Source organism: Lygodium microphyllum, chromosome 21 (assembly GCF_053477565.2).
Source record: "Lygodium microphyllum isolate KBCC chromosome 21, Lygodium_microphyllum_v1.1.10, whole genome shotgun sequence".
NCBI lineage: Eukaryota > Viridiplantae > Streptophyta > Polypodiopsida > Schizaeales > Lygodiaceae > Lygodium > Lygodium microphyllum.
The window spans coordinates 133,513,503-133,585,591 of record NC_141155.1 but is presented as its reverse complement, the minus strand read 5'-3'; the positions used below and the strand labels follow the sequence as shown (position 1 = coordinate 133,585,591).

The following is a 72,089-nucleotide window of genomic DNA, read 5'->3' as shown; positions in this document are numbered from 1 at the left end:
TAACTTGAACACCATTTTTCCAAAATGAACACTTTATAGCTCTTTAGATCCCCTTTTTCAAGCGCTTTTCAATTATAGATCACATGATAGGGTTTTGAGAAACTTACGGACATGTTATCCATGGCCCTCTTTTTTAGTTTTCAAAAAATGAGAATTGGGAGATTCCCAAATTCACTAATATGGTGTTCAATTCTCTCATTGAATCATTATGGATAATATGTGTTTTTGAATGATTGTGAATGTGTTTTTGAATTGTGGTTTTAACGTTTCTATGATGTGAAGAAATCATAGTGCAAGCCAACATTGAAGTGTGTGCACAAGAGGGAGAGGAGGCACAAAGTACAAGAACATGTCTTGCTTATAAAGTTGCCTATGAGTACAACTAGGGTCACCTCACTCAATCAATTGATGTAGACCCATGGGCTATTTATATAGCACTAACTAGCTAGGGTTAGGGTTTCCCCTTCCCCTCAGGACCATTCACACTTGCCTGCCCTTATCCACTCCTGCATAAGGAGAGTTCATATGCCTATACTCTCAACACCCCCACCCCCTCAATGCTAGGTGGCATTGGAATACAAAGCATAAGAGAAGGCCCCCCTTAACCCAAAATAGGATGCCTTTATAGATCAGGATACAAGGATAGTTATAGGCAGAAAGGATACATGACTCACAAGAGTTGATCATCAGTGGATTGGGAGGCAAAATTGGCCTCCAGTTCCTTACTTAGGTACTTTAGGACAGTTAGGACAAAATCATACATATGGAGTATTTCCAAATAGGACTTAAGTGGTCCTTGCCTTTGAACAACCCTTTTTTTATATTTGATTGTTTTCCTTGGCTTTAGTGAAGTGAACTTAGATTGATTGCACTTCTTGCTCCTCCTAATGATATGGCTTATTGGAGGAGTTCTTGGTGGAACAAGGCTGATCAATCAACTCTATGCTATGGGATGAATCAGAGGAGAATACAATAATACTCATTTCCTTGATTTACCAATAGCAAACTGTAAGAAACACCAGCTAAATACATCAGCAGTGCTAAGAAGCACTTGTACCAACTTCCATTCTTCTACTCATAATAAAGGTCAAACTTCACAAGCTTAGTAGTGCTCATGAGATAAGAAAAATTCTATATTTGAGCTTCACAGGTAGTAACTGATCCTGACATAAGTTTTTGAGTGATTAGAAACACTGTTGATAATGCCCAGATTAAAAAATAAGTCAAATATCCAAGCTTGTAAGCTTTTGGCTATGGCAGACTATGACCCACAGTTAGGGTTTTGTCTGCAACCCAGGTAGTAGGAAGAGAGTTAAGCCAAACCCTCTTAGGGGGAGATGGCCTACTATAGAGGCTACAAAAGCATTATGATGGTTGTTGGGATTGCGCCCCCTACAGTGCGTACTATTGTACGAATCCTCTCGCTACCACAGATTGTGCCTGATCTACAAAATGAAAAATGCTGGGCTGAGCGTACACCAACGCTGGGGTCTGATGTGATGTCCAGCTGCGCCCTAAGGTATTGGACACTTCTCCAAAAGAAAGTAGGAAGAGACGCAGTCTGGTGTTCTCCCCAAGCCCTCCAAGGCCAGGATTCTGACAGGCAACTATGGTGGTAGAAGAGGATAACATGACATGAACAACTCAAGTGCACTTAGTGGAGTAATGAGGCTGAGGGAAGCTAAGGATCAAAGGTGGCTCTAATACCATGTGAAGAAATCAAAGTGCAAGCCAACATTGAAGTGTGTGCACAAGAGGGAGAGGAGGCACAAAGTACAAGAACATGTCTTGCTTATAAAGTTGCTTATGAATATAACTAAGGTCACCTCACTCAATCAGTTGATGTAGACCCATGGGCTATTTATATAGCCCCAACTGGATAGGGTTAGGGTTTCCCCTTCTCCTCAAGACCATTCACACATGCATGCCTTTATCCACTCCTGTATAAGGAGAGTTCATATGCCTATACTCTCAACATGTGAATGGGTTTTTTAATGCTCTATTAAACTCATTGCTAAATACACGGTAAACCCTATGAAACTCTATTTAGGGTTCACGAAGTGCTCTATTCAATGTGTTGATGAATACAAGATTTAATGTTGTTTTTAATACATGTTTAAATGTGACAAAAACCATGTGCAAGCCTGTTCCTATTCAGGCTTTGTTAATGTCTAATGAAATGCTCCTTTTAATGTTTTTGTAATCCCATGTTTCACCATGTTGTTAACACCAATATGAATTTTGTGTCACATGTGATCGTTCGTGAATTTGCTAAACCTACTTAAGCCTATGGCTAGCTTGCTTGCTTATGCTTTTCTACCTACTTGCAATGACTCTTGTCCCTTCTTTGTTCATGATTAGATGACTTGTATGGACACGAGAAGCAAGGAGGGGTCACAGGTGCCTTGATGAGTGGTCGTGGCATAGAAGCCTTGAACTAGGAGGGATTATCATTGGTTATTGGGTTGTCTAGGACACTATATTCAAATGAAATTGATTTGACCCTCTTGAATGGAACCTTGGCTCTCACAACACCTTCTCTATCTACTAGCACTATCGAGAATCTTTCAAACAACATTGGCATACAATGTATAAACAATTTATTACCTTCCCTATCTTTGAAATTGATGTGACCTAGTGAACCAATGGTTATTCCATCACCATTATCCATTGCATCTGCTCTAAACAAACCACCCTTAGTAGGATTATTATCAATATAATCATAAAATTTTAATTTCTAAGAAACTTGGACCATTCTTCTAATAAAATTAACTTTTTGAACTAAAAATTAATCATTTATAAATTGATTCATTATTTCATCCCATTTAAGCTCTCTCATCCCATATGATATACCTTTGGTACATAATGAGCAACTAGATATGTAGTACAAACTAGTTTACATCTTTTGGAAATGTTGTATGCTAGCGAAGAAGGATAGTAGAAGAGCCTTTTGATCAATTAAACACTTACCAATCACCTAAGATATGACATATTACATTGATATATCGTCTCTATACTCTATCCCTTTTTCTCTATCCTCTCTTGTACTATACTTTCTCTCTGCCTTCTCTCTTCTCCACTTTTTACTCTTTCTTATCTCCTCTCTCTACTATGCTTTCTCTCTCTACTTTCTCTCTCCTCTCCCTATTATACTTTCCATCTCCTCTCCACTATATTTCTCTCTTGTCTACTCTCTACTCTTCTCTCACTCCTCTCTATTGTACTTTCTCTCTCACCTCTCTTCTTTCTCTGCTCTCTACTTCTCTCTCCTCTCTCTCTTGTACTTTCTCTCCTCTTTACTCGCCACTTTCTCTCTTCTCTCTCTAATTTCTCTCTCCTCTCTCTACTTTGTCTCTTTTTTCTAGTCTTTACTCTCTACTTTCTCTCTCCCCTCTCTATTGCACCTTTTCTCTCCTCTCTCTACTTTGTCTCTTTTTTCCACACTTTACTCTACTCTCTCGGCCTCTCTCTACTGTACCTTATCTTTCCTCTCTCAAATGTACCTTCTCTTTTCTCTCTCCTCTCTCTACTTTCTTTTCTCTATGTTCTACTCCTCTCCTCACTCGACGCTCTCTCCTTTCTCTATTTTCTCTCACCTCTCTATACTTTCTCACACACACACACACACATACATATATATAGCTCTTCCCTTTTTCCTTATAGTTACTCTCTTTTTTCTCTCTTTACCCTATTTTTAATTCTCTCATTACCCTATTTTTATCTCCCCTCTCTTTACTTTCTCTCTTCTCTATCTACTTTATCTCTTTTCTCTCCACTCTATTTTTCATCCCCCTCTCTCCTATCTTTGTTCTCTCTCTCTCTCTCTCTCTCTCTCTCTCTCTCTCTCTCTCTCTCTCTCTCTCTCTCTCTCTCTCTCTCTCTCTCTCTCTCTCTCTCTCTCTCTCTCTCTCTCTCTCTCTCTCTCTCTCTCTCTCTCTCTCTCTCTCTCTCTCTCTCTCTCTCTCTCTCTCGTGTGCGTGCACGCGCATGTGTGTGTGTGTGTGTGTGTGTGTGTGTGTGTGTGTGTGTGTGTGTGTGTGTGTGTGTGTGTGTGTGTGTGTGTGTGTGTGTGTGTGTGTGTGTGTGTGTGTGTGTGTGTGTGTGTGTGTGTGTGTGTGTGGAGGCAATGGTGTACATGTACATGAAATGTGCACTAGGATGTAAACTGTCTTAATTATTTTATTGACATTGGTGCTTCAAACCCCAATGCGAAGCACCGAGAGAACACCAACGCAAAGCACCGGGAGAATCTAGGCAAGGAGCGCCTAGTACACTATAATCGAAGTCATAAAATTATGGATCGTTTTTTGAATAAAATAAAATATTAGATTTATCTTTTTTTGTCGAGACAGTGGTGAAAGTTTCTTTAGTTCCTCATGTAGCTTTGTATCCTTTGCATATTATAATATGTAATGTGTAGTGACTATATGATTAACACCATGTTGGAAGCACCCAATGGATTGCTTTGAATCTTGCATGATGCCTTACCCCCTACACACATGGAAAGTATATGAAAGCTTACAAGTAGGGTATGAGACCTCTAAAGCTAGAGATAAGGAGAGGTATCTTTTGTTTAGGAGAGCTTTCTTTTCTTTTATATAACTTGCTACATCGACACAAAGTTAGCGTTTGCATAAGATCTATTCTTTTCTAATAACTCTTTTTGGGATGGCACTCATGTCTAGGGTGTTGCTTACATCAAAGTGTTGCTAAAAGCATTAAATCATAATCTTAGAATATTTAACTTAAAGTGAAAGGTGAATAGAATAATTGTTTTACAAATACAAGACATCATGCACTAGACAAAGTACATCAATTGGTAGACAAAGTATAATAGAGATCCTTACATATATATAACTATTTCAAAAGATTAGATTGACATTGAAAGATTTCTACGACTAAGGAATGTGGTACAAGAGCTCACTCTATGAAAAGACACACATCATTGGGATGTGTTAGAATGTGTGTTTCTCTTTGAATACTTTGCAGTCGAGTAGGTTTGACATATGCAAAAGGGCAAATTTATAGAGTTTCCTTGGAGATGGCAAATGATTTGTAGAGGATGTTGCTCATTGCAGGCCATTGTGAGATTCATGTACTCTAGGCAGAAGATGATGGAGAAGGTGCTAGCCATCATTTGCTAAAGAAAGAGGGGGAGGGGGAGGTGGGTTTTTTTTTTAGTTTGGCAAAGATAGAAGAGTGTAAAATATAAACACAAGGAGTAAATATCAAACAAAGGTATATTGCAAAGGCAATTAGGAGGTCATACCCATGGGTCATGACTTATTTTAAGACAACGCCCTCTCTCTCTCTCTCTCTCTTTACGGTATAGTCTGAGACTACCAATTATATACCATAATATGTCCATCCAGCCTCTGAAGTAGTTATCCTGTCTCAACCTCTCACAGCTATGCTTGTTTTTGTCTCCTCTTGCCTCATTTCTAGTTTAAGTGTACCACATTTGGAATATGAATTATCCCATGCTACTCAAGGGTGATTTAGTGGTTGGTACATGCCTCAGTAGATGAAATTAGCCACGCAAATCTGATAGATCACAATATGTATATTGCCATCGTACCATCCATGGTACTGTAAGTCCTACTGATGGGAGCCCAGGATCATCAAGGATCATCAGTTGGCCGGATGTCGAAGTACAGTGGCAGCAGCAAGAATGATGCAGAGGACATCAATTTGGTGCACAGGAAGGCGGCCGCGCTGGCGTGGTACAGGCATGGCCGCAAGGGAAGCCGCAACCGATCACACTCATCGTACGCTGCACTGATGATGGCGCAGCAGCAGCAACTGGTCGCCATGGCGCACAATCATGATACAAATATCCAGCAGCAGCTGCAATTCCTTCATCTACATCGCCAGGAGGATGAAGCAGGCGGTAATTCGGCAAACTATATTGCCTATAATATTCCCCCTGATCTGCTCAACTGCACATCCCCTGCAGCAGCTAATTACACAAACGCATCCCCATCTAGCGTAGATTCTGTGGCTGCCCCACGGCCATCTGCACCAGCTGCAGCTAATTACAACCATTATTATAACTTCCCTCCTGATCCTCATCGGCCATCTCTTGTAATCCCAGCACAGTACTATAACTCCATTCATGGCTGCCGCTACCAACAGTGTCCTTATCCTCGTAAGGTCTCCAGGTTCAAAAGGGAAGCCATGATGGCACAAGCGGAGCGCACCGGGCAAGCGGAGCAGCAGCAGCGGGAGCATAGCTCAGTACTTAATCCAGCAAGCATGATGAAATCAGCTAATGATTTTGATGGTCGTGATTGCCAGCTTAATCAAGCTGCAGCTGCAGCTGCTACTGCTGCTGCTGCTGCTGCTGTTGCCAGTACTACTGTGCCAGCAGTAGCTAGTGCTAATACTGATCTGCACGGCAGTAACGCTAATAATATCGACATGGCCGGCCAATCTCTTGCTCTTCTAAGCCTGCTGCCTCAACAGCAGTCGCAGAAGTACTTCCAGCTCCTCAAGAAGATGAAGAAGACAAGCCGATTAACTCATCACAAGGGCTATAATGGAGCTTGTGAGATAAGTCCGGATCAAGAGGAGATGGCAGCTCCGAAGGGTCGAGCTACTGCAAATCAGGATCATGAGCCTGATGATGCTAGCCCTAATATTAATCATGATCAGTCCATTGATGACTCCCCTTGGGATTGCGGCAGCTCTCTCTACGACTCTTTCGAGCTCCTCTCGCTCTCTAGCCAATTAGGCCGCTGCTTGACCACTGTCAACCATAACCAGCTTCCATATCCTGCAGCTTACTCGAATTACTATCAGAAGAATATTAAGAAGATCAAGCAGCTTCCTCATCATATCACCTACTCCCCCACTAATTACATCTTTGATTTCATCCCCCGCTCCCTCTCTCTCTCAAAGCTCATCCCGTCTTCTTTCCTCAACCCCTCTAGCTCCATTAAACAGCGCAGCTCTCTAATTCACCCCTTCTCTTCATCATCATCGTCGTCTCCGTCTGAGCTCAATACCATCAATCCTAGCTCTCATATCAGTGTAATTAGTTCCCTCTACAAATCCTCTGACCGCCAGCAGCAGCTTCTCATGCCTCCTAGTGACGATCACAACAATCACCAGCTCAAGCTTCATGCAAGCAGCAGTTTTTATGACAAGCACCAGCATAATTATACTAGCCCTGATGTTAATCAAGATCGTCATCACAATCACAGTAAAACCGGGGGGCTTCGAAAGATGTTTCACAGTCTTCTCAAGAGCTTCAACATGAAGGAGCGCCCTGAAGCCACCAGAAGAACAAATCTGTCAGAGATGAAGAGCGATCTGTCTAAGGACTACTCTAGCTGCCAAGAGGAGCCGGCTATGGCGGCGGCCTCCAAGTCTTGTGACAAGAGTACTGCTATGGCTGGTTCAATGATACTTCATAACGATGAGAGTGAAGTTTCAAGCAAAAACCCCTGCAGCATCAGCTCATGCTACAGTAATGAGAACACTAATAAGACTCATACCATCAAGGGAGCTAGTCATGCAGTACAAAGCTCGGCCAGCTGCCATGGTCACCACCTGCATCATCACCATCACCACCTGCATCACCATGTGCATCACTTCAGGAAAGAAGGCTTCCGCACGTGCAGTAGCACCAAGCTGCCGCCCAGCAAGCCCTCCAAATGGGTGCAGCCCATGGGCGCGGCCCATTTAACGGCACAATACGCAGGAGGATCATCATCATCGACGACTGCAGCTCATGCAGCCTTCCATCGCCCACTTCAAAATATCACACGACGTGCCTCGCCTATCAGACGCTGAATTATAGTCCCATCTCGGTATACATAATTGGCCCCAATAATTAACGATTGTGTACACAAATGCGTGCGAATTATACTTTGAATTTATTTGCATGTACGGTTTCATTCGGACAACTCGATTTTTCTCACATTTGGAAGCCTGTCTCATTTTTGTCGATGGAAATTTATTTACCTTGGGATACAATATTGCAGCTGACGAGTCTCAAAGGAGAAAGTGTGTATGTATGCCTAAAGGGTTCCCATATCGACCCAATTCACATTGAAACCTGAGAGAGCTTATTTTTCCCTAAAACTTTAGAGATTCTAAAGGAATTGTTGAAAGGCTTGCCTCTTTTAGGTGAGGGTATTCCCTTGTTTTGATAAGCTACAATTAAAGTGATTATGAAGTGCTAGTTCTATTGAATTGTAGTGTGCACATGAAAATAGGCATGTTTGTTCACTACGAACAACAATTGTTCTAAAGAACGGAAGTGTTACATCCTTGGGCACCTAATGAGTACACCTAAATCATTGGTCACACCACCTTAGTTGACTTTGTGACTAGGTTTGAACACACCCTTATACATCAATGTGGTTAAGGAGTCCTATAGACAAGACTCCAAAGCTCACTTGTGCCCCATCTCATGTGATCACTACACTTGGACTTGAGGTCCATTATAAGTTGTATGGTATGGGGCACTAGACATTGTGATGTCAATATGGTTCGGTAATTATTCATTAGTCCTTGGTTGCTCAAGGGTGAGTCCAGTTGGCTCTCTAGCTAGAAGGTGAGTCTAATGTCCATCCCACTAGCTTTTGTAGACGTGAGTACGGATTTTGTTTCGTGTTTCATATGCAAGTTGGATCTAGATGGGTGATTAATTAATATGGATGGGATGATGGATGGGACATCTTAGAAAGGCAAGTTGCTTCTTGTGATGGTTATGGTCTAGTTTACATACGCTTTGACAAAGAAAAGAGATAGATGGAGAATGCATTTCTAGGTAATTGAACAATCTTAAATCTAGAAGGATAGTACACACGTTTCAAATGCACCATTAATCAAGCTCTAAACAAGGAGACTTAACAATGTCCATTTTGTCATGCTACGAAGGATGGGTGTGGGCATGATCTGTGATGGGAACGGACGGTTCTTATATTCACAAGTTTTTTATCCGCTCAATTCATCCAAGTATTGCCATGTAGGAGTTCACCCAAGTACGAGCTCACCCAAGTATATGCATTAGAATCTGACACAACCAATGGAATCTCCTAGAAAATGTATGGAGAGATAGGTTGCTTAAATTATAACTAACACATCTATGAGTAAACCAAACTAAATTAAGAAAGTTAAAACTTGTTGTTTTGAGAAAATGGAAGTGAAATTAGGAAAATTTTACAACCCATGTTTTGAAGTTTGTTGCAATATTACTAATTCATGCTCTTAAGCATTGGCCCTTATCACAATTTATTTGGTAAAGTTTCATTATCTTCAAGTGCAAATATTAGTAGCTATAGTCCAACAAGAATGTGTCTTAAAATAAGAAAACAATAGGATCATCAAATACTATTGTAAAGGATGAATGTATATGCTTTGAAGAAAAAAGGCATTGTGCAAAGCTTGTGATAGACTCAAAGTTACATGCCTATGTTACACTAAATCTTCAATGGAGAAGCTATTCTTTTCCAAAATCAATAGGTAATAATGTATTTCATTACTTAGCTCGATTGTGACCATATATGAGGTTTAAAGCTATAGGAAGTGTTATCTATAATACATGAAAGCTTCAAATCAAGTCAAACTATACAAGGGGAATAGGCTCCTATTTGTTAGTCATCAACATCTACATAATACTCAAGTAAAGAGCTACCAATAAAAATATATCATACATGAGGAACCTAACATGCAAGTAGTAGAAATGTTGTTTTGTGTGGTAACTTCGGCAATACCACACACACTGCTAAGTCGCGTGCAACTTGCATCTTTACAGTGCCCCAAAGGATTGGGTCAAATGATTCTATGTCAAAGTACTTAAAATCAAGGCCTAAATTTTATGCTTATCATGCTTATTTTTGGCCATTTTTCTTGTCAAAACAAGTAAAAATTATTTGTAATTGTCAAACGACATGTCTTGTTAAATATGAAGCCTATCATTTTTCATTGCCATTATATACAGTATACCCAATTTTCTAGATAGTTTGAGGCTTAGTTCATATTTAAAAAAGGTATTCCAATAAATTTAGTTGTCATATGACATTCTTGGCATCCTATCAAATTATCATGTGATGGTATATAGTTGTAGGACTATGCGATACTATTCAAAATGAGCAACATGATGGGGTGGATATTGAGATAGCATCGCAAGACAATCTCTCTACAAAACCCCCATATCAGTATTCAAAAGCATATTGTGGAAAATTTTCGTAGGTAGATTTGACTTTTTAGTCACTTGAATTAGCATTTTAAGAATGTCCATTTTTCTTCAAAAATCGCTCTAATGGCTACTAGTGTACCATACTAATTTTAAAATCTTGAAACTTCTTACCCCAATAAATTAAAATCTTAATTAGGAAATTATAATGACCATGTTTCAAGGCTCTTTCATCAATCCATGGTCTTGAAATATGATGGAATAAGTTATTAAGTCGCAATGTTTTTGGTAATGTTTAATTATCAAAAGTATCAAAAGCTAGTAGCCTCACTCCAACAAGCATGCTTCTTAATTTAAAAGAACATCAAGATCACAAACTAATATATGGTAAATGATGGATGCATAAATTTTGAAGATAAGAGCCTTATCCAACGTCTTGTGATCGTCTCAAAGCTAAATTTTTAATGGAGAAGCTATGATTTGCCAAAATTCCATGGTAATCTCTTCCATTATCTAGCTCAGCTTTGATGCTACAATTCCTAGTATACATTCAATGTATACAAGTATACATTTTTTCACAAGTTGTACTATATATAAGGAGAATAGGATTCTATTTGCTAGCCATAAGCATCCACATTGTGCTCTAAAAAAGAAGGCATTTAAGTTCTCTACTACAGCAAGATTTTCAAATGTAATGAACGTCCCAAGAAATTTGTCAATAGTAGAGGAACCTAACGAACATTGCCTACATAGCAAAAAGAACAAGAATACAAGTAATAAGAATATTTTTTCTTCCAGTAACTTCTATGCTACCTCACATATGGTTGAGGCACATGCAAGAGGTGCAATACACAAGCACTCCTCTACAAAGTGTACTAAACCCATTTAGGATTGGACACTACAAGGATATATTGAAATAGCGACAGGCAGTTCCGATGCAAATTAGTGGCATCGATATTTGCGACGCAAATAGCAAGGGTACTCAGACAAAAAAAAAGGGGTGAAACTCGACCGTGGCATTTTACCGCAACGAGCGAAAGAGATAGTGCATTTGGGAGGGAAAGGGAGAGAATGAGAGAATCAGAGCTTCTCGCCACCGTCGCCACCGTTCGCAAAGAACACTACAAGATATAGGCCTTATACCGACATTAAAAGCGACGAAAATGCAAATAACAAAATTTTTCCCCGTCATCACAAAAAGCGTCGATTGGCGACGCCATAGAACAGTCGGTATCAGCGTCACTATCAGCATCGGTAAATGCGACGCTGATACCGACACCAATACCAATGATTTACAACGATGATACCGACGCCAATACCGACGCTAATAGCGACGATTTGCGACGAAAATAACGACGCCAATAACAACGCGAGCAATAAAATTTGCGACACTAATAGCGACGGTTACAGGGAAGAAAAAAAATTGTGGTTGCTGCCCTGCTATATATAGCACTGTGTGCTTTATTAGAGCCATACAAAATAGTTTCTGCACTGTGTACAATGCGCTTGCAAAAAAAAACAAAGTATACTGAAATCATAACACTGATACATGAAATAAATACATGATCGCATAATTAGCGATTGGTACAATCATGACAAGATATCAGTAATACATAGAAAATGTCTACATAGATCAGGCGACCAAAAAATAAAGATGTGTGAGCTCCAGGGATCCAAGGGCGAGCTACATATCCTCGCCCTCCGAAAGCTCGTCCCGCCACAAAGGAGTATCGAACAGACTCTCTGCAAAAAAAGAAACAACAACACATCAGTCCACCATACAATAATGCATTCTAATTAAACATGGTAACTACGGATAAGAAAGATGAGTGACTTACAAGGCCGCCGCATCTATACAATCGGTCAATCAATGACGTGAGACCGTGCCTCTCTGCATATTGAGTCTCAAGGCCGGTCGGATCGCGATTTGTAATGGAGTGCTACAAAGAAAACAAAATGCTAACTATTAGAAACATAATTGTCAGTACAAAGGATATTGCAAAAAAATAAACAAGCAAAACAAAAGAAAAACTTACAAAGTCCTCCAAATATGTCCTGTGGTGGCCGTCACTCCCAAGATTATGGACCACTCCGGCCTTGAGTCGTGCCCTTGCCGCCTCGCACTGCTGACTCCAACGTCCTGGAGAATCTGTAGCCTCCTCCCTCAGTCGGCACCAGTCGTTCGCATCTAACCACTCGGGCTTTGCAGCCCCACTCTTGATTGCCTTGCGTGTGTCGGATCGTCTGTGTGACAAATATGCACGCATGCAATCCATCATCCAAACCGTAGAAAATCTATCTACTGAGGCTGAAACCGAAAACTCCTCATGCAAGGATGCTACTATATAGTCCTTGCTCCCCTCCGATATATTCTTTCAATGATCTAAGACATTTTGCCGAAAAATTTGTTGGCACAACTCTATCATGCGAGCCATCACCCTCCTCCCCTCATTATTCATGATGATGGCTCATGACCTATCATCAACTAGATATCCATACCCCCTGGGGTCTGCCTAAGATGAGTACAATGCATGATTGATATTAACTTTTCTTACCGTTTGCTCAAAATCGGCAATCGCCTGATCAATAATCTCATATTGAAACTTGACAAATCATCGTACGTGTTCTATAGACAATCGGTGTTTTCATCTAATTGCCAGCTTGCATTGAGAGCAAGGACATGGGACACACTGATTAAGATACGTCTCGCGATCGTGAACAACATGACCTTCATCGTTTTCCATTTTGTCTACGTTACAACAAACAATTTGTTTTTGTTATCATTCTTTTTTTTTCTTAAATTGTTATCCTCTCCTTCCATCTCTCTCTTTTTCTACGACCACAACTACTACTATGACCACAACCACAACGACCACGACCATGACCCACAGCTACGACTACAACTACCACCACCACCACCACCACCACCACTACGACTACGATTATGACTATGACGATGACTACGACCACGGCCATGACTATGACTACGACTATGACCACGGCCACGACCACGGTCACGACCATGACTACGACCACGACGACCATGACTATGGGTAGGTTGCACTCACTAAGACGACCACGGCCACGACCACAACCACAACCACGGCCACGGCCACGACTACCAATACGACTACAACTACGACCACAACCACGACCATGACTACGACTACAACTACAACGACCATGACCACGACTATGACCACGACCACGATCACGACCACGACCACGACGACCATGACTATGGGTAGGTTGCACTCACTAAGAATAGGATTGGCGATTCACCTCATCTTCTCTCCATCATCAATAGAATTCTCCTTTACCATTTACAACTCACCCATCTTCTCTCCACACTATTGCACACTACAATCTCTATAAGGGCATGAGATTGGGATCTCCACAGATACCAAAGCATGATCTCTAGCTTGATGGTTGCATATATACTACTACTACTCGTGGAATAAACCTTAAAATAGTTATTATGCTCAAATATATGCTTGTTAAAGCAGAAATTTATTCCTAAGACTATTCTAAGGAAGAAAAAGGGTTAATGATAAAAGAGTGTCCTTCCTTGCAAGTGATTTTATTTTATATTTATTACTTAAAATTGATAGTTGAATATGAGTTTCCTAAAAGATCTTGTGGTGATGATGTTTTAGTTTTGCAAAGCATATGAATGATGTTGTTTTAGTTTTTTGTATTTGTCTTTTTCAGAAGAGATTGATTTTTATGGAATATCCAAAATTATTTCCTCCCTCTCTCATTTCCTCCCCCTCCCTCTCCCATTTCCTTCCTCTCTCTCTCTTTAATTTCCCTCTCTTTCTATCTCTCTCTCCCTCTCTCATTTCCTCCCTCTCCCTCTCCCTCTCCTTCTCTCTCATTTTCTCTCCCTCTCTCAATATACACAAATTATACAAAAAATAAATAAATAAGAGAGAGAATACACTCTCCCTCCCTCTCGTCCTCTCATTTCATCCCCCTCTCCCTCTCTTTCTCTCTCTCTCTCCCTCCCTCTCCCTCTCTCATTTCCTCCCTCTCCCCCTCTTTCTCTCTCTCTCCCTCCCTCCCCCTCCCTCTCCCATTTCCTCCCTCTCCCTCTCTTTCTCTCTCATTTCCTCTCCCTCTCTCAATATATATACACAAATTATATTTTAAAAAAAGTAAAAGAGAGAGAGAATGCACTCTCTTTCCCTCTCCCTCTCTCATTTCCTCCCCCTCCCTCTCCCTCTCTTTCTCTCTCTCCCTGTCTCTTTCTCTTTCTAGTTCTCTCCCTCCCTCTCCCTCTCTTTCTCTCTCATTTCCTCTCCCTCTCTCAATATACACAAATTAAATCATAAACAAGTAAAAGAGAGAGAGAATAGACTCACCATAAAGATTTTTGGCGAGAGTTTGGTGGCTCCTCTTCGTGACGGTGGCTCCTCCTCTCCTTCGCGAACGACGGTGGCGACCGTGGTGGCAAGCCTTCTTCCTCTCCCTCTCTCACCTTCTATGCAAAACGGTCGCTCTCCCTCTCGAAATGTTTCACGAATGCGCGAAATGAAACGCGCTTGGGTTTCGGCCCGCTTTTTTTTTTCCTGTGGGGCATCACTATTTGCGTCACATTTGCGATGCAAATAGCGACGCCACTATTCCTGCATCGCTACTCGCCATCGCTATACCTGTGTTTCCTTGTAGTGGAAGAGGAGGAAGTGCATAAAAGGTGAAGAGGAGCTACCGTCATGAAGAGGAGACAAAGAATCTATCCTCGAGCCTTTGCGGTGAGTGCATTGCTTCCTCTTGGTTCGTTCTTGTTCTTTCTCCTTTTATTTTTTTTGTTTTTATTGAGAATGAGATGTATTGAGGGAGAAAGATAGGAAATGAGAGAGGGAAAGAAGAAAGAAAAAGGAAGAAAGAACGAGAGAGAGAGAGAGAGAGAGAGAGAGAGAGAGAGAGAGAGAGAGAGAGAGAATAAACATGAAACATAACAAAGAAAGAGACAAATAGAGAGAGAGGGAGGGAGAGAGGAGAATGAATGAGAAAACAGAGGAGATAGAGAAAAACAAAGAGAGGGTTTATTCTTGTTCTTTAATTTCTTCTTTTTTTGTTTGTTTTTTTATAATGATGTGCATTGAGGGAGAAAGAGAGAAAATGAGATAAGAAATGAGAGAGGGTGGAGATTGTGGTGCATTGAGGAAGAACGATAGGAAATGAGAGAGGGAGAAATGAAAAGGAAGAGAGAGAGAGAGAGAGAGAGAGAGAGAGAGAGAGAGAGAGAGAGAAAGAGAGAGAGAATAAACATGAAAGATAACAAAGAAATGGAAAAAGAGAGGGAGGGAGAGAGGGAGAGAGGAGAATGAGTGAGAAAACATAAGGGGGTGGAGAGAAAAAAAGAGAGGGGCAGCAAAGAAAGAGAGAGAGAGAGAGAGAGAGAAAGAGAGAGAGAAAGATAGGAAATGGGGTAGGGAGAAGAAGAAAGGAAGAGAAAGAGAGAAATGGTCGTCGCCTCTGTTGTACTCTCATGCTCTAAAACTGTTGAGCAATATATGAAAGGTGGAATGGTGGCTATAGTAGTAGTAGTAGACTAGTAGTAGTAGTAGTAGTAGCAGTAGCAGTAGTAGCAGTAGCAGCAGTAGCAGTAGCAGTAGCAGTAGCAATAGCAGCAGTAGTAGTAGTAGTAGTAATAGGAGGAGAGAGAGAGAGAAAGAGACAGAGAGACAGAGACAAAGACAAAGACAAAGACAGAGAGAGAGAGAGAGGTTTTATTAAAGGTGCACCTTGGATGTGTTCAACACTTTAGGAAGGTGCAGAAGGCATGTGTCTCTAGGCCCGATAAAGCGAAAGAGAGATTGGACTTCGAGGTGAATGGATAGTTTTCTTGACATGCTTTGCACTACCTCCTCCTACACTCTGCATATCAAGTCACACACAAAGAAAAAAATGTGGCGAGGTTCAGTGCAATACCACGAGACGAGGAACACTCCGATGTAGGGTAGCTAGTCCCTCGCCCCCATGCATAGCATATTAGACTTTACATACTATAGGCCCACCCGTTAGGGGGTGGAGAAAAACAAAGAGAGGGGGAACAAAGAGAGAGAGAGAGAGAGAGAGAGAGAGAGAGAGAGAGAGAGAGAGAGAGAGAGAGAGAGAGAGAGAGAGAGAGAGAGAGAGAGAGAGAGAGAGAGAGAGAGAGAGAATAAGAGAGGGAGAAGAAATCCCTTCTCAAACAATTTAAGAAAGAAAAAGAGAATGAGAAAAAAAACAAATTATTTATCGTAACATAGACCAAATGGAAAATGATGAAGGTCCTGATGTTCAAGATTGCGAGGCGTATCTTAATCAGCATATCCCATGTCCTTGCAAGATGACAATTAGATGAAAACGTCAATTGTCTATAGAACACGTACAAACACCATATTGGGAAATATGGGAATTTTCCTTAAGTTTGGGACACATGGTCAAATATTTGGATTTGTCATAAATTGAACACTAAAACTCCAAATCGAGTGCTTTATAGCTCAATAGATTCCATTTTTCAAGCACTTTCCAATGATAGGTCACATCATATGGTTTTGAGAAACTTATGGGCATGTTATCCGAGTCCACCTTTTTAGTATTCAAAAAATAAAAATTAGGAGATTCCCAAACTTACTAATATTGTGTTTACGACGCTTCGGCGAGTTTCAATCGAAGATCATTGATCAGGCAATCTTAGATTTTGAGCAAATAGTAAGAACAGTGTATATCAATCATGCATTGTATTTATAAACTAATTGAATATCATATACAAAAACATTGGATGTGGCCGTAAAATTTATTACAAGGAGGTGACATCTCATCCCAAGGAGGAGTACACCTATTGTTGCTAGTTAAAAGAGTTCGTGGACATCCGATGGATGGAGTGCCTGAGCTAATCCACCACTTGGAAGGCACTACCCAATCTATATCGTTAATACCAAAGGAGACATGCAGCCTTTCAAACTTTCCTACAAGCTTAGAGCCTGAGATGGAGGCAATAATCGATGCATTAATGCCCATGGATGCCGAGACATCTGATCCATTGAGAGAGAAAGCATCCATAACATTATATGATGGGTGCCGAGTATCTCGCTTGAAGATGCTGCTTGCACTCCTAAGTGTGCAAGCAAAATACAGGTGGAGCGATGCGAGTGTGCCCGAGTTATTCAGGTACCATCTACGTATGCTTCATTAATTTCTTTTCGGCACCATTATAAAAAACAATTGTGCTTTTTCAAGGTGTTTAATGATTTATTTTCAGGCTGCTAAAGTATCATATATTACCACTTGCAAATACCATGCCTGAGTCTCGTGATGATATGCAACATGTTTTACGAAAGCTTGGTATGGACTACAACAGCATCTATGCATGTGTTAATGATTATGAGCTGTTTTGAGGAGAGTACGAGACTATGGAAACATGTCCAAAGTGTGGTGCTCATGCGTATCGACAAGGCTTGCAAGGGCAAACCATCCCTCAAAAAGTTCTTAGAAACTTTTCACTTATCCCCTGTATACATCACATGTTTCGTACGTCAGGCTTGGCGAGCTTGACAACGTGGCATACATAGAATAGATCCATAGATGGAGTCCAACGAATATCAGCAGATTCAAACGTATGGAGCCACATTGACTCTATATTTTCAAGCTTTTCACGAGAGCCAAGGAATCTTTGGTTCGGTCTTGCTATGGATGGCGTGAACCCACTCGGTCTCCGCTCAACTTCTTACAATGTGTGGCCTGTAATCCTTGTTAACTACAATATCCCACCATGGCTTTCTACGAAGAAAGGATACATGATCCTTAGCTTGCTCATTCATGGCCGCTACAAAGTCAAGAATATGAACGTCTATCTCCATCCATTAGTCGATGAACTTAAAATATTGTGGGAGGAGGGTGTCACCGTGAAAGATATAAGCAAGCGCAATGGTCCACAGTCTGCCAATATACGAGCCATTCTCATGTGGACCATGCATGACTTTTCAGGATTCAGGGAGTGCTCAGGTAAGTAGGATTTCATTCTCATTGGTAATATCTATCATAGCTTGTTCAAGTTTGTATTCATAGGATAGAAGTGTTGGAACAGGTCTGGTTACCTCAAGTTATCACGCATATCCATTTGCATGTCCATTGTGTAGACTCCCGAAGATCACGAACCATGAAGAAGATGGTATATCAAGGACACGCTGCTTTCTTTCCGGAGGGTCATGAACTGAGGAAAGGTTTCCTTGGACAACCTCCAGCACTAATGAATGCCCAAAGCTAGTACAAGCTAAAAATGGTCCCCATGGAGTCGCATCCAAATGGAATGCGACAGTTCTCAGATTTCTACGAGTTGTCATATTGGACCCACTTACAGATCAACCACTTGTTGGATCCCATGCATATTTTCAAGAATGTGGGCAGCTTACTATGGGACCACATCACAGGAAAGAGAGACATGCAGGGGCACGAATGAATTCGAAGGAGGTAGGCAAGATGGAGGTGCTTTAGCCGAATCGAGTACTGATGGTCGCTTGCAACTACCTCGTGCTCCTTGGGTTTTTTCCACTAAAGAAGAGCACTTTGTGAAGAAAATTATCAGGTCTACTATCAGCACTCTGACGGGTATGATGCGTTCTCTTATATCCATGTTTTCTAAAGATGACCAATTATCAGGGCTAAAATCCCATGATTGGCATAAGATATTACAGGTTTGTACTACAAATGGATTGTAAGTGGCATGTGTATTTTACTATTTGGAGCGTAGTCGTTGTTCGTAATGCTTCTTCATTTGTGGTAGTTTGTACTACCAATCACGATCGCAGGATGCCTCACTCCAGAAATATGTGGGGTGATTTACACATTGTCAAATTTAGTACAATGAATCTCACAGAAGAATATCAAGACATCCTCTATTAAATCCACAAGGCGGGGAGCAATGGACACGGTCTGTCTCTTTGAGAAGTACTTGCCCACCAGCATGCCCATGATACAAACCCACCTCTTGGTGCATCTTGTAGATGAAGTGGAGATTGTGTGACCTATCTATACGCGATGGATGTTCTTCTTGGAGTGCTTCATGAAAACCCTAAAAGGCTTTGTGCGACAACAAGCTTGGCCAGAAGGTAGCATGGCTGAAGGTTGGATGGTGTCTGAGGCGTTAGTGCATATCTCACAGTGGCTACCAATGATGGATTCAAACAAACAATATGCTATGGTCACTGAAGGACAATGATAGACTAATCGGAGATGTGGTGGTTGGAAATGGGGTAGAAAAAGAATGGATGCTGCAATGGAGGAGAAAGTGAATCATTTTTGTATGTTGCACCATGCCTCTATGGAGACATGGCTCGCTAGGTATGAGCAAGCCAAGAAAGATCGAGAAGAAGCACTATCTAAATTTTGACGTAGTATGCGCCATTGACTGATTCAATATCCCGAGGGCATGGAGGAGATGTCGTGGTTTATGTGTATGCGATGGTTACATGGAGCCTTGATCGCAACCTCTCGCGAAGGGGTGGAGGTTTTTACTAATGAGTGAAAATTCTTGAGGGGATGTAGTCCAAAGGTGACCACATGTTTTATAAGCTGTCGTACCATGATTTTATATGTGACAACTAATTAACCATTTCAATGTACAATACAAAATATATAGTATGGCGTGGTCGCGCAGACGACATTTCTGCGTGGATCCTATCGATAAAATGCGCTCCACGACGGATTGTGGTATCATGGCAAAGTTCGAGAGCAAGAGAGCCGACGGTGAGCCATGGATCCAAACACCGTTATAGAAGAAATGGAGTATTTTGCAAACTTCCAAAGTATTATCACGGTGGATTACCATACCTTCTCCATGATCCTATTCAATGTATAGTGATTCAAAGTGGTACTAGAAGGAGCCAAGGCAAGTGTTCGACGAGGTCCATCTGGATTTCTCAAAATAGATTCCAAAAAAAGATGGACTGATTTACGCAACACATTTGTATTGCCGGTCCATTGTGAACAAGTGCATGAACTCATGTTTTTTTAAATTTTATTATAACATGGTATATGTCACAAATATTAAATCTCTCTTGTATTTGATTTTGAATAGGTAATTTTCTATCCAAATCCCCAACAACCTCAATGGTGGTATGTTGTACCTTCAGCTCCCCGAAGTGTGAGAGTATATGATGAAAGCAATGTTCCCAATGTAGATGAGGATAGTATGTAGATAGAGGGGTCGATATTGCAAGGGGTGGAGGCCAACCAAAGCTTGGAGCATATAGAGGAGGTAGAATCCGATAACAATGATGGAAAGACAGGAGGCCAATAATTCTTTGAGAACAAGATGGACTCATCCTTTTGTGGTGACCTTTCCATCGACCTTCCATTGTATATGGAGTTGTGTCAGGAGATTGACATGGGACCATAGGCTACGTCATACTTGGAGCATCCACCTACTGAATTCGTTGATGAATCGCCTATAAGGGTACTCTAAAATATGCATTTTAAGTAAGATCATTTTTTAAGAGTTATATTACCGTGCTTTGCTTGAATCTTTATATTGATTATGCTAACATTAATTTTTATCTCTGCAGGTGACCTTGGTGGATATTTGGACAGCACGATGAGTCGAGGGATGAGTGACGAGGAGCTACATGAGATCTTCACACATATGTCTCGAGATCAAATGGCTCAATTCAGAGATATGGCAGACCAGGAACTGTCTCAGACACCATCATGCCGTTCCATTAGATCTATTTCGACATGCTCTAATGCTTCAGTTTCCAGTAGACTAGATCGATGCTCCACACTTGGGCCGTGGATGGAGAGGGTAGTTCTGGGGAATGCTATGGAGACGTGGATGCAGTGAGTCCATGGTCGGCTCAAGATACAGATGCTACTCCTCGCTCTCGTGCAGGTTGTTTGAGAGAGGATGGCTCAAGTGGTTGTTATGGATGTACTGATGCAATGTCTCCGTCTCGTTGTTCTGTTGGAGTTGCATCACCTGTGGGATTTGTCACACCTATGGGGACATCTACTCCGGTTACTCCAACAACATGTGGTACCCCTATGGTTGCTACTCCGAGAGATACCACCCCCATGGGTACACCAAATGTACAGGGGTCTCTCGGATATACCCAAGAGCGTGGTCGCAGGTGGGAGAGGACACATCTTAGATATACCCCAGAGGGATATGGATACCTTGTAGATTATAGGACAGGAGCCATCATCATGAATGATGAGGGAAGGAGGGTAATGGCTCGTATGAGAAAGTTGTGCCAACAAGTTTTTCAACACGTCTTGGATTATTGAAAGAACATATCGGAGGGGAGCAAGGACTACATAGTAGCATCCTTGCATAGCGAGTTTCTGGTACCCACTGCAGCAGATAGGTTTTCCATAAGCTAGATGATGGAGTGCATGTGTGTATACATGTCACACAAACGATCGAACGCATGCAAGGCACTTAAGAGTGGGGCCTCAAAGCTCGAGTGGCTAGATGGCTGGAGGCAGGAGTGGTCCATCATCTTGGAAGTGACGGCCACAAGACTTATCTAGAGGACCTTGTAAGTTTTTCTTTTGTTCTTCTCGCTTTTTTTTTTTGCTATATCGCTTGTACTGACAATCGTGTTTCTAACAATTGTATTTTGTTTTCTTTGCAACACTCCATTACAAACCGCGATCCCATCGGCCTAGAGAATCGATATGCAGAGAGACACGGTCTCACTACATTGGTCAATAGATTGTATGCACACAGTGGCCCAATAAGTCACTTATCTTTCTTGTCCATAGTTACTAAATTTAATTAAAATGTATTATTGTATAGTGGATTGATGTGTAGTTGTTTTTTTTATTTTGCAAAGTCCGTTCGATACTCCTTTTTGCGACAGAACGAGCTTTCGAATGGCAAGGATCTATAGCTCGCGCTTGGATCCGTGGATCACACATCCTCTTCTTTTTTGGTCCTGTGATTTATGTAGGCATTTTCTATGCACTATGTTATTATCATCCTTTGTATCTTGCCATGATTCCATTAGCGCTTTCATTAAGTGTTCTTATACTTATTTTATGTATCAGTCTTGTGGATTCAAGTACACTTTGCCTTCATTTTGATGACTATTGTACACTTTACCGTAACCCTTTTGTATGGCCCAATACAGCACATTGTGCTACATGTGGCAAGGCAGCTTAACCCTGCTGCCCTACCACCAAAAAAACAAAAATCTATGTAACTGTCACTATTAGTGTCGCAAATTTACTGTACGTGTTGCTATTATCGTCGCAAAGCGTCGCTATTTGCATTTGCAACGCAAATAACGATGCAAATAGCGACGTCGATAGCAATAATTCTATGGCGTCGCTAATACCAACATATTTAGCGATGACATGGGCAATTTTTTTTGTGAACATTTCTGTTGCTTTGAACGTCGGTATGAGGCTTGTATCTTGTAGTAGGATGAATCGATTTTATATCAAAGTACATAAAATCATAGGTGTTGGGATGTAGTTAGACTATGCATGTGCCATTTGAAATTAGCAATGTGATATAATAGAGACTCAATAGATATTGTTCTGGACTTTATTAGGTGAAGTTGGTGTTTTAGTCACTTAGATTAACATCCTAAGAATGCCCATTTTTCTTCAAAAACAGCTCTAATGGTCACTAGTATGCCAAAGCAATTTTAAGAAACTCAAAACCTATTAATTTAAGAAATTGAAACCTTAGTTAGGGCAATTATATTACCCATATTTCTTATTGTAATATATTATCTTAAAGTAAGGTCAAATTTTTCCTTATATTACAATTATTTGGTAAAGTTTCCATTAGGGAAAAACAAGAAATATATGACTTTCTATTTTTTGGCTTCAAAATTGACAAATACCCGAGACAAAAACATAATTTTATTTGACTCTTGGGGGATTCACCATATGCTCTTATATTATAATTTATTTGGTAAAGTTTCCATTAGGGAAAAGCAAGATATCTATGACTTTCTCTTTTTTGGCTTCAAAATTAACAAATTCTAGAGACAAAAGCATAACTTTATTTGGCTTAGAGAGTTCACCATATGTAAATGCTTACCATCATTTTCTTTCAAGACCTAATTTGAAAATTCATTACATGTAGATTTAACATTAACAAAATGCACCTATTTTCTATTCAACCTTTGATTTTCCCCATAAAATGATCACCTACTGTATGTAAAAAAGTCTAAAAATGGGATTTTAAACAATTTTTTCTATCAAACCCATGTGCATTAAATCGAAGGTTTTCTTCTACACTGTCTCCATTACAGTATTTCACACAATAGGATCATTAGAACCTCTTTTGAAAATTGTAATGCAAACCAAGAAAATCACAATTAACCTAAAGTTAGAAAAACTCACTAAATTTTCAAGAATAAAAGAAAATCATATTTAAATGATTTTTTTCAAGTTTCCATTTAATGATCATACCTTTTTCCATGATTTGGGGTTGATATATTATGTTTGATTTACATCATTTTTTAATGCATAAACATATTACAGACCCTGACTTTGTGCACAACCAAATCTACAAATCTCAAAAAATATTATTTTGATACAAGTATTGGCATTTTTTACATCACCAACACATCCTAAGTAAGATCTTAAGTAGGGTAGAACCCCCAAAATAAGTTTTGAAGCACTAAAATTTGATACCCGAATGAACAAATATGGCCAAAAAATGTCCAAAAGCCCATGTGAGCAAAAGAAAGCATTCAACTACCCTTAAGTGATTTGGGCAATTGGGATCTAATCTAACTACCCAAATTGATTTCTTCTACACATGGGGCATTTTGGTCCCCAAATCACTTTCTTCCACACTTTTGGACTGTTAGTCATTTGCAATTTGCATAAGTGGATCATATCCAACTTCCCAAATCACTCTTTTCACCATACATGGCCATTTAGTCTTTTCTTAACTATTTCTAGCCCTTCAACTATCTAAGTGCCAAAATGTTTTCCTCTTTGAGCATGGTGTTTTGCTCTCGCTAAGTGTCACATTTTGTTGTTTCAAAACTAAATTAGGGAGTCTTTGTCTACTTCTTCTAATGCAATGCTGATGTCAAAATATTATATTTTCCACCAAACTATGGGTAGATATCAAGAATAAAATATAGATATTTATTAAAAATGTGCATATAATATGTTTTTCAATGTTGAGATAGCATTAATGGCACTAAAGCATGGGAACTAAAATTTGACAACATTTTAGGCATTTTTAGAGAGAGACTACTTTTTAAAAAAGAAAGAATTTTATATGTAACATTGGCCTCTCTCTCATCAGAGTATCCTTTTCTTTCTTCAACATGAAAGGCCCCAAACTGCACTCAAAATTCTTCTAATCATTCTCTAAAGTAGCAAAATCTTATACCCTCAATCCAATAAGCATGATCTCTAACATAAGAGAATATGCAAATCATGGACCACACTGTGAATGATTGAGACATGTATTTTGAAGGAAAACAGCCTTGTGTAAAGCTTGTCATAGTCTCTGAGAGCTCAATACCTATGATACACTAAATTTTATATTGCCAAATCCACCATTTGCCAAAATTGGTAGGTAATTTCTTCCATTATGTAGCTCAATTTTGGTCACATATGAGAATTAAAGCTTCATAAAGTGCTATTTATGATGCATGAAATTTTCCACTCTTGGACGTTGGAGTGTACAACTATACATTTTGTCACAAGTCCTATTATACAATGAGAATAGGATTCTATTTGCCTGTGGTATTCTAGCAAAGGAGACATTTAGGCCCTCTAATATAGCATGACTCTTCAAATTCAACGAATTACCCAAGATATTTTTCAATACATGAGAAACCTAAACATGGCCTATAGAGCAATAAGAGCAAGAAGGGGAGCAATAAGAATATTATTTTCTACTTATATGCTACAACACATACACCTAAGGCACATGCAAGGTGCACCTATCAAATACTTATCTATAGAATGTATTAAGACAATGGGATTGGGCCACAATTTTTCATGTCAAAGTACTTGAAATCACGTGATTGGATGTAGTTGAACTATGTTGGTGCTATTTGAAATGAGCAATGTGATATGCTGGAGATTGAGAAAGCATTGTAAGAGGATCTTAGGCTTTTCAATCAATGAAAGAAAGAGAAACTTAAGAAAGGAGAGAAGAGGAACTTCATATTTCATGATTCCTTTTCATTGGCTTGCCTTAAGTAGTGCTATGCTTCATATCTAGTTGGTGTATTCATTTTTCTATGTCTCTCAAAATTTTAATGAGTTTTAGCTTCAGATATGGTTCCATGAAGCTTATGAAGCAAGAGCCTCATATCACTTTATTGGGAAGGGTTTTTGTTTTGGAAGTATCTTACAAATAAAGATTGAAAAGCCTTGCTCTATTCTAGTGGGAGATTGGAATATGACTCTTCAACATGAGTGATTACTATCATGTTGGCCCATGTAATGAAAAGGAAGCAACAGAGAATTTAGCACTAGCCAAGTATCATCTCATGGATATTACTTCCATGATTGAAGAGCCCAAAACAATGTTCACTTGTCATAATCGTCATAAGGTCTATATGCCTAGATGATTCTATGTATCTTCATATGGATGGTGGATTAGTCCTAGAATCAAGTCTCATATACTTATTGATGCCATCTTCTCATATTGTAATCAATTCGATGGTAATGTTTTTTTAAAATGGCATCTATGTTTACAAGACTTCTTTTGATTCTCCACTCCTTAAACTTGTCAACACTTTTCTCCAACTCGATGCATTGGGTGTGCATCTATGGTCACATATGCCCTCTTCCAAGCAATGAAATTCCTCTAGCAACTATGGGAGCTCCTACAATAAAGATACCCCTACTTGGCACTCGTATCCTCCCTATGGTTAACTACAAAGGTGGATGCCCACATATGCACATGATTGTACTTACATGGGATGAGGATAGATACCCTTCCACCATGTTTTCATACACAATATATGCTTTCTCCTTTTATGATGGAGTAGAGCTTGGGGAACACTATAGTAAAGCTAGACATGTGCATGTGAGGCAATCACTAGAGAGTGCAAGCATCTAGTTCTAATCTAGATCTAGCTTACATCTAGTGACCTAGTTCTCCAAATATCATAGTCATTCTAGAGACAAGAGAAAGCTTCACTTTAATGATTTAAGATCTATAGAGAATATTATTAGGCTTGAATATGGATCTTACTTCATGAGAGAGAGAGAGAGAGAGAGAGAGAGAGAGAGAGAGAGGCAAAAATATTGAAGGCAGAGATGGAACTATTGTTACCTCTTATGATGAAATTGTAATTGTCTTTCGGTGACATTTGACCAAAACTTTTGTAATGGAACCTAAATTTTACCAAGGCACTAGATACATCACTTTAATCTTGACAAAGGCTCATCCTCAATAAAATGCATGTGTGAGAGTATGTGACTTCAAAATTTTTACTCTAATGAAGTATATCATGATACATCTCTTTCATTTGACATGCACTTTACTGAGTTGAGTCTTTCTTTCAAGAAGATAAAGGTACAATTCATTTTACATTACCTTCTTCATCAATTTCAATATGGTTTTTCATTAACTAGAAGATCCACAATAATCTCAATCTTAGTGTGATTATGGATAATGTCCAAATGGGTTTCTTGTGAAATTTTATCATGTTGTTTGGCCTAGCTTATACTACTCAATCAAGACACTTTAACAAGGGTGTTCTTCCTACTAATAATATGTACAAAGGTCTTGTAAACTTAATCCTTTGGATTAGCCCAAACCCTAGCTCAAACCAAATCAATGGAAACCTTTAATCATGTCAATTATTCCTTGTAAAATAATGTTTGATGTCATGTTTTTGAAGGTGCAAGTCATTTTACCTTGCCTTCTTTATTATCAATATGGCTTCATTTTCAACAACAAGATGCATGATATTGTTATCAATCTTAATTTGATTATGGTTTATATTTGGGGCTAGGGAAAATCTTGTGTTGATAAATGGATTGAGATAAGGCTCGTACCTACACTAGATGTGATTTCATAATGAAAGTTGTTATTACTCTTCATTTTGATTGTTATTTTTGCAAAATCATTCAAGCATTATTTTTAAATGCTTCGGCCAAAATGATGAACGTATGCCTCAATTATACCTAGCCCCTTAAGAAAGGTCAATTTGAATCCAATATGTCAATGCATCTTCTCAATCATTTATCATAGTAAGCTCTAGAAAGCTTTGAAATTTGAATATATGGTAGTAGTTCATTTGTGAAAACATCCTTCTAAAGCTAGATAGGTTGTAGTAAAGAGAAACGGCCTTATCTACTTGGTCTTCCTTTCCATGTCAAAATAGAAAAACCAACTTCAAAGAATTCATTTAGAACTTAGCAAAAATCTTCAAACCAACCCATATGAAAAAAGCCTATCTTTCAACTCTAATTGATTTAATTCAACACTAGCTCCAATATTTATAATCTAGAACCTCACAATAATAGCTTGAGGACGATTACACAAAATTTTATTATATTGAAAAGGCTTGTTGTGAGATTTCTGGTTGAGGTAACCAGCATTGTCGCAGGGAGAACATAATCTGTGCAACCATGCAGGCTTGGGAATAAGGTCCTGCTGCAATCTTGCCTGCGTTCCCCAGTTCGAGTCCTAAACCACGATGTGCAGACTTGCAACAGGGTGACTGCGAACCAATGGCTCGTTTAGTTCCAACATACGGATGTTGCATGGGAAGTGGCAATTGGCATCCTTACGTCAAATCCTACTTATTTCCGTCATGACTTTGAGGTTGAGTTGTTTGCTGCACAAGTACTGCAGAGAAAGATCCAAAGTGAGGGAGTAAAAAAATTTTAACACAACAACCCTCTTCATTGGAGTGCTATTTTTTTTCTTCCAAGATAATTGAAAGATTTAAAGTACTCGTTTTGAGGAACATTTGGCTTTCATGAAAATCTATTTTGCATGGAGAAAAGACCAACCCTTACAACATTGAAGACAACTTTAGAAATGTCATTAAGACTTTTGTGCCATTTTAAAAGTAATTTAAATTACTTCATATGCTTATAGAGTTATTTATGCCAATTTCAACTTGTTTATCATCATAGTGTTCTCTGATCACATTTAGCTTTCTCTTTTGGGAGATATAAATATTACTTTTCAAGTAATACATATTTGAATAAACAATCTCACTGATAAACCATTACTCAAGCTCGTTCAAATTTCTTCACATCTCTATTTCAAACCTTAAAACCCCTACTTTGCTCCAATACATGTGGAAAATTTTGAGGTCTCTAAAACACCCTTTATGAAAGTTTGACAAAAACATTCCCTTAAAAAATGAAAGCACCGTAAACTTTTTACGAATGAACAACAAACTTACCAAATATCAAATTTTAAAACAGACTCTTCACAAGCTCTCGAATTATATATAGCATGATGGAATTTCAAATTTAGATAAGACTAGATTTTGTAAAGATTCTTATTAACTCTTAAAAGATTCTACTACAATAATATCCATCGATCTTTTATGTAACTTTTATTATTCCACTTTCAAATCTTATCAACATGTATATCAACAAAAAGCTCTTGAAAATTAGGCTCTAAAAACACAATCTCACAAGTTTGAAATTCATTTACAAAAGTTTTACCATACCCCCATTTTTTGAGAGAATATTTTGGCCAAACTTCCTTAGAGGGCTTTTTCAAGACCTCAAATTTCTCCAAATGCAAGTTACCAACCTAAAGCACAATGTCAATGCACAATGTCAATGAAGAAGGTTATTAAATCATGTGCACAAAGACACATCACTATTTATTATGGCAAAATCTTGTATAATAAATATAACATCTTTCACTATACATTTTATACATCTTATTTATAAGGTATGATAATGACAAACCACTTCTTGGACAAAATTTAGAACCACTACTCAAGTGAAATAAAAGAGCAAAGAAATCCTACTAAGAATGAAATAGAGAATCAAAGCTATATGAAAATTAGTCTTATAAGATTTTAGATGCTAATTTTTTACTTTGGAATTAATTTAAAATGATTGGCATCAATATCATTATGGAATAACTCAAAAGGCTCTTCACAAACTACTAAAGTGATCATTTCGTCCTAATTAGGAAAAGTTTATTAATATGTAATAGAGAAATGTTTAATAGCTTCTTTGTGTCATCACACTAGCCCTAACTCGGTGTTTTGTGCAAGTGAAAAGAAACAATACTAAAAATGATCTCGTAATAATATATTGGTGTAGTATAGCTTGGAGGCTAGACTACCTCAATAATGCCTTTGTTGCTTGGTAAGGGTAAGATAGATTTTAGTCCATTCCAAAGCTAATATCCGCATAAATCATGTCAAGTTGTGCATTTGGAAACGATTTAAGGGATCTAATCACCTAACAAAGCTCTCTTTGGCACTTCAAGCTGATGCAAAGAGAACATATGACTTCTACATTACTCCCATACAACATAAAGTCCCTGATAATATTTATTGGATACAATAGCATTACATGAAAAAAAATGAGTGAATTAATCTGCTGTAATTTCTTTTTCTTTGTTAAGGAACATGGGTGCTACAATTGAACAGTGAAATCCCCAAAATGAGATTCAATTATACTGGATCTGAGGGGTTTCAGGTTTTGGATCTCAACCATACCATATGCTTAGTCTTTGCTTTAAAATAATTTAACCTCATGTTAAATCTTCAAGTCCTGTCCTGATTTCCAGACCTATTCATCACCTCTTTTCCAGCAACCAAAAAGAATGCAGTATGCCTGAAATAGTTTTAGAGTAGAAATTAGCTGTTGCAAAGACATAGATCCCCAAAAAAAAAGTATTTAACTTATGTGTGATGAGAAGTGCAAACCTGAAAAAGTTCATCAACTTGATTTTGGAGTCCAAATCAATTTCTTCTATGCTGTCAATGGCAGCTTGCATGTGCTGAAGCCATCTTTCAGCTGCCTCCTTTGTGACTGCATATGGTGCATGTCGACCAATCAACGCAGGATGCCCTGAATTGGAATGGCAAAAAGTGAACTTTGATGCTTGATCACAAGTGCACCTCAAGATAGAAGAGCCCCAACCAATTGTACCTTTGCGTTGAGAATATAAAGGTGGACCTCCCAGTCTTTGTATGAAAAACTCATATTGATTTTGAATAGCATCTTCCTTGTTGGAAGTTGAAAAAATTGATCTGAAGGATTCATCATCATCTGCATACACTCTACTCCCAAAAGTAATTTTGAATAACATATAAGAACACAAAAAAGATGACTAGATTCTAAACTCTTGAGTTCAAAAACAGCATGCCAAATTGTTAAAAGACAATCATGATTAGTCAGTTTATCATTGAGACAAGCACATTCCATATTGTATTGCTGTCACTCCCAAGACAATCCAAACTTGAGTGGCTAGTGGGTAGCCTTGATAAAAGTCTTTTCACGCTGATCAGCCAAACGTCTTTTCACGCTGATCAGCCAAACGTACAAACGACAAATTATAAGGTATCCACTAGTGGTAATTGTTTCATGCTTGATGATTCATGCATCTCTTGGCTAAATAAGCAGCAGTTTATAGTGGCCACATCCAGCTGCAAGGCTGAATACATGGCAACATTTGCAGCTAGTTTGGAAGGTGTATGGCTCATACCTTTTGGTTGATCTCAGTGTGGGACAACAGTCATCCACTGCTATCTATACTGACATTCAGAGTACCATGGCAGTTGCAAGGAACCTGGAGTTTAATGCTCGCACTAAGAAAATTGAGGTGCATGATAATTCTATCAAAGAGAGGCTCCATCCATGCAGGGGAGACTGACTTGGTTTATGTCCCTACATGACTTGGCCAATGTACTTACTGAGGATATTTCAAGCCAAGAGTTTGATGCCTTCCCCAAGGCTTTAGGCTTATTATCATTTGGGGATTAATTTGCAATTCCCTGTGTATGTTCATGTCATTCACTCCAAGGGGTTTTGTTACACTTACTGTGTGCCTCTAGTTGTTCTCATGAATGCTGCCTTATCTACAGATACTTTTTACCTTCGAGCTAGAAAAGGGTCTTTTCCCTAGGTGAACACCCTCTTAGAATGTGGTACTATAGCACCTTTAAGGATTGTACTTTCATTATCATTCTCACATTAGTGGATGCAATGTTCCAACAACCTCTCTTGCTCTCTTGATCATTGATCTCTATGTGTGTGCGCATGACCATGTGCCATGTGTGCACACACGCAACTGAGCATTGACCCAACAGCCCCAACACGCATGCCTTGGCACATCAACGAGGATATCACAATTGTTAAAGCATGAGAGAGAGAGAGAGAGAGAGAGCAAAAAATGTGAATGTGAGAAATGCACCATCTATGGAGAGAGAAACAATTACGAGCGAGAGTGACACTAAGTGAGCTAAAGCAAGAGAGTAGCGTGTTCTTGCCAAACTGAAAGATAGAGTGAAAGTACAACATTAGTTTAGGTCATGGGTTGACCTAACCAACCTTCCACCAAATAACTAGAGTTAGACTAACTTACTCTATTTCCTAGTGTCGCTACTTTAATATCAAAGGAGACTAGGTACACACACATTACATTGACACTTTAATAAAGTGTTCACACCACACGAATCATATGGACACTACCCAAAATTAGCAAATTTTAATACCCCTCTACAATGCCAATGTGATGAAATACAAGGGTGATTGATCAATCACCAAAGGGTAATAAGCTCAAGGACTTTTGAAAAGCCTCAAAACTTCTCACGTGGTAATGCTTTGGTGTCAAGCTAATCTCTCCTGCATAGCATCTCTCTCTGACATAATGGTAATGCACCTCAATGTGTTTTGTGCAAGTAGAAAACACAAGATTTCGTACTATGTACTTCTCAAAATCAAAATGAATTTGATGTTCCTATTTCTACATTACATGGTGCATCATCATCATTATCATTTCATTTTCAATCATTAAATGATAAAAATGAACAAAATGCATCTGCACCTTTCACACCACAAATTCAAAACCCACCTATCCCACCACATTCCTCCGTTGCTTCCCCACTTCCCTTCACACCGTTTACATTCCCCTATCAAACACCTTGTTGCACATCACATCGCACCGAGGGATTATGGAAACATAGGCACCGCACATTCCTCCGCTGCTTCCCCACTTCCCTTCGCACCATTTACATTCCCCTATCAAACACCTCATCTTGCACATCACATCGCACCGGGAGGTTATACAAACATAGGCACCACCTTTAGGACCTCATCCTTTTCTCCATCGGGTGGTGTTCCACCTACTTCTCACACACTTTCGGAATCATTGCAGCCTGGGTATGCCCCCAGTCTCTCTCGAGTGTGGATCAATTGGTACCACAGCTTGCGTCTATGGCATTACCTAATGGACCACCTGGTCATGCTGCTGTGTCCCAACCCAACTTTGGACAAGGCTTTCATGTCCAAGTCCCTCCACCTCCATCGGCACCTTATAGAAACATTCATACTCCAATGCCTCCGCATCAACGGGCACTCATTGGACACTCCCAGCCTATTTCTACCTACCCACCTTTTCCCCCTCATTCTTCCTATCAAACACACCCACCACCACCATCTTACCCTCCACCTCCATCTTATCCCACTTTCCCGACACCTCATGGTTCCAGCTCATCTTCTGCCAAGCATGCTTTCAATGATAAGACTCGTTTTAACAGGTCAAACTTTACCACTTGGTCGAACTTGATGAGACATGTCCTTGACTCCCAAAACCTATGGGATCTTGTGCAGGGGTTGGAACCCCAACCCGATCTCGCACATGTTCCATACGAGGTTGTCCGCTCATGGAAGGCTAGCAATGCCTCCGCTATTGTCGAGCTGATGCAAGGCTTATTGCTTGAGTTTCACTCTCAACTTCAGCATTGTGACTTAGCGTCAAAACGATCGCCACACTTAACTAACCGCTATGCAACTCGGGATAGGACCTGTCGTATAAATCTTGACTATGAGCTCCAACTCTTTAAAATCACAAATCCGGATGACTTGAAAGTCAAGTTGGTTGAGTATCGGCGACTTCTTGCCAAATTCTCCACTATGGGAGCTCCCAAGTTCTCTAACGATCAAGTCACATTGTTTCTAAACAAACTCCCTAGGAAATACTTCAATTTTGTGGAAGGTATAGTTTCAAAGCCTACCATGCCTACTTTCTATGAATTTGAGTATCAGCTGTTGTGTTACGCACGGTTATTCGATCAACTTCATATAAATTCTTCCCCAAAGGGGACTCTTGTCGCTCATTCTCAGAAGGGGCAACAAGGGAAGGACAAACAAAATCAAACCTCCACTCAAAATCAATCCGAGGAATCACAAGGAAACTCCTAGTCACAACTCAAACAAGGGTGGTTGAATGTACCTAAAAAGAATAGGTATTATCAACATTGTCAAAAGGCTTGTCATTTTGACGACGAGTGTCACTCAAAGGCCAGAGACACAACACCCAAATCTAAATCTCAAACCCCCGCTCCTCAATCGGGCAATCCCCAGCCGAGGAGGTAGGGTGATGGCAAGGGGCAGTTTAAATGTCAGACTCATAATGCCACCGCTTAGCCATCTCAATCCGACAACGTTCTCAACTCTAGGGGGCTTGTTTGGCTGGTCTGCAAAGGCCCACATCATCTCCATAGAGACAACAAATACGAGTCTCACCCACATCTGTAAGTTGCCTCCTTATGAGGTTACCGCAAAGACCCACTCTTCACAGTCGAGCACTTCAACTCCTATTTGGATTGTGGACAATGGAGCTACATATCATATGACTCCTAAATAGGACATTTTCTGTACCCAAGCCCCTGGAGTCGAGCGAGTCCACATAGGAAACAACTCCTTGGTCAAGATTCAAGCTCAAGGTAGCGCCAGTTTTGCCACTGACAAGGGTCCGGATCTGGCTTCGCTAGATAATGTATACCATGTCCCCCAACTTGGGGTGAACTTGTTATCTATTCAACAGCTTTGCCAATTGGGATGAGCAGTTTTCTTTACAACGACCACAGTCGAGATCCTTAACTCTCAAACTGGTTTAGTGATTGCTCGCAGTGAGGCACAACCTAATGGCCCTTACTACACGTCTCACTTTCTAACCGAGCTGACAGCCGAGGGCTCTGTGTTCCATAGCTTCCAAGCATTAGCCACATCTCGAGAGCCTGCAAACAATGAGTGTCTTTGATACTTTCGCTTATGGCATATTGGTTATGACTCTTTATGAGTTATCCCGCCGTCAATTGGTTGAGAGCCTTCCCCATCTAAAACTAGCTCGCGATGTCTATAATGCTTGTCAGCTCAAAAAGCAGCACCGTACCCGATTCCCTCAACAATCCATACATCGTGCTAAGGAGCCTCTTAGATTGATTCATGCTCATCTTTGTTGACCGACATCCACTGCCACCTTAAATGGCGCACTATACTTCTTTTTAATCGTGGATGATCAGTCTAGATACATGTGGGTGTACTTCCTCAAGCATAAGTCAGATGCTTTCACATAATTTTCTGCTTGGGTGCTATTGGTTCATAAACAAACTGGACGTCATGTTGGTTGCATGAGGAGTAATAGCGGTGGTGAGTTTATCTCCCACAAGTTTTCCGAGTTTCTACTGAAACATGGCATCTCTCGCCAACTCACCCCTACTAACTCCCCCTCTCAAAATGGAGTCGTAGAGCATAGAAACCAGACAGTCATGGAAATGGCACACTCTATGTTGTTCGCAGCAAAGCTTCCTAAGCGCCTTTGGGTCGAGGCTGTTAACACTTTGGTGTACATCCTCAACTAGTGCCCGATTGCGGCTCTTCCTAAGAAGACCTCGTATGAGGCATTTTTTGGCTCTCGACCTGTCATTTTTCACTTCAGTGTCTTTGGGTGTCGTGCCTACATACACACGCCTGATAATAAGATAGGAAAGCTCACACCCTGAGCTGATCTCCTTATTTTTGTCGAATATTCCTGTGAAGCAAAGGCCTATCGTTTGTTCAATCCTCAAACAAACAAGGCGATCGTTAGGAGGGATGACATTTTTTACGAGAGGAATATCGTGCAATCCTCTCACAAGATTCCGCTCCTATTCCTCCTTTCACATCATCAGAGATCATGCCTACTGAGCCTGGTCTACTTCCGCTCCTAACATTACTACACATTCTTCATCTCCCGGGCCCCCTCCACGAGATCCGTTGCCTCGCTAGTACCAACAGACCATGCGAGATTCGGGGATCCTACCATCGGATTCCACTCCGGATGGACCTAGAATGTGACATTAATGTGACATGAAAAGTGACATTTAATGTAACGTTAAGGTCACAAATATTGAATGTGACATTAAAGTGACATTTAATGTGACATTAAGGTAAATCTAGGGGAACATGCACGAGAATGACCGTCCGGGCTCTTGGGCGCCCGAACAGGGTTAAGGGAAGCCTAGAGAGTAAGAGAGTCCAAGAATAGTAGGACTCACAAAAAGTGGACGGCTGGCAGAGGAAACGGGGAGAGAGGAGCCAGCACTTATCTAGGCGAGGTTGGGAGGAGAAACGGACTTGTGCTTACAGAGGAGAACTATTCTTCTTCAGGCTTCATCGTTTTCTGTCTTTTCCTAAGTCATCTTTCATTGGTATCAGAGCCGTGTGGATTCCTGGAGATCTTCAACGAAAGGGCAGTGACGGATTTTCAAGTGCCCCGCGATCCATTCAGTCGACAGTCGACGGACCCGTAAAGCCGTTGGTCAAACGTCAAGTGCCCCGCGATCCATTTAGTCGACAGTCGACGGCCCCGTAAGCTGCTGGTCAAACGTTAGGTGACACGTCACGAAAAACTTGACGTGACGTGTAATTTTGGTCACGTAACGTATCGAAAGGGCAGCCACTTTTTCACGCCTGTCCGTGAACGCCGTAGGCTGATCGTGGGCCACTAAATCCTGGCCACACCTTTCCGTGAATGTCCCTCCATGAACACACCAACAAAACACGCATTCTTCACCTTTTCACGGGCTGAAGTTGAAGTTATTTTCTGAGACGTGTTTGATTAGTCGACTGCGTGTTCGGAATTCTTCTTTTCAGCCTCAACTGTATTTATATCACAAGTACAAGTTCAGCAGAAAGCAAATTCAGGAAAGGGACATTGATGGCTTGCGTGATTATTAAAGAAGGGGGCTGAATACTAGTCGTTTCTGCAAAGAAGCTCCATTTCCTGCGTGACGACTTTGTTCGGGCGATAAAATTTATTCCTTACTCTTCGGGTTTATTTCCAAACCAGCAACAACTATCTGCCATTAAAATCAGGGAAGTACTTTACTTTGTATGCAAATTTCTTATCTTTGCTTTCCAATTCCAGTGTATTAATGGCAGAAAAAGGGAAAGAAAGGGTAATGGAAAGCTCTAGTTCTGGGGACCAACCTATGGTAGATCCCCATGAACCAGAAATACAAGAAGAACAATGGGAAGAATTTTTTGCTACACGAGAGCAATTCGATGATCTTACTGCTCGTGTGCAAGCTCAGGGGGTTCAAATGGAATTTTTAACCCAAACACTCATTGAAATAAAATCTCAATTAACTTTATTGTTGGAAAGAGATAAAAATAAGATAGAAACCTCGAATGTCCCATCTTCATCAAAAGATTTAGATGTGACTATGCGAGATCCTAAGGAACCCCAACCTTACCATAAATTGAGGGATAATCCAGTTCTAAAGGATATGAAACCACCTCAATTTTACGGGGAGGAAAAAGATAGGAATAAAGATACAATCTTTAATTTCCTCCAAAAATGGGAAGATTTACATAAACTAAAAAATACCCCACCACATCTCTAAGCACTGGCTAGTTTAACTTTGGGGCCCAAAGCATATAAATGGTGGCGAACTTTAAAGGAGGCAAATAAAATACCTGAAACCTGGGCTCAATTTGAATCCGTCTTTTTGAAAGAATTCCTTCCTGAAAATGAAATGGAAAGAAATTGGGAAGATTGGGATTATGTCAGACAAAAGGGACGACCCCTGCTGACATATCTGGAGGAATGTCGTGAGATAATCCTCAAATTGGAAGGAATAGATGAATTCCAAAAAACAAGAGGATTCATTAGGGGACTAGATAAAGCCTGTAAAAAGGAAGTAAAACGGAGTTTACCTAAGACGCTGGAAGAGGCAATTAAATTTGCATTAATTCATGAAGATAGTATGCGCCAGGTACACTCACTAGTCTCACTGATATGGAGCCCAAGTCTAAGGAATTGGAAACCTCAAAATTTGTGGGTAAATTTAAAAGGAAAATGCCATTTTTTAAGGGTAAAAAACAACCTTTTGAAAAGAAACCATATATAAGACCAAAGTTAAGTCCTGATGACTTTGATAAGGCCAAAAAAGAAAAGTTGTGTTTCAATTGCCTATCCCCTAACCATGCTGCTTGGAATTGCCCTCAAAAGAAAAAGAGGGAAGACAAAGGAAAGGATAAGGACAAGGGCAAGGGAAAAGAAAAACAAATCCATGTAGTGCAAACCTTAGAATTAAAGGGCCATAAAAAGTATAAATCTTTAGAGGTCTTGCACATGGATGTACAACATAAGTGTTGTATGTCAACTTCTATGTGGCAGCCTACTTTTGGGCCACATGATTTACTTAGAGTACATGGATTCATAGCTAGAAAGAGGGTTAGAGTCATGATTGATGACTCTGCCACACATAATTTTATAAATTATGCACTTGTCAAAAAATTGAAACTTCCCCAACAAAAGAGTGGACATCAATATGTTGTTCGTATGATGCAAGGCCAAGACAATAAAATATGGGATACAATGGTATCCAATTTGGAAATTGAGATTCAAGGATATAAAGATAAACTTGATTTCCAAATAATGAACATGGTTAGAGCTGATATTGCTCTAGGGAGGGAGTAGCTATGGGGATTGGAACCATCCTTAAAACGTAGTTACCATCATAATACACTGGAATTTGAAAGGGATGGTAAGACTTTTGTTATTCAAGGTGAACATGAAGTATCTGATAATCCTTTGCTGTGTTCTACTGAAGTTCAGAAGCTGATAAAGAAGGTCGACCAGTTGCTTTTGAAAGCAAGAAATTAGACCGTGCAAAACAGAATTATTCTGTTTATGAGAGGGAGCTGTATGCAATAGTACATGCAATGAAGAAATGGAGGCACTATTTGTATGGTGCCAAACTTTTGATTTTATCGGATCATGAAAGCATTAAGTGGCTTAATGATCAACCGGATTTACAAGGGCGTAAAGCCAGATGGACCGAACTCCTCCAAGAGTTCGACTATGAGATAAGATATAGAAAAGGAAAGTATAATATAGTAGCTGATGCACTCAGCAGAATGCCCATTATTAATGAATTGAGTTTTACTCAGTTCACTTCCAACTTGCTTGAATCCTTAAAAGGGAAATGCCAGGTTGATCCGGCATATTCCAACATATGGGAAGCAATAAAAAATGGGGATCCAAATGAAAGTGCTTCTACTGAGGAAGGAATATCTGAGGATGTTCAACAAGGAAATGGAGCATCAGGGGTTGCTCAAACTAGATCCAAGTGGAAGAATTTTACCATTGATAATGGTTATTTACTCTACAAGGGTAGGGTATGTGTCCCGAAAGATATAGAAATAAGGCACCAGATACTCTTTGAGTAACATGATACCCCTAGCGCGGGACATCCAGGAGTTAATAAGACTTATAGTCTTATTAAAAGGCAGTTCTATTGGCCTGGAATGAATAAGGACGTCCTTGACTATGTGGTCAAATGTAATAAATGCCAAGTTAATAAAGCTGAAAGATTAAAAATGGGAGGACTTCTCCATCCACTAGAAATTCCTTCGGGAAAATGGGAGAGTATCTCCATGGACTTTATTGTTGCTTTACCTAGAACACAGAGGGGGCACGACTCTGTGTGGGTGATTGTGGATAGGTTAACCAAAATGGCTAGGTTCATTCCAACTTCAACTAATGTTAAAACACCAGAATTGGCTAGATTGTTTGTAGAGAACATATACCGATTGTATGGCCTTCCGGCAAAATATAGTTTCTGATTGGGATAGAAAATTTGATAGCCATTTTTGGCGTGCGGTATTTAGGAAATTGGATACTAAACTTAGAATGAGTACGGCGGATCATCCGCAAACAGATGGGCAAACTGAAAGGGTTAACCAAATTCTTGAAGATATGCTTAGGGCATATGTAAGTAAAAGGCAAACTAATTGGGAAGAGTATTTACCGATAGCAGAGTTTGCATATAACAGTGCCAAGCACTCTTCCACTGGATATAGTCCATTTATGTTAATGTATGGGTTTCAGCCCAGAGCTCCTTTTGCAGTAGGACTGCATAAGGAAAAGGTTCAAGCAGCTAAAGACTTTTTGGAGGATATGAATAGTATGTTAAAATTTGCTCAAGAAAATATTGAAAAAGCTCAAAATCGAGCTAGAGCATATGCAGATCCTCACCGAAGAGACATCTCCTTTGAAGAAGGAGAATTAGTCTATCTTAAGGTGCCTGAACAAACTAAAACTATGAAAAAGGGACAATGTCCAAAGCTTTCACCAAGGTATTGTGGTCCTTTCATAATACTTAAAAAGGTGGGAGAATTGGCTTACAAGCTCCAACTACCTGCTGGTAGTAAAATACATCCAGTTTTTCATGTAAGTAAATTAAGGAAGAAGCTGGGTGATTTGGATAATCTAATCTTAAATGATGATATTGAGGAGCTATTCAATGACCAATCTAATCCACATGAACCAGAAAAAATATTAAATGTTCGTAATAGATGAACAAGGAATACTATTTATCAAGAATGTTTGGTTAAGTGGAAAGATTGTTCAGAAGAAAGCTCAACATGGGAGCGAGTAAGTACTTTAAAGAAAAGGTTTCCCGATTTACAATTAGACCTTCCAAGTATCGTTTTCGAGGATGAAACTGATTCTTAAGGGGAAGGAAATGTGACATTAATGTGACATTAAAAGTGACATTTAATGTAACGTTAATGTCACAAATATTGAATGTGACATTAAAGTGACATTTAATGTGACATTAAGGTAAATCTAGGGGAACATGCACGAGAATGACCGTTCGGGCTCTTGGGCGCCCGAACGGGGTTAAGGGGAGCCTAGAGAGTAAGAGAGTCCAAGAATAGTAGGACTCACAAAAAGTGGACGGCTGGCAAAGGAAACGGGGAGAGAGGAGCCAGCACTTATCTAGGCAAGGTTGGGAGGAGAAACGGACTCGTGCTTACAGAGGAGAACTATTCTTCTTCAGGCTTCATCGTTTTCTGTATTTTCCTAAGTCATCTTTCATACAAAAAGTGGACGGCTGGCAGAGGAAACGGAGAGAGAGGAGCCAGCACTTATCTAGGCGAGGTTGGAAGGAGAAACGGACTCGTGCTTACAGAGGAGAACTATTCTTGGACTCTCTTACTCTCTAGGCTCCCCTTAACCCCGTTCGGGCGCCCAAGAGCCCGGACGGTCATTCTCGTGCATGTTCCCCTAGATTTACCTTAATGTCACATTAAATGTCACTTTAATGTCACATTCAATATTTGTGACCTTAACGTTACATTAAATGTCACTTTTAATGTCACATTAATGTCACATAGAAGATCTACCTAATTTTCTCCTCAGGCTTCATTTGCGTCGTTGAGCGCATTCTAAGCCAGATACATGGCAAGAGGCTCTTCAACACCCTCAATGGCAAGAGGCCATGGAGAAGGAGCTCAAGAGTATTGACCGAAATGAGACTTAGACATTGGTGGATCGTCCAAGCCACAAGAAAGTCATCGGGACAAAGTGGATTTTCAGGATCAAGCTAAAAGTTGATGGGACTTTAGATAAGTACAAGGCTCGCCTTGTCATCCAAAGGTTTTGATAGAAGCATGGCATCGATTATGAAGAGACCTTTGCTCCTACCGTGCAGTTGACATCTTTTTGGTTGCTCCTCACGCTAGCCGCTCATCACGATTGGCCCATATATCAGACGGATGTCAAAAGTGCCTTCCTAAATGGTTATTTGGAGGAGAAAGTCTATGTGAAGCAACCATCAAGCTTTCCTTCAAAGAACCCGAGGGATAAGGTCTTCCGCTTGCAGAAATCTCTTTACAGGTTGAAGCAAGCACCGCATTCTTGCTTCTATAGGATGGATGAGTTCTTACAAACTCATGGATACCATTCTACCCCTTATGACCCGAACTTACATGTTCGATCTACTGCAGAGGAGGTCAGATATATCTTGCTGTATATTGACGACTTACTCATCACAGGCTCAGATTCTACTGCCATAGCAGACATCAAGGCAAAGCTTAGTGCTACTTTTGAGATGACAAACCTTGGTTTGTTGTCTTATTTTTTAGGGATGGAGGTAGTTTGTTCTGGGGGATGCATTTTTTTGTCACAACAGAAGTACGCACTTTAGCTAGTGGAACAACACACTTCAGATCAGACACAGCCAGTGGCCACGCCTCTTAATCCTATTGTCCACTTATCGAAGGATACCCTAGGACAGCCCTTCAATGCACATACCTATCGCTCTATTGTAGAATAACTTCTTTGGTTAATTCACACTAGGCCAGATTTAGCTTACTCAGTCAATATTTCACAACACCTAGGATGTCACGTTGGATTGCATGTCTTCGTGTGTTGTGTTATTTACGGTGTACTTATTCTTATGGCTTGACCTATGGTTCTAGTTTATGTTTGTAAGGGTATACCGATTCTGATTGGGTAGGAGATCCCAACACCCAACGTTCTCATGGTAACTACCTCTTTACCTTGGGCACGGCTCCCATTTCTTGGTCAAGCCATAACAAAGAGATGGTGGTGGCTTCCATGGCCGAGGCTGAGAACCAGGCTCTCTTCGATAGCACCACCGAGGCCATCTACCTGAGGAGTTTACGAACAGCACTTCATTTCCCATGCGACTCTCCCACCGTTGTCTACTGCGACAACCTGAGTGTCATTGCCCTTGCGGGCAATCCGATCATTACATCACAAATGGAGTATATGGGAGTCCACTTCCATTTTTCTAAAGAGCAGGTTGAGCTAGGCACTATCCGCCTAGAGTTTGTACCTACATCCAACAATTTTGCAAATATTTTGACCAAAACAGTCAATCGACCGATTCTTCAGTACCTATTACCCAGGGTCAGTTTGGGTACACCCTCCCCTACTTCAGCTTGATGGGGAGAGGGTGCTCCTCTCTTGCTTTCCCTTCCAATTTTCTACTCTTGATAGTGATAGTGATGATGCTTACAGTTTTTTAGACATTCATTTATCTATTGTATTATGGACATTTGTAACTTCATCTGCACTATCAAGATGACCTAATTATAAAAGGGTACTTGGGCAAGTAAACATATCCCTTGGGAGGGCACTATCCAAGCGGCACCGTTGCATTGCATCTTGCGTGAGCATGACATCTTGCATCGCCCTTTGCATTACCCCATGCATTGGCATTCTGTTCATGTAAACATGCATCTGTGCGCATTTATCCCTTTTCGGTATTTTGGAGTGGTCGACTCTGGATCCACCATATTCATGGCATTACCCATGAAAGTCTCCAAGGCAGTTTTTTCCTTAGCTTGCTTGCTTGCTTTGCTTGTCTTGCTTGCTTCACATATTTGCTATACCCACATCCATTTTCCTTCTTCATCGACACCCAATAATGGTAGGGATAGCATGCTTGTTTTGTAAAGGTCTTGGGTCTACTGATCATCCTTTATCATTCTCCCGTTTGGGACACGGATACTCAATAGGACGAAAACTAATTGGAACCATACTTAATGCTAAATCTATCAAATTCAAAAGACAAAAAAATAAAAAAAAGTCTATAGCTGATTCCATCCGCCTTTGTTGGGCTTGGTAGGCCACTAGGCAGCCAACGCGCACCCTTTGTCCGATGCCCTATCCTCTCCGGGGTGATCACTTGGGCTCCATTGGTAAGATAACCATCGCCTCTGTAGTCTTAGTAGGCCACTGGGCAGCTGCGCGCACCCTTTGTCTGATGCTCTGCCTACTTTGGGGTGGGATGCCTTGGGGTAAAAGATCTTTCTCGTGGCACTGTTGTTGGGTCTAGGAGGGGGTGTTGAGCTAAAAATGCATGAGCTTTACTTAAACATCCCCGAAACTTGCTTAATTAATGAAGAAACCTTCTCACAGTTTGGAGTTGATCCTAGCCAGGCAACTGTTGTTCCTGCACAAACCTGTTGCAGTATTGCTTGCCACGTCATCTGCAACCTGCGTTTGGCAGTTTTCTCTCTCCTCCAATTATCGCCCAACTTTTGCAAGCTGTTGCCAGGCTATCCAACGTTTGGCAGTTTTCTCTCTCCTACACGCTGTCCTACCTGCGTTTTTAGTCTTTGTCTCTCCTACAAGATATCATGCCTACGTTTTTAGTCCTTCTCTCTCCTCACTACTGTCTACATCAGATCCAGCTTCTCACTGCTACGTTTGCTGGTGTTCGACATCCGGAGGCTGCGTTGCTGCAATTCAAGATCCGTTCAAAGTACGACACACTTTCCAGCTCATAACCCCTGCCCTGATCCTTAAGATACAGGAGTTCAAGGTCAGTATTCATTTACTGCATAGTATGTTTGTTGCATGATCATTGTATATTTAGCAGTTATATCACTTCAGTTATTTTCTGTGTTCATTGTTTCTGAGTTACCCTAACCGTAACTAAGTTCTATTATCAGTCTGTGCTTTGTCGTACAATTGTTATTTGTGTTTTTGTATCAGAGTATTTCTTTACAATAGGGGCCAATGGTTCTAGCTCCTCCAAGGCTTTTGCTGCAAGTACCAGTAGTAGGGAGGAGGAGGAGAAGGCCAAGGACAAGAAGGATGAGAAGGAGAAAAAGCCCAAGTGCCCACACTGTCGAAAGTGTGAGAGTGCGCTGCGGAAGAAGGAATACGAACACGGAGGGAGAGAGAGAGAGAAAGCAGAAAATAAGGAAGAGAAATCTGCACTGACTGAAATGAATGCTAAACACAAACGGAAAGGCGAAAGGAGACTGATCAGTCCCTGCACCCAGCCCACAACATCAGTGAGGGCACCAGATCAGGCTAATGATGATGGCAGCACCACCATGGGGGAGAAGGAGTGACGGAATCTGCAAGAAGACAAGTGATCAAGTGGGGAGGGGGGCTGCCTATAAATAGGCAAAAGGACAAACCCTAACCCTAACCCTAAAATGGGCGCAAACCCTAAAAATGCCCTAAAATGGGCGCCCCACAACAGTGATCAAAAAGTGGCCGGGCAGCCATTGGCTGCCCACTACAATGGCTGCCCACTAAAAGAGGCCAAAGAGAAATACACATCCTAAGACAGCCAGTCAAGAGTGACTAGCCTCCCCCATCATAACACATGACAGACATGTCAGAGCTCCTAATGTCCTTGTCTGACTCAGACTGAGGCTCACAAGCAGGAGATGACAAGGCATGACAAACATGACTGCTAACACCCCCTCTCAAATCCTGGATGTGGCTGAAGGCCGAAGAGGAAATAGATCCTGGGGTGGCAAGAGGAATGCCAATGTCGATGAAGTCCGTCGATGTAGACAACCGCTGAAGGAGCTCCTCACGATCCTGGGAATCCCCCTCTAAAACACTAGGGGCCAAGGAATCCACAGCCGCATCACCGAGATAGTCCCCCGCTAAAAGGGATGGGGGGTACGAGGGAACCACCGAAGGAGAAGGTGGGGGATGGGAAGAAACCTGTGGAATAGAAGGTGCACAAGCAGGAATGGGTGTAGCAATAGACTGCCACGGAGGACCCTGCATCAAAGAAGGGGAATGGAGCCTGTAAAGCCCGCTCTCCTGCCAACCTGTAGATAAGACAGCTCTTGTAAAAGAATCCTCAATAACAACGGCATGCTCGGTGAAGATCACTCGTGTGCCAAGCCTCGTAAGGCCATAAACTGAGAGGAGGGGAAGGCCCAAATCCGGAACATGTAGGGCCTGTGAAAAGGAGCTTGAAGGTCGGTCGGTAAACAAAGGCAATGTGCCAACACCACTAATAGGCACCGATAAAATGTCACCAACAGTGACTGAACCCTCTGATGGACGGAGATCCTGTAACAAATCATCTCGGGGAGTCACATGACTCGAAGCACCACTGTCCACTAACCAAGGCTGCGCAGAAGACATTGCAGCCACGGAAGAAGGATCCTCCTTTAAAGCATGGATATGAAGGAACACTGACTCATGGGTAACAACTGGTGTAGAGGTAGAAGAAGGCTCCGATGTAGATCTACCCTTCGCTCCCGGACGAAGGTGAGGGTACTTCTTCCAGCATTTCTCCTCGAGATGTGTCCCTTTCCCACAGTGTGGGCACTTCGGTCTCTCTGAATCTGAGTCAGAGTCTGGGGACGGTCCTTCTTCTTAGCCTTTGACTTCTTCTTCTTCTTTTGTCCTCCCGAACCTGCAACAAAGGCTCTAGTGGAGTCGGATCCACTAGCACTGACCTCTCTGAGTCGCTCATCATGCTCCAAGACAAGCGGGGATAGCTCCTCCCATAGAAGCTAGGCACAGGTCCTCGAAGTAAGAAGGCTGGTGTAGAAGACATCAAACCGAGGCGATGGCAGCTGAGTCAAGAGAATCATAGCCATGTCTTCAGAAGATATCGTCCGACCGAGGGATACAAGCTCATCCCTCATATCCTGTAATCTGCTGATGTGGTCCTTCATGGAAGGACTATCATCAATAGCGAGCATCCGCAACTTCTTTTCGAGAGATATCCGGTGGGCAAACGTCTTCTGTTGATAGAGAGACGCGAGCTTTCTCCACACATCTGCTGCAGTCTTCAACCTGTGAACATGAACAAGGACAGAATCCTGCAAACTCAGAAAGAGGAAAGATCTGGCTCAAGAATTGAGCCGATCCCATAAGGCTGCACGATCCATAGATGTCCCATTTGCGGGATCCACCTTAGGCCGAGGAATAGGAACAGAAACAAGCTTCCAAAGATCGAAGGAGTCCAAGATACACTCCACCTTGCAGGACCATAGAGAAAAGTTGGAGCCATCCAACCAGTCCTCTTTGGGCAGCTGAGGAAGTACGGGTACCTGTACAAGGGGTACCAAAGGCTGCATATTCAGCCCACTGGAAGGAGCTCGCCGAGATACATGAATAGAAGGGGGACGGGAAAGAGGAATAGACTCCGAACGATGGTCCTCGTGATAGAAATCACGCCTCCGTTCAGATAGGTGTCCAGACAAAAGCTCGTCATCTGAGTCATCAAAGCCCGTAAACTGATGATAAGACATCTTCGATATCTGCAAACACCAAAACACAAGGGAAGGTTGTCGGTGCCGAAACATAAACACCAGAAGCTCCTAAGCTGGCCGCCTTGCACAGAACGCAAGGATGATGTCAAACGCAAGTGCTAACGATGCAATCACCACAAAAAACAACCCCCTGCCTCAAAACGCAAGTAGGAATGAGGTCGCCAGCTTGGAGGAGTGAGAAAGCTACCACCAAGGGCTATTGGCTCTATGATCCTAGGACACGGAAGCTTGAGGTGAGCAAGGATATGATCTTCAATGAGGCTACAACCTCCGAGGATAAGATTGATGGTTCTCCCCAAGGTACATCTCCGCACCCCTCCGTCATCATCTCCTCAGTCTCCACCACCACCACCTCCTACTCCAGCATTCCTATCATCGCTGACGGGTTCCTCTACTCCTTTTGAGAGTACCCCTACCGATTCTATATCCCCTCAACCTTCTAGAAATGCACAACCATGAGCTGGGGAGCTTCCTTCGACCGAGGAAGACATACCTTCACTTAGTGAGGGAGAGTCCCTTCCCAAAACAAGTGCTTTGCAAGTACAAAAGGTTCCACAGTCTCTCTCGCAACATGATGAGCTTATTACCATTCCTCGGTGGTATCGGCGACTCATGGAGGATGCATGTGTTACCTCCTACTACTCTTACATGTCCACGCAGATCAACTCGTTTACAAGCCCAACATGATAGTTCACTTTGTGTGAACTATTCTCTTATGACCCAAATTCTCCATGATAGTGAGCCTACATCAATTGTTGAGGCTCTTGCATAGGATGTTTGTAGACAAGCTATGCAGAATGAGATGGATTCTAGAGATCAATTCTATTGAGCAAAATCAAACTTGGGAGTTGGTTCTATTGAGAGTCATCTCTTGCCACGCCAGCAATGCCACGTGGCTGCAGTTGGACGTCCAACTGCAATCGGCTTCATTAAATGCAGCCGCCGACCTAGCTATTTCAGGTATTTAATTAGGCATTCTTTTCAGCCTTTTTAGGCTGAGTTTCCAGCAGACTTCTATACTTGTATTTAACAGATTTCAACCTGCTGGTGACAGAGATAGCACTTGAGGCTAACCGAGATCAAGGTCCTCAAGGCGGAGACATACACAGATATTCTCTCTGCACCCGTGTATAATTCTACATCCTTATACAGCATTCTTCATTGCAGATTTCTATGTTTCACTATCTCTTTTTCTCTCTCTATTCACTCTTTGTCACGATCATTCGCTTTCGCATTGCTTCACTCTGACATGGTATCAGAGCATTGAAGGTGGACCTATCTATAGAGGAGTTTTCAGTGCGACACAAGGCTGCATTTTCAGCGTTCAAGTGTGAGCAGGTGGGCTGCGCATAAGAACAAGGCTGAGGCAAGCATGGGCGTGCGAGAAAAGAGAAGATTTGCTGAAGCTGCTATTGTTTTCCTACTGTTACAAAAGGAAGAAGGCTGTGTTTTTGGCCTTCAAGAGCAGATTTTACCTTTTCATCACCTCTAACGGCTGAAGAAGGTTCAAGACGCGGAGACGAGCCCTAGCAGGCTGCGTTTTCACAGTCAGAGGGGGTTTCTTTTGCGTTTGTGCAGGCATTGCAAGTGAAGATGTATACAAAGACTGACGTGGAGTTCCAGGCAATCATGGACCAGAAGTTGCCTCTTACCAGCTCTTCCATCAAATCAAAAGCTCGATGCCGATAATTAATGCATCTGACGTGTGATGATATTGGCCATATTGGAGTCTTATGATTTGGCACAGCTTGTGATGGAGGAGATCAACCGGCCTTCGTTGAGAGATGAGTCCGAACTCTCTTGAAGTGCTCGTGTGGAGTTGACCACGGCCCAGTCTCATCGGGACAAGATGAATGCCAGGATTCATTCTTTTCTTTTTCTATCTTGTACCACAACCGTGATAGCCCATATAGAGCACTTGACGGTGGCTTGCGAGATATGGCTGGAGCTTTGACCAAATGTACAACCGGATGACCCTTATGATGAGGGTTTCTTTGGAGGTGCAGATGCGGACCCTGTCCGTGAATAAGTCTTCTTTGCTTCGGGAATGCATCAACAAGCTTCGGTAACTTCAAATGCAAGTTCAAAATGCAGGAAAGCCCATTTTCTCCAAAGACATGGCGATCACTTTATTGTCCCAATTGCTGCCACGATTTGGTACTTTTTATTCTCCTCTTATTGCTTCAGGGCAGAAGTCGACTCTTCGTTGGGATGAGTTAGTTCCTATTGTCCCAATTGCTGCCACGATTTGGTACTTTTTATTCTACTCTTATTGCTTCAGGGCAGAAGTCGACTCTTCGTTGGGATGAGTTAGTTCCTATGGTCTTGGACCAAGAGAAACAATTGAAGGGACAAAATGCTTCCAAATCAGAGGCATTGATTGGTCAAGCCTCTCAAAAGAAGGGGAAGGACCAAAAGAAGAAGAAAGAGGACAACAAATCCAAGGACCTTGGATAAAGAGAAAGAATCAACATGCCATATTTGTGGTAAGACCGGCCATTGGAAGAAGGATTGCCCCGACAAGGACAAGAAGGACACGAAAGATTCTAGGGCGGTGGCCACATCCTCATCAATTGCTTTGCTACACTTAGCGGTCATTGAGGACTCTACACCAAAGACTTCTGATGCTACGATGACAGCTCCCCAGGCTCGAGAGTGGATCTATCCTCACGTGGGCAAATTCTCGTAGGAGACAGCTCTTCTATGTCTATTGTTGCACGGGGTGAGATGCAACTGATTCTAGATGGATGTGGTGGTACCACACTTCCGAGGTGTTGTATGTGCCAGGTCTAGGGTATCATTTTCTTTCGGTACATAAGATTTGTTCTCTTGGTCTCTTGGTGGAGTTTGACAGTGATGATGTTCGAGTTCTTGACTGTGGATCGAGGAAGATTCTCTCTTCAAGGTATCAGGAGAATGGCATCTACAAATTGAAGTCTTCTTCCGCTCTTACCTCTCTTCTTCTTACCTCTCAGACACAATCCGAACTATGGCATGCTCGATTTGGCCACCTGAACTATGAGTATCTTCGGAATGCATCGCGAGGATCGCTTGTTCGAGGTTTGCCGAACATAGTAGTGAGCCAACAGCCATGTGTCTCCTGCATTCGTGGGAAGCAACATAGGAATGCGATTTCCAACAAAGCTTCGAGGCGGTCTACTTCACCTATGGAGCTTGTGTCTACGGATCTTTGTGGCCCGATGAGGAATGAGTCTTTAAAGGGAAGCTTGTACTTCATGTTAATCGTTGATGACTACAACAAGATGACATGGGCCTACTTCTTGATGCTGAAGTTGAAGGCTTTCTCTCACTTCAAGAATTGGCTTCTCTTCGAGAAGAACCGATCGGGCCGAGATTGAAGACCTTGCGATCAGACAAGGGTGTTGAATTTGTTTCTAATGAGTTTGCTCGTTTTTGTGCAAATAAAGGCATTCACCAGGAGTTTGCTAATACCAACACTCCTCAGGAGAATGGCATTTTGGAGCAAAAGAACCGAAGTGTGATCGAGATGGCACGCACCATGATGGAGCACCAACAAACACCTTAATTTCTGTGGGCCGAGACAATGGCTACGGTAGTCCACATCCTAAATTGATCCCCCACTTCGGTCATTGACAGGATGATACCTTTTGAGGCTTACTTTGGGACTAAGCCTAATGTCTCTTACTTCAGGATATTTGGGTGTGATGCCTATGTACACATCCCGAAGACGCAAAGTGACAAATTTGAGGCAGCTTCCGGACACAAGTCTTTGTTGGCTACAGCTTCCAGTCCCAAGGTTATCGCTTGTATGATCCCGTAAAGCAAGATGTCTCTACGAGCCAAGATGTGCGGTTTGTGGAAGTTCCGGCCACAGAGAGGGGTGAGGAACACCCTGTACTTGGAGATCCAAGGGAGAGTTGGACTCTCGAGACAATTCCTTTGGAGCCAGAGCCTCTTGATGGAGATTCTTCTTCAAATTCCAAGTTTTCTCATCCACCGGCCACCCTAGTGGAGATCCTGCCGGTGGATGTGCCCGAGTCTTCAGTAGATGGGGAGCACCGAGGAGAGATCGAGCCTCCTCCTCGTTGAACCCATAACACACTCCACGATTCAAGGATCGAGGGGGTCCCTGAGGAGTGGGAACCGCAAGATGGACTGCAGAGGTCACAGAGGCACTAGGAATATTCTACAGAGCTTGTTTTCTCTAACTATTGTTTGATGTCCCGTGTTATGCAAGATAGAGAGCCTACATCTTTGAAGGAGGCTTTATAGTCTGATCATTGGCGGAAGGCGATGGAAGCCGAGTTGGAGGCTATTGAGCGGAATGGCACTTGGTTCCTTGTGCCTTGTCCCTCTCATAAGAAGGTGATTGGTGTCAAATGGGTCTTCAAGACCAAGTATCATAGTGATGGCTCGTTGGACAAGCATAGGGCTCGTCTTGTTGCTGAAGGTTTTGCACAGCCACGCCTAGGTGTTGACTTTCATAATACTTTTGTCCCTACAGCTCGCATGGCGACTATTCGTGCTAATCTTGCCTTGGCTGGTCATAGGAGATGGCCTGTTTTCCAGTTGGATATAAAGTTGGCCTTCTTAAATGGTGATTTGAAGGAGGAGATCTATGTAGAGTAGCCTCCTGCTTTGGTTCCTCAAATGGGAAGATTTACAAGTTAAAGAAGGCCTTGTATGGCCTAAAGTAAGCTCCGTGTGCTTGGAACAAGAAGATTGATTTGTTTCTCCAAGCCAAGTTGGGATATTGGCGCTCTAGGGCCAATCCACAGCTTTATGTGCACACTTCCGAGGGAGGTCGTGTGTTGTTTGTTTTGTATATTGATGACTTGATTATTGCAGGTGCTCATACCCAGAAGGTCGAAGAGACAATGGCAGCCCTATACCAGAAGTTCGAGATGATTCTTGGCTAAGTGCTGATTTGGGTCAAATTGGATACACTTTGAAGTATTTGGCTATAGATTATTGTCGATTACTAAAAGCACGGCACGTCAAGGAACTAATGATCAGAGTAATATCCTTGGTGTCATTACTCAAGAGGACAAACTTGATGAATCAAACTACCCATCTAGAGTTTTATGGTCTGCAACCTTCTTATAGCGAAGGACTTATGAAACAATGTTACAAATGATTTGCAGCAAAACCAAGTCTTGCACCTCGAACACCTCAACGTAACACTAGAGGACAGGCTGCTGGTATTGTTACCTCTCAAAGGAGATGTGACTCAAAAGATGCACAAGCATTTTCTTTGATTGCCTTCTTAGTGTGAAAAGATTAATCATTCCACACGTCTGGTCTTGTAAGACCTCAAAATCAGTATACGATGTACTTGAGCATATGCAGTATGTAACAAGGCCAGAAAATCTTATCTCCGTAGAGTGTTGGCCAATGTGAACATGGATGAGGGTGATAGCATGACAAATCACCTTACTCACATACAAGATTTGCACAATATATGTAACACACACATGTATGTGTGTGTGTGCATGCGCGCGCACGCGAATAAGTATATATATTAGTAATATTAATAAAGATAATATATTTTGTAGGGAAAGGTTTGAGGGAGAATCTAGGTGGAGAGTGTCTCGTATCTTTTGAAAGGGAAGATCTGAATATACTTTTCAATGAATTGGTTTGATACGGGTATCCTTAAAATTTTTGAAATGTGACTTATTTTTTTAAGATTAAAGATTTTCACACCCTTCTAAGGGTAAAATCGCCAGATAAGCATTATGTGGTCATTAAAACCAAGGTCCCCATCCCCACATCGAAGGCAGCTTAAAATCATATGTCATTCACCCCAAAAAGATAATCAGGTTTTACCTCATTGTAAAGCTCTTGTGATGCTTCTCTAGAGTCTAAGCCATGATGACTCAAGTTTAAATCATGATGACTCAATATTAACATGTACCTTCAAGTTATCTAGGAGGCTAGATAGTGGGGAGATGTCAGGGTGCGTGAAATTTTGAGATGCTTTAATCTTGCTAGTAACATTTGATTAAGTTATTAATCAAATGTGCAAGGTTGTTTAGCACATGTGATGCACATAGCAGTTATTTCATGGGAACGGGCCAAGGACCCCAAGGATGCAGTGGGTGTTAAAGGCAAAAGTTGTGTTAAGTTATGCCAACTGGGTTTTGGTGGTCAGTTGGTGCCAGGTGGGACCCTAGGACAATTGTTTGGCCATTAAGTGTCAGTGGTGACACTAAGGACTAGCATTAATTAAGTAATTAATGCTAGTCTAAGGGTCAACCGAGATTGGGAACCACTCCAAGTTGCAAATAGCCTAGCCAATTTCATTACAGATGGGCATGTTTAATTTTGGGCAGGGTCAAAAGGACTGAAATTAATTTTCAGAATTAATTAATTTTGAAAAATTAATTTAATGGCTGAAAATGCATTAGGAAGGCTGCCACTTGGCAAAACTTTCCCATGCAACTAGGGAGAAAGCTGTTAAAGGGTGGTGGAAGCTGAATTGCAGCCATTCTGAGCTTGGTGGAGGGAGAGGAGGTGATCAGATTTGGCTCTGAGAGGCGACGACAACTGATCGTGCGCCACGACAGGACAGGGGGCAACAGGTTTTCTCTTCCGCCTCAAGAGAGGCGGCGGCAGGAGAGGAGGGCTTGCAAGCCAAGCTAGTGTTTTACCCCCCTTTTGAAGCTGTTGGTGCCATTAGATTTGTCATCAGAGCTACAAATCAAAAGATACATTTCAGCTGATTTTCTCTCTCTCTACAGCATTCTCTCATCTCCTCCAATCTATGCTCAAGCATTCTCAGTAATTCTCAGCCATTGGTAGCAGAGTACACCCAAATTTGGTGGACAGCAGAGAGTTTACTGCTGTAAACCCTAAATTATAGCAATAATTAGGGTTTAGCAGCCACCTTGGGACCCATGCCATCAGTTAAAGGCATTGTACACTGAAATCAGCACCGGAAATTCATGGAATTGTGAGGATTTCAGATGCCAGCCCATCTATTGTGAATTTGGGGCAGCATTTAACCAGTTGGGGTTCCATTAGAACAAGTTCTGGGTGAAAATCAAGGGGCAATTTGCCCGAATGCTTTGCTGATTATTGAAACAGCAAGGGGCTTTTGAATCAGCCAAGGAGATCGTGAAATCTTAGCTTGTAATTTATCCGTCAGCAATTGAAATTAAAGAAATACCGAAAGGGGCGCCAGTTTTGGGGCCAACAGGGTGTCCACTATCCAAGTTTATGAAGGTAAAGTGAGCATTTTAGTTTATGTTCATTTGCTAATTGCTGTAATTAAGTGCTTAATCACGTTAAACCACCCTGTCCCAAAAGGAAGGCTGGTTTCAAGAGGGGTCTCATTTAAAGTGGCAACATCGAATGCACACTGGAACTAGCAGAGTGCTCCTTTAGGAGAAAAGGGGGCCGAAGAGCCACTCACACACCCTCCTTCTCTTGCTCCCTCTCTTACTACGGTTTGTGGCATGTGCCTTTCTCTATCTTGTGGTTCAAGAACGCTAGGTGCTAATTTGATGGACTTCCTCATGCCTTCCCCTTTGTTTGGTTTGGGGATGGAAGGAGCTCTAGGACCCCACCCTATTTAGATATTTTGGCCATTTTACATTGTGTCTTTCACCCTATAGCAGTTGCTCTCACCTGCAACCCTTGCATCACCTGCAGTGGTCACTCTTGCCTTTGAAACTCTTAGAAGGCTCAATGAACCTAGTCAAGAGCCCTGATCAACCCACTTTTTTTTCCTCCAATATTCATATTGATGTAACCTAGCAAGGTTATACGCCGTGCAGGTCAGCAGACCCACTGAGAGGCTGTGCATAGTGTAAGCCTCCACAATCCCTTATCCTTCTTTTATACTTCTTTCTGTGAACGATTGTGAGTTTCCTTGTGCCTAAGGGACAAATGCTTTGATTAGCAGACCCACCAAGAGTCTACAAACACGGAGGCCTGGAGTGTGACACATGGTGTCTGAAATGCGAATGTGGGAAGGCCTAGAGGCTGACACGTGCCCCCTGACCCCAAATTTGCAGAGATTCGATCCCTCAACCATAACCCTATATTAGACGTTCTAGGTATAGGAGGAGAGCCAAGAGACCTCGTTCATACATATGACTCTGTTTTATTGTTGTTTGTTTTCTTTATCCATGACAAGACACCATGGATGATTTGTTCTCACCATTTTGATCTCATGGGCCATTTTGCTCTTCACAACACACACACACTCTCTCTCTCTCTCTCTCTCTCTCTCTCTCTCTCTCTCTCTCAGGGGGACACACGCACACATCATGACAAGCACCAAGGGATCAAAAGAAAAACACGGGTCATAACAAGTATCAAGGGATCAAAAGAAACAGCTACAAATCATTCTTTCTAGGGTCAATCCATCCAAGAAAATGAATGAGGCAGACATCTGTTGAGAGCGTAACTATTGACGAAATACGCAAAAGTCGATGCATACTGTCCCAACAAATTGCGATGTTCACCTGTTATAGAATTGAGTTGAGAGCCTGACAATTGTGTCATGGCCAAGCCTACTATACAAATTGGTTTCATCAATGGCGAATGCATCTTCTTGTGTCACGCCGCTCCATGCGGCTGCCTTCTGCTGCAGGTTTTGCATGGTGCCAGCCGCCCCTTCTGCTGGAATTGAATCGGCCGAATCTGGTTTCAAGCTAATTCTCCTGGTCCTGCTCGACCATAGTGTGACGAGGAGGCTGCGCAGGAAACGCAGCTTCTCAGGCCAACGAGAGCAAATAGGTTGAAAGAGTGACAATTATTGACAATTTGAAGAAGAAGGGTCAAAACCTTGACTGATTTATAAAAGGTTTGGTTATAAAAAATGGTAAATGCTTGTAATTTTATTCCAAAATCCCTCCAATACTTGGAGCTGAAGGTTTTTGCATCTAATGCTAGAAATGTTTTTCGTGAACAATGTAGACAATAAGATTTCTCACCATGCAGCACCCCATACAGGTAGGCCAACCTTGAGTTGGTGGCCCTAGGGTTCAAACTCAAGACCTTGTTGAACTCACTCACCCTTGTCACATGAACAATTCTTTAAGAAAAAAGGGATTTCTCACCAAGTATAGTTAATGCTAAAAGGAAAAAAAAAATAGTCATCTCAAAAAGCCGCGTAAAGGAAAAAGTGTAAGGTAAAGTTTGCCAACACTGTCGAAGAAGGATGAGTACCATTAAAGTTGTAGTCGAAAACACATGCTTAATGTTATGCTTCTAAATGCATGCTTAATGTTCCACTCCATGATGCAAACATTGTGACTTGAAATCATGTTATGATGCCTCACTAAGCTAGTCAACTTACTTCAATTATTGATGTGGGGAATTCTAGTTAGCATTTTAGTACTGTAACTTTGTTTCTAAAAAGTAGATACTCTTGAATATATGACAAATTTTGGTCAAGGTGTGCATTTTGCAAGCATAGCAATAATTTCTCAAGTTGCAAGTATCATAAGTGATGAGCATGGGTACAAGAAATCCACAAAGGGTGCACTCAAGATACTTCGAACAACCCTTTTTATGCGATGGAATAAATAGATCCTTGGCCAAAACAAGAATAACATGTTGAATGCCATACAACTAGATTATACCAAGTTGGCTATACAAACAAATACATACTTTGCATCACAAACATTATTCTCTTCTTGGTTGAAAGTTCCAAATATCTAGAATATGGAAGATTGCAATTTTTGGAGTTTCCTTTTCTCAATGTTCAAAAATAAGTATAACTAGTTGATCCAACTAGGTACACTAACTATACATTGCACGATTTTGCAAGCTTGCAAAGCTCATGAGGCCACATCTCACACACTCGCCTTTTTGTGAGTTTCCTTTGCTCACAAAAAGGGGCAAGCAATGCACTTTGCACACAACTAATGCTACACTCTGTAAGCTATTTTGTGTGAATATCCAATCTCAATAGCCAATCACTACAATTTTGCGATTGCCAATTTACTCTTCTATAAGGTGGAAGTTTGGAACTATATAATGTAAAGAAAAATATAAAAGGAACTTTTGACCTCATATAGTATAAATCCATAAGAAGTCCCCGAGGAGAACTTTGCATCAATATATATACACCCACCTCAACCTTGTTGTGCTCCATGGCACATAGCTCCAATCCACACTATTGCTCCACCACAAACTGAAAGTTGGTGATCAATCCATCATGGGCATGCTAACCACCACATTGGTTGAACAACATCCTCTAACAATTCTTTGACAAAAGTAAGCAACATGGCATTGTTGCAAATCTCTTTAAGGCTGTCATGACCACCTTCAATAGCAACAAGTTGAGGCCATCATGACCACCTTCAAGAATAGCAAGTTGATCATCACATATGCTAGCTATCATAATGTATAAGTGTAAGACTTAATGTGAATACTAAGTAATTTTGCGTCGATCCACCAAAAATATTGCACAGCCATTCAGGTTTTGTTGGCCAAATAGAGTCAATACATGTCAATGAAATCTCCAATAGTATGATATGCTCACATGGATTTCTTTCCAATAGATAATGACCATGTGATGAATAGAATATCTACCAAGGAGTTGTGCTCTCTTCACTTCTTGTGCTCTTCTCTTTCTAGCCATGCATGGCTAGCACATTGTGAAAGGGTAAGAAGGATCGAAGCTTGCTTGGAAGAGCTATGGCGGGAGAGCAAGAGCAAGAAAGAGAGAGAGACCAAATGGGAACTCCAATAGTCACAATGTGTGACCAGGCCTTCCTTTATTCAAACTGTCACTAAAAGAATAAAGAATAAAGTGACGGTGACGAGCGCCCGCCACTTGCCGTGTGCAGTGGCGGGTATTGTCAGTGTAGTAATACACGGGTAACTAGGCGGAGGCACCTTTACCCCCAACAACCTCCCACTTAAAGGCAAATCTGTCCCAATGAGGAGTGAAAAGAAAAAAAAAAGACAGTACAATGTACACATGTACAACAGGATGAGGAAAAACATCATCTCATTCAATGCCCATCAATCTCCTGAGAAAAGGCAAAGCGCTCAGTAGTGAGGCTTTTCGTGAGCAGATCTGCAAGATTTTCATCAATGGAGATCTTGACAAGGTCAACAAACTTCTCCTCTACAACCCCACGTATGAAGTGATGCCTCACCTCAATGTATTTTGTCTTCACATGGAAGACCGGATTCTTGGCTAGCTGAATAGCACTCATAAAATCCGAATGCAACGTAGGTACTGAATCAATCCGAAGGTCATGAACCAAACGACCCAACCATAAGGCCTCTTTGCAAGCATCAATGGCTGCAACATACTCAGCCTCAGTGGTAGAGAGAGCCGTACACTTCTAAACCTTGGACATCCAAGATACAACACCTTCAGCATAGGTGAATACATAGCCAGAAGTGGACTTCCTACTATTTGCATGTCCTGCATAATCGAAGTCTATGTACCTCACAACTCTCGTATCCTGGCTACCATAGAAAATACACATATTTGTTATGCCTTTCAGGTATCTCATGATACCCTTCACGGAATCCCAAAGTTTCTTGTCAGGTGTAGCCATATAGCATGCCACAACACCAACTGCAAAGGCAATATCTGGATGAATGGCTATCATGGCATACATCAAACTGCCCATGGCTAATGCATAAGGGATCTTGGCCATCTCAGCCCTCTGCTCATCTGTCTACGGACAATCGACATGTGAGACCTTCACATAAGAAGGTAATGAACAGCCAATAGGCTTTACGTCCTGCATGCGGAAGCGTTCAAGGACTTTATGAATGTATCCCCTCTGTGAGAGGTAGAGTAGTCCCTAATGCATGTCACGCTTAATGCGTATACGAAGAATGTGAGAGGCATGTCCTAAATCCTTCATCTCAAAGCTCTTCTTCAGCTAAGATTTAAAAGCATCTAGCTCATCATGAGCTTTCCTTGCTATCAGCATATCATCCACATAAAGTACCAAAATAAGCAATGAGTCATCACGAGCTTTCTTCATGTAAAGAAACGGATCCGTAGCACTCCAACCATAGCCTTGTGACTACATAAAGGCATTAAACCTATGATACCACTCCCTAGGCGCCTACTTCAAGCCATAAAGACTTTTCTTCAACTTGCACACTAGGTGCTCCCTACCAAGTTCTGTAAAGCCCTTAGGCTGCTCCATGTAAATCTCATCATGCAAATCCCCATGCAAGAATGCAGTCTTGACATCCATCTGATACATATCCAAGTCAAGTTGTGTGACTAAGGCCAAAACCAAGCGTAGGGTGGTAATCTTCACCACAGGAGAAAATACTTCATCAAAGTCAACTCCATGCTCCTGTTTAAAACCCTTAGCAACAAGTCTTGCCTTATAAGCCGGCTTGGGGTGCCTAGGGGTACTTTTCAGCTTGTATATCCATTTGCATGGCAAAGCCTTTTTGCCGTTAGGCAATGCAACCAAGTCTCAAGTCATATTCTTATGCAAGGAGTCCATCTCAAACTGCATAGACCTCTCCTAGGAGTGACTTTCACCCCTGCGCATAGCCTCATCATAAGTGAGAGGCTCTCTTCCATCTGTAACCAGAACATGATGCATCGAGGCCTCAAATCGATCGGGTGGACATCTAGCTCTAGTAGACCGTCTCAGTCTAGGCTTTGCTACATATCTATCATCCTGTCCAAGACCCTGGCCATGTGTACCAACTGCTACTGCAGGTTGTCCAACTGGCTGTGTAGGAGGGCGTGGCTCCTCTTAGAATATAACACTGCATATCTCTACCACCTTATCAGATTGCCTATGCATCTTGTCTTCATGGAAGACTACATCATGGCTACGGATGACTTTCCGCGCCTGCGGATCCCAGAGGCGGTAACCCATCTCGCCTCTGCATCTCCATAGCCAAGGAAAATGCATTTGACACTCTTAGGATCCAACTTAGTCTGCTTGTCCTTGGGCATATGCCAGAATGCCTCACATCCAAAGACACGTAGATGCACATAAGATGAAGGTTTCCCAGTCCATACCTCCTCTGCAACCTGGAAATCCAAACCACTAGAAGGTGATCTATTGATGACATGTACAGCTGTACTAACTACCTCAGCCCAAAAGCTCTATGGTAGGCTTGCATGGCTAAGCATATTGTGTACACGCTTTTAGATGGTTCTATTCATCCGCTCAACCAAACCATTCTGGGGTGGGGTATAAGGGGCGGTCAACTAACGCTTAATACCCCTCTCATCACATAGCTACTCAAAGGCACATGACACATATTCTCCCCCATTGCTAGTCTTAAGGCATTTTAGCCTATGCCCAGTCTGGTTCTCAACCAATGCAAGCCATCTCTGAAACACAGCCAAGACATCTGACTTAAGCTTTATGGGGTAAGCCCAGGCTTTACACAAAAAATCTTCAATGAACATCACAAAATACTTTGCACCACCCATAGACTGACAAGGCATGGGTCCACAAACATCCGAATCTGCCAATGCCATGGGCTCACTCATGCATGTCTTACCGAACTTCTTATGCATATTTCTAGTCTGTTAGTCATAAAGACAATGCTCACATGAATCAAAACATGCATAGTCAAGGGGTGGTAAGTACTACAAACCAGAAAGAATTTTCATTCCCTTCAAGGAAATATGGCCCAAACGGGCATGGCAAAGAGATACATGTGGGATGGAACTGACTGACAAAACATGGTCAATAGAGGACCCATCAACTATAAAAGGATAGAGGCTGCCAGCCTTGGCACCTCTAACAAGCACAAGTCTGCCATGGGTGATCTTCCAGACAAAATCCCCAAATGAAACATGAAACCCAACATCATCAAGCTTCCTTGTAGACATAAGACTACGTGTAAGCGTAGGTACATGACGTACATCCTGTAACAGAAAAGTAGTGTCAATAGAGAATTGCAGCCGTACATCCCCAATGCCAACAAGTGACCTATCATCACTCAAGCGAATTGAACCAGAGACAATGCGGTAGGAATGGAACCACTCACGGCATGGTGTAACATGAAATGAAGCACCAGAATCCAAAAGCCAGGACTACACATACATAGAGTGAACCTCGGTCAACGGCGTAGCATCACAAGAACTAGCTGCAAGTATGTACTCTCCATCGAAGTCATCAGTCTGCATGACATTTATCTCCTCGATTTTTACATTGGATTTCGTAGGCATAATGCTGCAATTAGAGGACTTTTCCTGTACTTTGTCTTTCCCCTTCTCATTGTGCAACGCATGACATTGTGGGTGTATATGACCCTTCTTGTTGCAATGATGACATGCCACATTAGCATTTCTCCCACGAGACTTGCTGCACGACTTACCACACGACTTAGACCTAGACTTTTGCGAGTCTCGGCCATGACCATACCCACAGTCATTCGTTCCATTACCATCTATGCCTCTAACAGTCAAAGATGTGACACGCGAGAGGCATCCAATTTCTTACTGTTGATCTCTTCTTGCAAAAGAGCACTCTCTACATCAAGCAAGTTCAAAACAATGGCAGGAGCACATAAGGCAATGCGGAATACATCCCATAACACACTAGGCGTCCCAAGCAAAAACAATGGATTAACCTTATCATTAAAGGTAATGCCCTGCGAAGTCAAGTTCTTGAGGATAGCATGAAACTGGCTCAAATGAGAAAACATAATCATATTCTCCTTCATGCGCAGGTCCATAAGTTGCTTCAACCAATCCATCTGACTTGCTGGACTTTTCTTGTCATAGAGGTTCTTAATTTTATCCCAAAGCTACAAAGCACCCTATGCACATGTTCAATGAGAGACAAGGTGAGGGTGGACTTGCATAACTCATCAAGCTCATCCCATTCGTCATTGGTCATAGTTTTAGGCTACTCGTCATGCATCCTTAGTGGCTTTATCTAAGATTTTTACACCAATACCTGCCAAACTTGGCTCTTCCAAAAGGCATAATTCATACCATCAAGCTAAGTGATGTTGAAGATAGCACTGTCAATGAAAGAAGAACCCATAATGCAATCCAAAACGGTGCCAAAAATTCAAAAAACTACTCGTTGTTTTCTGTTGTAAACAACCAAAATATCACCAAAACTAAGGCAAAATGACCATGAACGGATAGCTAATGATGTTGCCCACCAAGTACCATCAAAAGTACATAAAATTAGGATGATTCAGCATGAAAATTCCATGTCAGTCCATGCATAACTGCTTGCTGTAAGAAATTACAGTTAGGTACAATGAGAGCAAGTTGTAGGTAAAATGAATGCACCAAATCAACCTCTAACTGTCAAAGCATAACTAGCATCAAGTGGGCATAAATCAGCATGTGACAGTCATACGGACATCAAGAAAACACCCAAGCATGTCAAATGAATCCATTAGTAAGCCGGCACACCCCCTGTAGTATAATAGGGAAAAGTATACACAACACTAGAAAGACCTGACACAAAGAGGTGTACGCTCAGGGAGTGCCAAGCCCAAATCAGCCCAAGTATATGTATGCAGACCACGACATATCGACCATGCGACATCCAAGTGAAGAAAATCCTAATCTTAGAAGACTCAAAGGTCAATAGCATAAACCGCCTGCTCAATGTCTGTCAAGCATCCAAAGAGGCTCCCACTGGCACAAAAGCCATATGGATCAAGCCAAGAAGCTCAAGAAAGACATATGATAGCACCAGTGATGGAAGATCTAAGACCAAGCATCAATAAGACATCATGAGCATATAGGCTATGTAGCCTCTAATCACAGCATCCATAGACATCAACTGTGTCCCAAATACAACTCAGGTAAGCCAAGAAATATCCCAAGTAAGCTCTGGGAATCCAAATGCAAGCCAAGACAAGGCTTTAGTAGCAATCAACTCCAAACTATGTAACTAGCATGTAGTAATGGCATAGGCCAAGCATGTCAAGACTGGTCAAAGACATAAGTAAAGTACATGCCATAAGTACATCAAAGACAGAGCTTCCAAATGCTTTCCAAAGCCGAGCTCAAGCTCAATCAATGATGTAGTATGAAAGCCAAGTTCAAATTCATCCCCAACTATCAATACATCATTGCATACATACAAGACATAGCTTGAAACCAATAGGCATAACCAAAGGCAATCATAGACACTTCATCCCACTGTTGTATAGTAGTGATTTATTGAGTATTTGCATGTCCAAATCATCACTAAAATGATAGCAAAGCATTAGCACAACATCCACCAAACATAGGCATTAATGGCATAGCATACGGGTATGAGCTAGTGTATAAATATGAGCTCCATGACTTGTACACTTCTGCTACAAACCTAGACAGACTTGCTACTGTATATTACAACCAATGTGAGCTCAAATCAGAGTCCCAAAGCTCAAGCAAAGCATCAATGCATTGCAACCAGCATTGCCAAGCATTTCTTTAGTGCCCAATGCAGAGAGTAATGACCAGGGAACTAAAATCTTGTAGTGGAGAAGCAGTCCAGACCTGGAGGAAAACAAGTGCAAACTGGCGTGGCTGGGCAGTAGCACATCTATGCTTCAACGTGGATGATGGGGGGCTTGGGATGGTGGTAAAGTTGGCCTACAATAGGCCTAAGCTAGCCTCAAAGAGCTCCAGGGAAGGCAAGAGGCATAGGAGCTCCAATGAGCATGAGATATGGATGCCCCCTTCCTACAAATACCCTGTGTGACCTGTAAACCAATAAAACCCTGAAATAAAATGGAGAAAAACCTCTGATGTAATGCCCCGAGGGTGCCCAAAGGAGGTGGGTAGGTGCTCGGGAAGCCGAGGAGTGACGAAAGCTCAAGAGAGTTGGTTATGGCTACGGGGAAGGAGACCCAATGCGTGTAGGTAATCAATAGGAAGTTGAGGGCTCCACGAACCAAGCTTGAGTAGTCATAAATCCATGCTCTGATACCAGTTGAAAGGGTGAGAAGGATCGAAGCTTGCTTGGAAGAGCTATGGTGGGAGAGCAAGAGCAAGAAAGAGAGAGAGACCAAATGGGAACTCCAATAGTCAAAATGTGTAACTGAGCCTTCCTTTATTCAAACTGTCACTAAAAGAATAAAGTGACGATGACGGGCACCCACCACATGCAATGTGCAGTGGCAGGTATTATCAGTGTAGTAATACATGGGCGGCTAGGCAGAGGCACCTTTACCCCCAACACATAGGTTATATACCAATGGTTCTCTCTCTCTCTCTCTCTCTCTCTCTCTCTCTCTCTCTCTCTCTCTCTCTCTCTCTCTCTCTCTCTCTCTCTTTCTCTCTCTCTCTGTGGGGTAGGTATGAGGGAAGGAAGTGTGAGGCTTGGGCAACTCCATGTCTCCCCCTCTCCTCCATGATGGCCGTGCCACATGAAGCAACCATCATTTCTGCCTCTCGGCATATAGGGTTCTCTATTTGGGCAAGGCATCTAGGCCCCCTACTCCAAGTTCAAGTTGACATGACTTTTTGGAGTTGAGACTCATAAGGAGAGGTGGTATTGACTTGTGTCGCCCTCGTGATGTTGTGGTCCAAGATGGTTGGAAGTGGATCCTTGTGAACCTGGAACTCATCCGTTGGCACGATCTGACAACTCCAAGTGCCAAGTTACCTAAGTGCGAGCTAGACAAATGTGTTATGCGTGCTATGAGCGAGTTTCTACATAGGAGGGATATCAAGGCTGACGGCTTGTGATGTGACATGATGCAGAGGGTACATGTTGTGACTCAATGGCATCTTCTTGGTATATCTTCTGAGTTGGCTTCTATTGCATGTTCAAGACGCAACATGGTGTTGTGTGCCTGCGAACCATGTTACTTGTGCAGGTTTTTGTGCTACAGACCTGTGGGACCAGGGAGCTACCGTGACACACACACACACTCTCTCTCTCACATCAATCTCTCACACACACATCAATCTGATGGCATTTAATGCATTTACCAAATTTATCATTTATGTTGCTAGCATATAGTATAACATCTATCTATCTTATATATGCTATGTAGCAAGAGTACCACAATAATCTCAAACCTTTGTCTTTTAGATTTTCTAATGTGAAAACTCTTAAATGGCAAATTAATGTTGTGAATAGCAAACATGCTCCATAACTCTCCCATTCAAACGTGGATATTCTCCTACTTAGACTTAGTAGTATCCAAAACAATAACAGTTCTTAATGATGTGTGTGTATGCACACGTGTGTGTGTGTGTGTGTGTGTGTGTGTGTGTGATTATAATTTAGAAAGATTACCACATATATATATGGATGTTGAGATTCAGTAGTATGAAAGATAGAGAGAAAGGGCATTCCCTACTAGTACTATCATGTTTCAAAGCCTTGGTGTCTTTGCGCTTTGATATATTCACTTTAAAGATATCAAGTTTCATTACAATATTAACATAGTTCATGTGTCTCTCTCTCTCACTCTCTCATAGTAGATGTGACATCCTTGAAAATAAGATAAGCTATCCTCTTAAATTTTATTTAGGAATTAAGGTGTGTGTGTTTATGTGAGTGCATGTGTTTGTATTTATATAGATGTATGTGCGCACACGTCCACACACACACACACACACACACACACACACACACACACACACACACACACACACACAAAAAAAAAAACATCTATTGATTCTATCAATATCATGTGGCAAGAGAACCAAAATAATATCGAACCTTCAAATTTTAGAGTTTCCAATATGACAGCTCTTAAGTGGTGATTTAATGTCTTACATGACAAACATGTTTTCTAACTCTACTTTTGCAACATGGATATTTATTATTTTTCCACCCAAACTTACCAATATCTAAAATGGCAATTATTGTTAATTATCTTAAAGAGAGAGAGAGAGAGAGAGAGAGAGAGAGAGAGAGAGAGAGAGAGAGAGAGAGAGAGAGTGTGTGTGTGTGTGTGTGTGTGCGCGCGCGCGTCTGTGTGTGTGCATGTGTGTGCGCATGCGCGTGCGCGCGTGCACGCGCGTGTGTGTGTATAAGTTTTATCTTATGCATACATTTAGAAAAAAATTTGCCACATAGGTGCATGGATGTTCTATCTTATTTGTTTAAGTTACTAAACCTAAATCCCACATCAGTCCCAAATGGGCACCCAATGCGCTATTAAATATGCAAACCTATTAGCAAGGTAGCTACTTAATTTAAATCTTGAAATGAGATCATCATGCTCACTAACATCAACTAGCAAAGTCCCATACAATGCAGTCAAAACAACCAATTAGTCCATAAGCCTAAGACCCATGCCACTAAAACTATACCTAAATGACATATCTAGGTATATAGACCTAAGCTTACCCAAAGCATAACCACAACTCCACCCCCCGTACCTAAAAAGATTGTGCTTGAATCACAACCACTCAGAGAGAAACCATCTTCAAACCCCATGCACAAGGAGGTAAAGCCTACAATGAAGAAGCACACATAGTTCGAAGACAAGAACAAGGCTATGGCCAAGAATGAATCAATAGCTATTACTATAGTGCCCTTGATAAGTGTCACAAAGCCACGACTGCCAATTGGATTAAGGATATCTTCCACTCGCCAATCAATCTATCAAATCGTTGGGGGTAAAGTGCTTGTGTCTAGCCACCCATGTATTACTACACTGACAATACACACACCTACAAACTGCAAGTAGCGGGCACCCATCACTATCAATTCATTATTTATTCTTTCAGTGACATTTGAATAAAGGGAAGGTCGGTCACACATTGTGACTGTTTGAGTTCCCATATCTTGACTCTCTCTCTCTTTCTCTCTTTCTCTCTTGCTCTCTTGCTCCATCCACCATAGCTCACACCTCTCTTACTTCTGTTTGCTCGTGCTTCCACTTGGGCTTCTCCCTTCACTCGATATTAGAGCCTTCTTCTTTGTGAGCTCGAGCTCAATCAGCTCTTATTCGATTCACCTACAGCAGTGTTTCACCATTGGCAGCCATAGCTCCACCTCTTGAGGTTCATGTTGACCTCTCATTGCTCTAGGACTTCTCAAGACCTATTGGGACTATCTTAGGGCATTCTTAAGTCTACATTATGCTTATTTCAGGGAGTATTTAGCTCAATATTCACACATTTTTAACTGTGGTCATTTTCAAGCACTTGTGCTTGCTCAACCACACCCAACATTGGACAAAGGCTTTGGCATTGTTTACCGCTCCTCCAAGCATCGACCATTAATATTAAGCATTGGTTTTGAGTCATTGAGCTTCGCTTATTAACTAAGAAAATAGGGCAACATTCTTTCATAAAATAGGGATAGCCATATCTTCAATGTTTGGAGCTCGCATATGCTTCTTGGTATGCCTGTATACCTATGTTTTGTTGCCAGATACCTGGCGGATCATAAGTCATTGGTTTGAAATGCAATTGGATTGATTTGAGCACTCTTTTAGCTCAGTTTTCTCATAGATATCATTATTGTCATAACAAGGATGAATGATGTTTGTCTTGGAAATGTAATGCTCTTGGCTTATGCGATGCTCTTGGGATGCTCATTTGATGTTGGTGGACACTTGGGGAATGTATGGCCAATGTATTGGAATGCTTTCGGAATGATTTGAGCTCATATTTGGCTAAGTTTTACTACCATTTTTACTCCTGTAATAAGCAGGGCTAAAGGCTATTTTATCAGTGAAAGCATATGCCTAGTGCTTGTTGATGCTTCCCGACTACAAATGATACATTGATGTCTATGGTCGATGCAACATGCTTGGCCATGCTCTCAAAATGCTTCTGGGCTTCAATTGAGCTCACCTTTGCTCAGTCTTGACTGTCATTTTACTATTGTACATACAATGCACAACAACCTTTTAATAGGGACAATCTATGCCTAATGCTCTTTCATGTTATTCGAGCATTCTATCGGATGTATTGGTACATGATGACATTGAAGCTTTATGCTTGGTTATGCTATTGAATGCATTTGAGCTTTAATTTGAGCTTAGGACATTTGACATTGGTTGTCAGTTACTTCATTGGATGCTTCAAAGGTCTATGACCTTATGGGCTTGAAGTTGGACTCGGTTACACACTCGATGTATCTTGGATGCTTGGATGTCACTCACTTAAGGATTTGAGCTTTGTTTGCTCATTTGGCATGTGACTTTTGTTCCAATGGGAGCCACTTACTTGACACTTGGATGTTACATTTAGCTTTGGCTTTTATTTGCAGTTGAGCTTGAGCTACTTCAACTTCTACTTGCGTGCTACAAGTTGTTTTGTATTAGTGATTGCCCCTATTAGGCGTTGATTTCTTACTATTGTACCTAATTTTCAACATGTTGTAATTACAGATTGTTGTATAATTTATGAGAGAAGTCCCCTCCATTTGATGCTCTTTTGGTCATACTTTGTGGATAGCTCATTATTTGGTTCATACATCTTATTTTCAGCTTGTTTTGGCAATAATTTTGGGACAGTTTGTAGGTATTACAATAGCCTATTTGGTCTAAAGTACTGTGTCTCTTTTTCTTGTAGAGTATGGTTAGTCATTCAAATGACAGTGCCATTTTCAATGTTGAAAAGTTGAACGGCAGGAATTATCACTATTGGAAGACCCAAATTTGGCATGTTTCGGTGCAAAAATCTCGGATTATGGCGATCAAATTGGAGCCCCAAGAGGAACATACAAAACAGCTTGCAAAACCACATTTCCCACATACCATGCCATATCTACTTCATCTGGAATCAACAGATCACCTCGTAGATACATATATGACAACAACATGGTATCCGTCGTCATAGAATCTTCAAACACCATACGGACCACTTCTGTTAGTAACTCAGGAGACCAAGCCCCACTTCAACCATCCTCTGGAAGAGAAAGATCCATCGTTGAAAGCTTCATGTAAAAGGCCAACTTTTGCAATTGATAGTGGACAAAGAAAGAATGGTACGGAGGAACATACTCCTAGAAATGCTCAAATGTTGACCATAACAAATCCATCCTGGACTGCAATCTTTCCACTTTATCTTGGAATAAAAGACACAAGGTAGCCTGTCTCTAGAGAACTACCAAGTCCTACTTAGAGAGAGAAGGAATCAGAGGAACATTGGGGCTTGGAGGAACAGACCGTGACGCCATCAGTTGGTTTTGCAACTGCTTGATTTGGGAAGCTTGTGATTCCACTGTGTCATGAGCAGTTTGTAAGGCTGAGAGTTTTGCATCTAAAAGAGTCTGAAACTCTTAAGCTTCTTTGGACATCCTCTCCTTCTCCTCTGATACTCTAGTGACCTCTGATTGAGCTTCTGTTAACTGAATCTTCAAAGAATATATCTCTTCTCTTTGAACCTCAATCATTTGGGTTTGTTACTCCATCTGCTTAAACAAATCTGCTAGTGTGTCTTTAGCAGAGGCTAACTCTGAGGTTGCCTTAAGCAACTAGTCTTTGGACTGCATCAGTTCTTCATAAAAGGAAGCATACAGCTGTTAAACACAGGCTGTCACTGAAAGTTCAATCGAACTCTGGATGTCTTTACAGAGGAATGGAATGGCATCTCCCGACACTAGACTGTTCAGTGAAGGGACTGATATGTCAAAGAAACTCTCTCTATGTGCTCTAAACAAGTTGTTATATGTGAGGTAAGCAGGGAGGTCACTACCAGATGTAGCAAGAATTGTGACTGAAGGAAGAACTGAAGGAGCTTTATCTGCCACACGCTTCAAGCGTTTTCGCTGAATGACCAGTGGAGGAGGAGAATCAAGATCCTCTATATCAATAGATTCTGACTCTTCTGAAGGTGGAGGAGGTACTAGATCAGATGGAGGAGGTGGAAGCACACCCTTCTTTAGGCCTGAGTATGTCAAGAAAGCATACAGGTAGGATCCATATGTGACGTTTGTGATATTTTCCCTGGTTACTTTGACAAAATGTTGATCCATCTTTGTAAGCAAGTAAGTGCTCCAATCAATAGCTACTCCTTTTAACACCATCTTGGAAGCTGTAAAGAGCTTTTTCGACAAGTAATGGGATGGTGTTTTGGCAGGCATAAACCTGTCTTGGAGGAACTGGCAGACCAACTTCCACAGAGGATCAGTGATCATGGAAAAAGAGACTCCTGAAGTGTTTATCACTTTCTTGACATCCAGAATTTCCTTGGTTTGCTTCTGTAACAACTTGAAAATCTCATCATTGGAGAATAATTGTCTAGCTATAACAAATGGCTCTCCTTTGTAGGGAAGAGACAAAGCCTTCCCTAACCCTCGGGGTGTCAATGTCATGAAAACACCATGAACCAGTCCTGACTTCTTACTGTATGAGGCAAGGAACTCATCACACAAGGATGGATCATCTGGAATCAAGGGGAATGAAGCAGCCACGAAAGTCGCAAGTCCTGCTTTCGCTATAGGCTCAAAAGCTAGTAGGAAAGAGTAATCCCTACTAACCAGCGGGACATACTGGATAAGAGGAGGAGCGTGAGGCGCCATTCAGATGGAAAACACACACACCACAACACAGACAATCACAAAGAATGCCTGCAAAACAACTAAAGGGCTATAAAAAAGGAATCAATCCAAAGAAGGACACACATATATAGACGTAACTAACCCATTTACCACCCCAAACAACCCACATCCTAGAAAAAATTCGGCATGACCTCTACACATATGAGATCGAAAACTTTATGCGATGCAATAAACAAGCACCCAAATCCCTGTATCAGGCAAGAAAGAAAGAAAACTACAAACCATACCCGTAATCGTAGCACATAGACAAACCATAGAAATCTAAATCAGGACCTGATCATAACCTTGACCATCAGTGTCAATTAAAAGACTTTTACATGCCCATCCCACTAAGCATGTATATTAAAAATGAAAAAATAAAGTACAATGAGGGAGAATTATTTTAATGAAGGGTTCATTTTAAGAAATTATTAACAATGGGTGACATTTTATTAGGTTATAAATATTAATAAGAAAACGATGGTTCCTTCTTAAAATTTTAATTATAATTTATTAGGGTGAAACAGTGCTTTATCGAAACCGGGACTACGATTCCCAAATTGGGTCTCTAAATGCAAATTCATTAATTAAAAGTTAATAGTGATGTGCAACGCTTTTTTGCCAGTGCGTGCTTTTTGTACGGCTAGTTCATTTTTATTACAAATTAAGGTGCCTCTTAAGCGCACGTAACATGTGCAAATTAAACGGCTAGTTGATTTTTCTTATTAGAAACTGTGTGTTTAGCGTGAATGCGCGTGGAAAATGTGGGTGAATAAATAGTTTATTTTAGCAATTAATTGTGGTTAAGGGATAATGAAAATGAATAAAGCTCACAAAATAAATACATGATAGGGGTGTATATGCAATGGCCTGAAGGCGCATGGAGTAGTCCCCCAAAAGCAATGAATCCAGTCAAACAAAAACAAAGACCATTGATTGAAAAAAATAAAGCACCTTAGTGTTTTTGTTTAATTTTTATTTTATTTTTATAATTTTTATTATTTTGTTTGTTTGTGGTTTTTTTTTTCATTTGTATTTTAGGTGTGTTTATTTTGTGTATATTATTTGGTTTGGTTCATTTGTTTTGTTATTTATTATTATTTTTTCTTTATTCTGTTGTGTGTTTTTTTGTTAATAATTAAATCAGGATATATAACACATGGATATGTTATGAAGTGTAAGAATGAATTTTCAGCCATTTAGCAAGTGTCCATAATGTATGTTAATTTAGCCATGATTTTCAGCTAATTTTTAGGATTTAAAATGAATTTTTATGAAGTGTAGTATTAAAATTAGGGTTTTTTGGCTTCAAAAAATATTTTTGCCTTTTATGGAAATAATTTTTAATTAAAAAATTAGCAAAAAAATGGGCAGGGGATTTGAGTAATCTTTTGGATTTTTTTGAATTTATTTATGTATTTTTACTAAATTTTAATGAATTTTACCCATTTTTCATGTAATTTTGAATGAATTTTTAGATTTTAAATTTTCTACAATTTATTTGTTTTAATTTCCACCTTACAAATATTTCAAATAATTTTAGTGATATTGGTAAAATTTCAAAAAAAAATATTTTTTTTTAAATTTTAAATGAATATTTGGATTTTTAAATATTTTTTCTATTTTATTTTTATGTATTTTTATATATTTGCTAGTTAGAAAATACAAGGTGGTACCCGGGCTACGTGTGAACAGCGATGACTACGTGTGAACGGCGGGTCTGCAATACTCCACCGCACCGACAAGTCGGAAGCGTGTCCTCGTGCTTGAACACCCGCTAGCACACCTGTACTCAGCAAGAAAAAGAACAGAAGAGAAAGGGCAGGAACGAGGCTAACTGAGTAGATTAGGTGAATTAGGTTAGCTTAGGCTGAGCAAGGTAATTAAGTTAATTTAGGTGAATAAATCAATTAAGTGAGTTAAATTAAGTTAGTTGGGTAAGTGAGGTCAATTAAGTCTGGTTAGTCTAGGTAGGTCAATTAAGTCTGGGTAAGTCAGGTCTGGTTAGGTTAGTCAGGTTAGTCGTAGTTAGTCTAGTCTAGTTAGTTTAGTTAAGTTACGTTAGTCTAGTCAAGGTCTGGTTAGTCTAGTCTAGTTAGGTCAAGTCTAACCAGGTTTGGTTAGTTAGTCAGGTTAGTTAGGGCAATTCTAACTAGATTAACTAGGTTAGGGGGTTAAACTAACTAGGGTTAGTGGGTGAGGGGTTAACTAACTATGGATAAGTTAGTGGGGGGGTCAACTAACCATGGGTTAATTAGGGGGGGTTAACTTAACTGGGGTTAAGTTAGTGG

At 41.2% G+C, this 72,089-nt stretch overlaps 2 protein-coding genes across 3 annotated transcripts; one reads left to right on the top strand and one right to left on the bottom strand.

Annotated features, from left to right (window-relative positions):
• The first annotated feature begins 5,330 nt into the window (after positions 1 to 5,330).
• Positions 5,331 to 8,080, top strand: LOC148018584 (uncharacterized). The gene has a single exon (XM_087661696.1). It carries the CDS (start codon positions 5,605 to 5,607, stop codon positions 7,795 to 7,797), a length of 2,193 nt encoding a protein of 730 aa, XP_087517822.1. The 5' UTR covers positions 5,331 to 5,604; the 3' UTR covers positions 7,798 to 8,080.
• A 20,612-nt stretch (positions 8,081 to 28,692) lies between these two features.
• Positions 28,693 to 55,192, bottom strand: GLB3 (hemoglobin 3). Of its 2 annotated transcripts, XM_087661166.1 has the most exons (5): positions 54,880 to 55,192; positions 30,221 to 30,351; positions 29,995 to 30,139; positions 29,785 to 29,902; positions 28,693 to 28,859 (listed from the first exon to the last, which is right to left on the bottom strand). In XM_087661166.1, the coding sequence occupies exons 1-4, from the start codon at positions 55,014 to 55,016 to the stop codon at positions 29,833 to 29,835; spliced, it is 483 nt and encodes a 160-aa protein (XP_087517292.1). In that variant the 5' UTR covers positions 55,017 to 55,192; the 3' UTR covers positions 28,693 to 28,859; positions 29,785 to 29,832. The 2 variants fall into 2 exon arrangements, with proteins under 2 accessions (XP_087517292.1, XP_087517291.1); XM_087661165.1 differs by lacking the exon at positions 28,693 to 28,859 and having other exon boundaries at positions 29,592 to 29,902; positions 54,880 to 55,191.
• Positions 55,193 to 72,089: the final 16,897 nt, after the last annotated feature.

Coding starts and splice junctions, on each gene's coding strand:
- LOC148018584 (XM_087661696.1), top strand. CDS start 5,605: ATGGGAGCCCAGGATCATCAAGGATCATCAGTTGGCCGGATGTCGAAG.
- GLB3 (XM_087661166.1), bottom strand. CDS start 55,016: ATGCAAAACCTGCAGCAGAAGGCAGCCGCATGGAGCGGCGTGACACAA. Junction 30,352..54,879: donor TCAACTCAATTCTATAACAG/GTGAACATCGCA, acceptor TTTTGGGAGTAG/AGTGTATGCAGATGATGATG. Junction 30,140..30,220: donor TTTATATTCTCAACGCAAAG/GTACAATTGGTT, acceptor ATTCCAATTCAG/GGCATCCTGCGTTGATTGGT.